Source organism: Hirundo rustica, chromosome 3 (genome assembly GCF_015227805.2).
Source record: "Hirundo rustica isolate bHirRus1 chromosome 3, bHirRus1.pri.v3, whole genome shotgun sequence".
NCBI classification, from domain to species: domain Eukaryota; kingdom Metazoa; phylum Chordata; class Aves; order Passeriformes; family Hirundinidae; genus Hirundo; species Hirundo rustica.
Genome location: NC_053452.1, coordinates 3,917,571 through 3,989,421, shown reverse-complemented (window position 1 = coordinate 3,989,421; position 71,851 = coordinate 3,917,571). Strand labels below are relative to the sequence as shown.

The 71,851-nt window shown below is 39.3% G+C and overlaps 3 protein-coding genes and 1 long non-coding RNA gene across 4 annotated transcripts in view; 2 read left to right on the top strand and 2 right to left on the bottom strand.

Annotated features, from left to right (window-relative positions):
* The window catches only part of CNRIP1 (cannabinoid receptor interacting protein 1), a 7,239-nt gene extending 1,672 nt beyond the window's left edge, over positions 1–5,567 (top strand). The window contains exon 3 of the mRNA XM_040058483.2: positions 4,098–5,567. Within this exon, the coding sequence (XP_039914417.1) occupies positions 4,098–4,262 (165 nt within the window). The 3' untranslated portion in view covers positions 4,263–5,567. The remainder of the gene's footprint in view (positions 1–4,097) is intronic.
* Positions 5,568–31,251: 25,684 nt separating this feature from the next.
* On the bottom strand, positions 31,252–31,532 carry LOC120750963 (uncharacterized). Its single transcript, XR_005700220.2, has 2 exons — positions 31,426–31,532; positions 31,252–31,342 (listed from the first exon to the last, which is right to left on the bottom strand). It is a non-coding gene; the product is annotated as an uncharacterized LOC120750963 (long non-coding RNA).
* An 862-nt stretch (positions 31,533–32,394) lies between these two features.
* PPP3R1 (protein phosphatase 3 regulatory subunit B, alpha) lies at positions 32,395–70,177 on the top strand. Its single transcript, XM_040058009.2, has 6 exons — positions 32,395–32,578; positions 55,761–55,800; positions 63,840–64,016; positions 65,460–65,519; positions 66,351–66,535; positions 67,963–70,177. The coding sequence occupies exons 1-6, from the start codon at positions 32,576–32,578 to the stop codon at positions 68,008–68,010; spliced, it is 513 nt and encodes a 170-aa protein (XP_039913943.1). The 5' UTR covers positions 32,395–32,575; the 3' UTR covers positions 68,011–70,177.
* A 1,240-nt stretch (positions 70,178–71,417) lies between these two features.
* Positions 71,418–71,851, bottom strand: part of PNO1 (partner of NOB1 homolog) — a 5,333-nt gene continuing 4,899 nt past the window's right edge. The window contains exon 7 of the mRNA XM_040058008.2: positions 71,418–71,693. Coding sequence (XP_039913942.1) covers positions 71,626–71,693 — 68 coding nt within the window. The 3' untranslated portion in view covers positions 71,418–71,625. The remainder of the gene's footprint in view (positions 71,694–71,851) is intronic.

The window sequence follows — 71,851 nt, the reverse complement described above, 5'->3', positions numbered from 1 at the left end:
TTCTCTCTTTTCCCATGTTTCCACTACCTGCATCCACAAACCCAAATTCATATTTAAGTGGCTCCCCGCTCCAGTCTTAGAGAGGCTCCGTGGCCCCAAAGTGAGATGACAAAAAGCTCCAGCCCACAAGGCAGCAGAGCTGACAGAAGACATGAAGAGCAGCAGGCAGATTTCCACAGCACTCTTTGGGTGGTATGCTCAGTGTGCAGGGGGAGATTTGATTTGTTTTGGTAGTTTGTTTTTTTTTTTTTTTTTTCTTCTCCCGGTTTTAGTTGTGAGAGATTCCTGCTGTTTATTCCATGTTTTCTGTACCACAGAAAGAAATCTGGGCAGTAAGCCATCTCCATCTGAAGCTCTCTCTTAAGAGTCTGTTCCAGCTTATACAAGCCCACCAGGTTTCAGCATTTTATGACATTTGCTTACTGCACACAAGAATTCATATTGCTCTTCAGTATTTTTTTTTTTTTTTCTGGAATCATAGTTTAGTATAGTAATCCCCTTCTGAATAAGAACTGTAACATCTCCATTTGGTGTTTCTAATAATTACAGTGTGCCTAACTTAATTTTAGAGACCCACATCATATTACTATTTCATTATCTTAGGTTAGTAAGACTAATATGGAGTATTACATTAATCACTTTTATAAACAGCCACCTCCTTTCAACACCCAGGAAAACCAAACACAGGTTTCTTTCACAACAAGCTGAACACAGCTGCTAGATGCCACTGTTGATCACTGCAGTTACATTTCACCGTATACCAGAAGGAGAAAGGACAGCATTCCCAAAAACACATCTGCTTTGACCAAGGCATCCCTATTTTGCTGGTCACTTTTACCCTTAACTGCAGCACTGATTTGTACTCTGAAAATCTAGAAGTTTAACTTTTCCTTTGGAGAGAACCGAGTCAAATCACAAATGAAATGTAAGGAGGGTCTGATTTTCAGTTACAAGCTCTGACATGGTTTGTTGCAGCATCAGAATGACTAGCCACAATACTTGCCCAAAGAGTTGCTTTTAAAGATCAGATCCTGGAATATTAACCATGAAGCTAATAGGGTTTTCAAGCATTAAGCAGGACCTCAATTCCTTTTAGGAACTGATCTTGATATATAGGTTCATCAGCACAGACTTAGATACCCATAATTGATACTTTTAAGTATTAAACATAGGCATCTCCACAGGGATTTATATGCTGAACTCATCATTTAGCTGCTTAGCTAAGCAGAGTTGCAACAGATTTAGGGAACAAACCTCACATACCCCACAGTCTGAAAACTGCTTTGAATACCTACTTCCTGAATCTTCAAAACTGAGCTTACTGCAAACAGCTTTAAATTTTCCTGCTTCCTTCAACTATGAGGAACTCCTGCCTCCACTTCCTTTTCTAGAACAGACAGAATCCCAATGGATCTTATGGTGGGGTAAGGACACTGTTTAAGGCATAAAAACTGAATTCACATTAGAAATAGATTGTGAGATCAGTCCTGCAGTCAACAACTAGTCTGATACTGCCCATCTAGTGTCTGAACGATTTAAGGTCCATAAAGGTGCATAAGAAATTCTTTCCTCTCTGCTTTGAAACTTTAAACAAATAATTCTTTGTGTTGCTGCTTTAATTGGTTAGTAGACATCTGACACAGGACAGCCAGAGTTTCCACATGTCAATCAGCAGTCCTGTCTCTGAATTCCAGAATCTGAATATTTGTTTCTGTTACCTGATTGCTCAGTCAAGCGCGCTGTCCAGAAACTGCTAAGCTGTCTGGCAAACGGTGCAAACTAACTTAGGAGCCTGTCTTTGGGCCTCATTTTATTCTTGATCAGACTAGTCTAAGATAGAACAAAGCAGCTAGAACTGTAGCCACAGCAATAGCTGTCAAATCATCTCAGCATGCAAATGTAGATGGAGTGATTAAGTAACTATTTACCCCTCTAGCACCAGAGGATAGAGAAGAGCAGACAGGGGAATACACTTAGCCTGAAGCCTGATCTGCAAAGAGCAGGGCTATTCTTCCTCCCTGGGGATGCCCATATACAAGCTCAGTGGAGGAGCCAGGATTCAGCTGCAGCAGCCAGGGGGATTCAGGGAAGCTCTGAGGATGCAGAACGTTCATTACGCCACAGAGTTTCTGCATGTGCCAAGCACTGGGCTGGGGGAGGCACAGAGTAGTAGAAAAGTTCTGCAATTAATTTTTCGCTTCTCCTAGAAAAACCCACAGCAGTAGAACTACTCAGGGTAGCTCAGCAAGCTGGGTCATTGAAGGAAAGTTAAATTTGCTTTCTTCATCTGTCTTTTTGAAAATCAGATCCTTCACACATTAATGAAATGAAATGCTGCTCTTGTGTCACATCACCTTCTACAAACGTTATTACAAATGCCTTTTCTTCCTTAGTTTCCAAACTGAGGGTGGCTGATGCTCCTCTCTGACAAGTTTTGTGCACAGTAATATCCAATGTGCTTAACCTTTACTATCTTGCATTATGAGTATATCAGGACTACTATCAAAGATGACTGATTAAAAAAAAATGCCTTAATTAAGATTTTAGTTGCTAGGAGAGATAAACTAGCCAGTACATCTGATTCTTTCTTAGTCAAAGGAAGTGACAGAAATATAAATAATATAAATAATATAATAGTAGAGGTAATATAAATAATTTCAGTTACTCCTTTTAGGTAACACTTGTAACTGGAGCCGAATAAAACCCCTCCACTTACAGCACACAGCAACTTCTGCTATTGTCAAGGCTAAATTTAACTTACCACGGTGGGTGAGGGGGAAGGTTTAAAGTAATGTCTGTTACACAGCAGCACCTTACAAACCACACCTTGAATTAAAAAAAAAAAAAAAAAACAACAAAACCAACAAAACAACAATGTCCTTCTGAAAAATCTGAATACAGAAGACTCTGCTGGTAAATCAGGAACAATTTCTCTGTGAAAGGGCTTTCATACTGACTTTGCAAGTGTGATTATAGCAAGCAGATGAACAAAGATCAGCTCCCAGGCACGTGATAGGAATGGAAAACAGTCAAGTGAAGAAGCTGTCATTAAAGTGAGTGATGGAAATACTTAAAGGGAAAAAATACTGAAGAATGGTGCCACTCAGTAACGCTAAACTCACTATTTAGCATCTTCTAACAACGTAACACAATCAACAAGCCATACTGGCTTGGGACCAGTGGCAATACATACAGGCTTCACACCCACACTTGAGATTCTCTGCAATGCCTCGAGGCATAGGAACTCCAATTTTCCATTACCATTAAAACTGAAATCATAATTTATGCTTGAAAGCCTCACTGAGGTTTTTCTGATGTTGTACAGGTGTCCAGCAGTGGCTTAGAGAGAAAACCCCCTTTCTTTTACAGAACTTACTATAACCATAGTCTCATTCACTACAAAGCTGTGTGCACAGACAATTTAAAGTCAATGTCTCACTACCTATTAGACACTGATCTACTGAACATGCTGATTATCTCTTTACTAGCTCCTATTGCTCAGCTGCGCTATCACAGTCCAACTAGCAGTTACAGATATGCACACAGAACTTCTCCTGCTTAAGCCTCATTTAAAATGTGGAATAGAATCCCAGGAAAGCAGTAAGCGGTGCAAGACCTGCACATCTCAGTCAAGACACTGCAAACACAAGACTCCAAAATACAGAAACATTAAAGGTTTCAGAGTGAGCAAAAGAAGAATCTCCCCAGTCCCCACTGCAGCCTCTAGTTATGGCATAAAGTGATGGCACATTATCTACAGTAGATGTAAGCTGTGTCATCTCAAGAAAGATTATGGCTTTGACTCCTGTTGTTAGTAACATTTATCCATATGGCAACTTGAATGTTTTTACTCCCAGATGTGAGTGCAAGAGGATAGTACATGCAGAAACCCATCATTCATGTTTTATCTATGGCTACACACAAAATACTTTCTGATTGCTAGAGCAGGTTTTACATGTCTTCGATTTATTGAACTGAGGAACAATAATCCTTATTCCAGGTGTTTCCTGCAGTTTCACACGTGTTATTTCTCAGGATGAGCGAGAAACCAACAGAATAATCAGCTCACTAACACTGGTATTCCCTCTTCCTCACAGTTTAATGACATTGGCGTTTTTGAGACAGTCTGGCAAGTCAAATTCTACAACTACCACAAGCGGGATCATTGCCAATGGGGAAACAGCTTTGGCAGTATTGAGTACGAGTGCAAACCAAACGAAACACGCAGCCTCATGTGGATCAATAAAGAGACCTTCCACTGAAGGGATGGGAAGCCAATACTGCTGGACAATCTCCCTAAAGAAAAATCTACCTTTTTAAACCAGCAAGAAGCCTTAACAAAGGCATACTGTAACACTGCTTCGTCCATAAGGTTCCAACTACTACATTGTGTATACAGGTGGTGCCACGAAAATGTTTGCCTATTACCGTATTTTATGTTTACCATGGCATCTGCAACGTTCATTATCTGTCACCCTGAGAATACTGAAAGCTTCATGGTAAAGGATATCTGATAGCTGGGTAGGAAGTCATATCATAATACTGTTGTAAGTATTTGGATTATTCTGACTAGATGTAACAACTTTTGTGAAGTGTTTTGCTTCATTGCTTAGAATTTGGATTAACATCACATTGGTGATTTCTGTATTTGCATTTGTGTTTGCTCCCAAATCGGTGTGTTCCTTCCAGCGTTTTGACGTACTGTCCTCCCAGTGGACACCAAAATTTAAAAATATGGTTATTTGTAGGTTTAGCTAAATGGCAGCTAATGCACTGTTGGTATCGTGCTTTCATACCAAGGAATTTGGGAACTCATTCTTCATTTTGTTAAGTGCTGTAAGATATTCTGTGAAGTTTGCTAATTTACCACATCTCTTTTTTGTTAAGTTTCCCAGTCTTTGAAATAGCATTCTCTTTTTTGTTAAGTTTCCCAGTCTTTGAAATAGCATTAGGAAATGGTATAAAACATGATGAAGGAAGAGCAATAAATCACTTGCGTTATATCCAAGACATCCAAAAACATGGCTAAGACCTATCTTAAGATCATATAGTATCCTTGAGAGATACAGCAGCCATACTTAATTTAGTTCTTAGAGTAAAAATTCCGATATTAAATTCCATTTTTATTTTAATGGCACATTACTGAAATCAGTTAAATCTTACAAAATCAACATTTTCAAGCCTGACCACCGTATTGATTGACAAGATTTCTGACCAACAAACACTCAGTAGTGTGAAAGGCACAGATCCCAGTGCACGTTTATACATGCACTGCACTCTTTCAAATAAAGATAAGCATGTAAGCATTTGCATAGTTATAACTAAAGGTGCTTCATAAACACTAGACCAGTGTTTAACAGAAACAGACAAAACAAAGCAGACATATCTTTTATTCCAGTAAAGACAGGGAAGCAAGGAAACAATGACACTTGTCCCCTCCTCAGCTTGGGTTGAAGTGAGCTGTCAGTTCCTGCATATCTGTTATTTCCTTTGTGAATAATTTGTAAATTGTGTATGTAAATGGTAAACATGACTTTTGATCTTCGTAATAAAGGACCTAAACAATTTCTTCTCTACTATGGCCATCTAAATGAGCTGAAAACACGGTATTAAAAAAAAAAAAAAAGGCAGTGGTTTTAGAGAATCATACAGAAGAGGCTATGTAGCCAGTGCTTTCTCAGAATGCAGTCCAAAGTACCTTATGTCCTTCACCCAAAGCCAGTGTTTCCAGGAAACACAGATCCAGTGTGCTCAAATGTAGGTGGTTAATGTGGTAACACTCAGTAGAGCTTATTAATGTGCAGTTACTTCCGGTAATTATAGTGTGAAAAGTAAAGATTCAGGACAGAATTGAATTGGCAAAGAAATATTTTCTGCCTCTGAATTATTAATCAAAAGGCTTTACCTGTTGCAGATTTCTACAGGCAAAAGAACTGACAGCGGCACCGATGTAGTGCACCACTGGAATGGTGAGCTAGCCAGCTGCATCTCCACTCTAAGACAACATTATGTGGGCAAATTTTACTGAATGAAAATCTAGAAATAATCTTCTTTCCTAGACTTTTCCTAGAAAGTATTCTTCAAATGAAGAAAATTGACCACATTCAAATCTGCACTTCAGACAGAAGTGCTATTGCCAGCATTTTAGCAGCAGTTTCCAGATAACATGCTTTAATGATTCTAGACTTCCATCTGTGAATCAGTTCTGGCTCTACATTGCTAGAAAAAAATATTTTATTCTGCAATTATTTGCATACTTTGGTTTATTTTGTTTGTACATATGAACACATATGTACACTGGCAAGAAATACCTGTGACACAAATTCACAAACTTCAGCCCTAGTAAAAAACAAGTAAGACCCACAGTGTCCTAGCTCTCCAGCATGTAGGAAATGCTGCAAGGAATAAATCCAGCTGATCCCAGCACAGGAGGGATGTTATTCTCAGCCAGCTGGAAGTACACCCTTCCTAAAGCAAATTCTCATGCCCACATTAATGCCAAATTAGGGCATCTCTTCTCTTACAACCTAGCAGGTGCTGTAGCAATTCAGTTCAGAGAATGCTCAAGAAAAAGGCTGCAGATGCAACAAGTTGCTTTGAAAAGGAAGGAGAGAACACCAAGAGCAACGGTGTTGTACATGCCCCATATCCTAAGACTGAACATTGCTGCCCAGGATTGCAGCACCCCTTTCATAGGCAGCAGCAGGGATAGAGAAGGATGAGAATTGGTTAATTACTTCTCTGGGGAGGGTGTAAATGGCGTTTATCAGCTCTTACATCCTTCTCCCCCGGGTGAGGTTTAAGCATATGGAAATGCAATTTGCATTATTCTTAAATAAAAGATAATTCACGCGATGTTGGTCGAGTATCCCTACCACCAGCTCTGATACTCCACACATGTAAAGCAAAATAGTCCCATCAACCTCCCCTTGCTCATCAAGTGCATTGCTAACAAAGTAAACATTTGCTCCTAGAGTAAAGGAGACCCAAGGCTTCAGCAGTTCCCTGGAAATCAATGTTTTGAATTCCTTTCATCCAGGAAAACTCTGTTGAATATTCATAGAATTTGAGTCACTACGAAACTGTTGCTGTGACAGTTTGATGCATTATTCAATCAGCAGCATTTAAATCTCCAGACAAGTTTGTTCTTTACACAGCTTTTTCTAAAGAGTATTTCCATTTTTATACAGAACTCCATAGTTCAGGACACAATACACTACAATTAAATATATATGTCAAAAAATGCTGACAGCGGTTCAATCCAAATCACAAAGCACTCATAGCTGGAGGTTTTATAAATGAGAGACTTCAAGATTTTTTGTCATGAAGTGTCCAGCTGTCATTTTCATAAGAAAAATGAAACATTCCAAATCTCTGTGTCACATCTGTATTTAGAGGTAGCAGATAGCTCTTTGATACTGCTGAGTAACAGGATTCAAAAGAAAGTTATTAGCCATGATTATTACAGTTGTGATCCTGCATAGGGCTTGTATTTGATCATTAGATTTTGCACAACGCTTTGTGTTTAGTGCAGCTACTACAGGCTTTGGTATCTCCTACCATCTGACTGTATGTGAAACAGAAATAATACACCTCAAGTCTCCATGCTCTGCTTTCATATGGTAAAGAGGTTTGACTGGCTTCAGCTGAAGCTCTCCATAGGTTTGCAAATGCAACGACCCTCACTGATTCCAGACTAGCAAAGACTCAAAAGACCTCATTTATAAAATCCTTTGTATAAAAGATGTGAACAGAACTTCTACACAATAACGGTGTAAGTTTTGTAATACAAGGCTTTTGCACACCAGCAGAGGTCCTTTTTCACTCGGTTAAGAGCACTGCCTTCACTTACTATGTAAAATTTTGATGTATGTGCGGTGTGCTCCATTCTTCTAAAGCCTCATGCAAAGCTTTGATTAAATATGTTGTAAGTGTTCTCCTCTTTCTGAGATCTGAAACAAATGCTATGACTTTCAAAATTCAAAGCAGTGAGCATCGCCTTAACAGCTACATCAATCCTGAAGCACAAAGCAGCAGCAGAATGAGTCTTACAACATCCATGTTTTCCCTTAACTCTGCAAAGCTCACAAGTGATGACTTGCAAAGTCCCCTTTAGCGTAGCTCATCCAGACCTTCGGCCAGGAGACACACACTCCTGCCCCCAGGCCTTCCCTGCTGCATGCTTGGCAGCTTTCACCAGCATTCCTTGGACTGCTTCCTTTTCCCCCCCTCCCTGATACCAGGATTTAAAGCTTCAAATGCCTACTAGCCTTGGCTTTCAGCCTTGGGAAGACAAGGTGGCATCAAGCTAGGAAGAGACAAACCAGTTCTCTCAGCATCACTTCCCTGTCTCTACCATAAAGTTTTGTGAGTTCTCCCACTGCAGTCATTGGAGTTTGTAATCTTTTGACCCACAGTGAATTGCACTATGAGCACGTAGACACAAATGGATCTGCATTGGAGACACAGCTTAAAGGCAATGACAGGCAGCCTCTCCATCAACTTTTATGCTAAAAAATATTAAATATAAGAAAATAATTCACAGCAGCACGTCTGCATTGACCAAGTGTAATGCTCTGATATTCTGTTTGCCCTCACTCAGACAAACTTGAGTCTTGATGCTGCTATCCATGCACAAGTGCTTTGCATGCTCTCTGTAACACCTTTGCTTCCCTCCCCCAGAGAACAGGCACTCCTAACTTGCTTTATCGCAATAGTGAGGAACAGCCTGGTATCCCATCTGGGATCTGCAGCCTTTGAACAGTCCTGGGAGAAGAAGTAATAAACCAAAAGTGGATCAATGATGAAGGCAAGAACTACATGACTGTGCTGGTGGTTAACTGGGCCTTCTGCTCCTTCTCAGCACAGCAAAGACAAGCTTGGGAGCCTGCTGTTGCTGACTGTGACAACACTGCCAGTAATAACCACGTGAAACTACAATGTATGCGCTACAGGGACCAAATGTTCTCAGAAGTCTGAGCTGAGTCTCCATGAGTTTAACAGGAACCCCAGAGGGTCTGCAAACAAGTGGCAGTAGAGCAATATCACAACCTACCCTCTTTTCTGACTGGGATGGGTGACACTCTTAAAATTAACTGGATAATTTTCACTTCTGTCTTCTGAGACATCTCTGGCTAAACACTATGCTACAGGTAAGCTGAGCAAATGCAGGAAACACCAGGGTATGAAAATACAACTGCAGTCACCCCTGTTCTGTATGGAAACTACATAACTACCCTTTAAAAAGCATTTAAAAAGCATTAAAACAAACAAAGTATCATACTTCTACTCTGTTCAAGTCTGGCAACATTTTGTGCATCAAGACAAGGTAATAGCCAGATATAAATGTGCTGGTCACCTCAATCTTAAAATCACAGTGTTTACACTGAACTTTGCTACCTTTAATATCAAAGGAGGTAGTTGGTTAAAAAAACGAAAGTCCCAAATGCACCCCTGGTACAAAGTTCCACCAAAACCTATGGAATAAACATGAGAGACAAACTTGCCCTGATATGCTGAAGTGTGAATGAACTGCCCTTGCCTTAAAACAGAACTGTAAGAATTTAGACCTAATCATTTTAATACAGACTAAGTATAACTTAAAGAAGTGGAGGAAACACTTCCAGGGAGGTTGTTATAAATACAGTGAAAAGATTTCCTCTACAGGAAAATATGTCTTAGATAATATATTTCTCTTTCTCCAGGGAGCAAGAACTAACATTATGCACCTGGAAACAGGTACAGAATCAGTTGCACAATGAACTCACAGAGCTGAAAATTTTCTTGCCTTTTTTTTTTTTTTAATAAAAGCAGCTATCAATTTTGACTTCTTTCTGCTTCAGCCCTGCAATGCCAACAGCAGCCCTCAAACACAAATAAGCAAGCAAAGAAGGAATGCTGCCATATACTTAGCTCCAGAATTGAGAGATGATCCAAACAGCACAAGAAAGGGAGATTTTTTGCCACCTTGCAGTCTGCCTATTGCCTTTATTCTCAGGGAACCATGACTAGGACAGCTATGTACACAATCCTGTCCTTACACTCCATTCTACAAATCCATGAGGAACCACACCTTAATCTGAGTCACCAGCTTCTGTCCAGATATCTAAAGGGAAAATATTGGAGGGGCATGGGTTTGGAGTCATGGTAGAAGGAGACAGAAGGATCTCAGAGTGTGCTTTTGACCCACAGGCACTGGGGGAAACAGCCACTAGGAGTGTCCATATGGAAGTATAACAATAGCAGAGAACTCCCAAAAAATCTCTTTTGGTGTCTCAGTCACCTTTAATACTTCTTCTCAGTTCTGCTAGAAAGACTCAAAAATCTCCTACTGAGCTCCCTGGGGTTTCAATTGGTAAAGAGCTTTAAGCTTCTTGCTCACTAAGCTCAGTGTCAATAACTTTGCACAGATTTCATATTAATCTCAAACTTCTCAGGTTTCACATCCTGTCACTGCTTATCTACACCCCCTCTCTCATCTTTCATCCATAATGGAGGGACAGAAAAGCTCTTTCTCTTCTCTCAGCATTTGCTGTTCAATCCATTACTCATTTTCCTTGAAGGCTCTGGAGTTAAGTGGCTGTTTACAAAATATAAGGCACAGAAGTAATTCAGCAACTTTTAATGTAAAAATCCAAGAGGGTGGGAGAAGCAGCAACATATTCCATAGTATGGAATGAGCAAGGAAGCCCTGATACATCCAAGACAGGGGGCACAGTTTGAGTACATCATTGAGTACATGATTGAGTACATTAACACCCTGTGGAGCAGCACTCCTCAAGACATTAGAGGAAATGCTCCAAGTAGAAGTTGGCACAGCTCAGCCAAGCCAAGCATGTTGCTGAACAACATTCAAGCTAGTTTTATACTACACAGCAAAGAATTTCAACTGAAGAGGAAAAAGGGTGGAATCAATTTTAGTCCATTTCCTTCTTACCTCCTGGGCTTTTATTAAAATCTCATAGAAAAGAAAAATTAAATGAGAAAGTGGTCTTTGGGATGCAGTGAAAAAAAAAAAAAGTAGGCTGTCAAATCTCAGACCAGCTCTGAGTTTAATGCAGAATTCCTGGAAAAACGACAAGAATTCAGGGCAATCTGCAATAGGTGATACAAACCAGTGCTTTAAATTACTTCAAAAACACCAGAACATATCTCTGAAATTGTTTCAACCATAGTCTACACGTTTTCAAACAAGACTTCATTTAAAGTGAGCAGGTGCAAATTATTAGTCATTTCAGTCAAGAGTAAATGTCCATCTCCAGTATGTTCTCTCCTCTGTATTTTTATCATTATTTCAATTCCCACTGCTCCAGTAAAAGAAAATTAACTGGTGAGGATTCAGAGATTTAAAGCCATTTCTTCCAGGTCACAGGCGCTTTACAGAAATCACTGCCAAGTGAATACTGAAAACAGTAAAACTTTTATTTTACTTTCCTTCTCTTAGTGCATCATGATGAACCAGGGGACTTACAGAGACTAATTTCCTGGATTCCCTGGTGTTACAACATTACAGTTCAACTCATGATGCAGCCAGACCCTCTATCATTACGGACACTAATTTTATCCGGTGAACTGTGTTCAGATTTGTAATTTCATAAAACTAAAGCAACTCAGTAGGGGCCTTCAGCCCATTACTTTTTCATAAAAAACTTTTAATATTGGGGGTGGAGGGGGGAAGAGGAAGGAGAAAAGCAAATCAAAGTGTGCTCGATGCAAGAAGAGCTTGTGCTCGACACAACCTTCAATTTCTTAAGAAACCAGACAGAAATTGCCGCAGGGAAAAAAAGCAGCAATCACAAATACTCCAGCCAATCAGCAGATGGAGCTACTAACAGGAAATACAGAATGGTAGAATTGGTTAAGGTTGTACAAGACCTTTCACAGTGCTCATTAATAGGGATAATACTACTTTAACAGAGCAACCACTCCCTGCTTCAAAGAAGACTCCAAACTCTATCAAAATAAGTAGGTGCACCGTAACATTTCTAAAGACAGGGCCAAGTCTCACTTCACCACTGCCAATGTCATGCTTTTGTAACCCAGCAATCTCTGAACAAGATGACAATTTACCATTTGGCCAATGGACAGGATCCCAATATCCAGTCTCAACACAGTTTTTTTTTTTTTTTTTTCCAGTGGGTCAGAGCGCTCGATGCTGTCTCAGTCCTCTTTAGCTGGTAAATGAATTGGAATTGGTAAAATTAAAACTCCACTGTAACACTAGAGATCCATCTCCCCCCTCCCCAAAAGTGCTTCATTCTCAGGGGAATAACATTGGCATTTATGGAAGTAAATGCCTGAGGGTTTTGTCAATGTGCTACTGAGCTAGAGCCTTCCACCTTCAGATCACAAGCATGAATCATATGCAGCTCAAAGGTAAAAATACTGTTTCTAGTAGGAATTTGACATCAAGTTCTAATTCCAGCCCCTCCATCACAATTTTGTCTTTATGCTTTCTATGCAGCTTTATTTTCCAAGTCACAAAGGGCTCTGAGCTCAGCAGAGCCTTCTATCAAGGGCCACTAATCACAGCAAGATTCATAATCATTTTAGTACAGATCTTCAAGATATACAGATTATCAAACTTAAAGAAAGAAAAATAAAAAGATTTTTTTAAACGTAAGCTCTACAAACTCAAATTCACAGAAATGTCCCAAATACTAAGGCTTTTCAGCAAAGAGCTACAGAAAGCAAAATCTGTAAAAACATCAGCTGCTTTAGGTGCCTCTAACACTATAGTGTCCACTGCGCCCACATTATGTTATTTAAACGATCCAGTTTTACTTACACACACCAAACAGTTCTAACTGAGAACTTTTAGAAATAAGTCATACAAAATACGAAAAATTTACTTTGAGAAACAAAAGGTAACAGGGAGCAAGGCTTTGCATTCCAGTATTAGCCAAGTCAAGCAGCCCTTGTAACCCTCTTTCTTGCTAAATTAAAATCACGGTGTGATGCCCTTATGGTTGCTCCTTGTCACAGCAGAGGTTCCTCTCTTCCACAGGAGGGAGCTTTTCTCTTGCTAAGATGAGACTTTCTCGCAGTTCTCAATTTAGAAATGTGTAGGCGCTCTAAACATGCTGGAGTGCCCAACGCCTGACAGCTTCCACACAGGATTACCAAAGAAGATTCAAAAATGGGGGGGAAAAACCCAAAAAACTCACAAAATGAAAGATGAAGCATTTATAAGCCAAACCATTCTTGCACCCTCGGTTATGTCCCATTATTACTATCCTCTAATGCAATTACTCATACACTGGAAAAAACTGAGCACATCAAGTCCAACACCATTTCTGTCCAGATATAGCTGATGGATATAAATTTCATTTATGTGGCTGAAGCTATCACCTATCCAGATAGCAGTAGAAGAGGAAGAATAAATCACAATAATATGGAGAGCTTAACATCTGGCCTAAAACCTAGAAAATAATATTTGAATACTTGAGAATATATCTTACATAACACAAAAAAGAAGGAATCCTCTTTTTGGTCAACTATTTATAAAGCCAGTAAGTGACAGTCAAGCTTTATCAGGATCAGCCTTAATGGCTGCTTTTTTCCAGAAGAACAGCTCACTTCCACCATTCAAGATTCTGTGCCACACTTGACCTACAACTCTGAGCTGCAATTTCCACTGTGCTATCATCACATTTCCCAGCTGCTACTTCCACAATGGTATCCTTAGAAGAAGAAAAAAAAAAAAAAAAATTAAAAAATCACAAAACACAGAGGTAAGAGTGATGCTTAAACTCTCCAGTTTTAGAGAAGAGAGAATTTCATATTCCCTGCTGTCTAAGTTTAGTCCAATGGGTTAGTCCTCCTCCTGCTGTGCAAAGCTAACTGCTATCATTGACAGTGGAAATAACATATGTGCACAAAGGGGCCAGGGAGTCCTTGAGGCCAGTTGTAGCAGGAACTTCCAAATAGCAGGGAAAACATTTTGTGCATGTGATAGGTAATAAGCCTGGGCATAATTTTCTGTGTTGAAGAGTGTATTATGGGTTTGCACACTCAGAGAACTAGAGACACCCTACTCACCCTATTTCCAGGTTTACAGGAACTTCAAGAAACTGTTCTGCCACAAATAAGAAATTGTTATATATATATATACAGATCTATGCACACAGATCTAATCCCAGATCAAAGCCCTGTGGAGTAAAACGAAGTAGAAAGGATTAGACAAAATACAACGTCCACCCTAAGGGTCTTCCATGCTGCTCAGAACCCCCTCTTCCTATTAAAGCTGTAAGTGAAAAAAAAAAAAAAAAAATTACAAATCTTCCTCATCTTCAAATCTTTGCTACTATTTCAGAACCAACTTTGGTATAATCATACAGGCTGTGCTTTGGCTTACACATAATCAATACCTAGTAAAAACAGATTCAGCTGCAAGCCATGGGCAGCTCCAAAGAAAGCTAAATGTCAAGTCAGAAAAGCCAGCTCTGATTGATAACTTTGTGGTTGGTGTTAAGTTTTTCATTAATCAAAGCCATATCTAAAATATCTGCAATCTACAGACCACATCAAATCACACTCTGTGCTCGGGGCAATTTTTCAGAACAAAACTGCTCCTATTCACAAGTAATTAACCCTGCAAAATTATCATCCTATATGGTAAATGTAAATCTAAAAAAAAAAACAAAACAAAACAAAAAAACCCCAAACAAACAAAAACCCCCACAAAAACAAAAAAACAATACAGGCCAGATAGTATTGTTTGAAAAAAGACTGCAAGGCAACCAGAATCTTGTTTGTTTAACATTAATAAGTCCCAGAGGGAAAAGGGACAGCTGTGTAAAGCCACCTTAGTTCTCCCTTATTTTTCATCATAATTACATCTGTTGCTGATGTTTCATACAATGAAATGTCTGAAGAGTCTTTTCAAAGTTCAGTGTGAATACAGATAAAACTCGGATATAGAAAGCAGATTAAAAAGCACCCTCAAGTGATACATTTTGAAAGGTGGCCAAAACCTCCTTAGGTCCAGTAAAAATCTTTCCTGAGGGACACTGAGTGCCAGAACTCATTTGACTTACTGGGAGTGCAAAGACTTAAAGTGAACTTGACATCAAGTTTCCCATTAGGACTGTCAATAATCACATTTATTCTGACTTCTGTTCCATTTCTTTAAGTAGGGGTTTTGATTTATTTTTCTCTCTCTCTCTTTTTTTTTTTTTTTCTGCATTTGGAAAGAAATTATGGAATTTTTAATGGTTCTGAAAAAAATCACTGTCTTACAACTTGAAACTGCAACTGAGAAACACAAAATGCTGGAGTCAACTTTAAGATAAAAAGGCAAAGGACAGAGTAGCTGTCCTTCGTAGCTAATTAGAACTCATCTGGGAAACAAGAATTACTTGGTTTCACTTCAGTTCCAATATTATAAACTGGTCCACAATGTTTTAACCAAAGCTAGATACACAGATATGTAGTTTGAATTTCAGAGTTGCTAAGCATCTCTCTGCTTTACTTGACTTGATAAAAAGAACATTAGAAGCTGTAAGAAACAGAAAAAGATTTGGAGCATTCTGAAAAAGAAGGAAAATCATCTCTTGTTATTAAAAGCATTGCCTAATACTAAACATCCTTCAAAAATTACTTTTCAAATAAAGACTGGAAAAACACATGCCAACTAAAACCTTAACCAAAAACCTCCTACATTTTCAAGCATATCTAGTGAAAATGAAATATATACACACAAAGAGTTAACTGGACTTTTGGGATGCTTTATTTGTTTGATCTAGAAGGCAGAAATTTTGTGACAGAAGTTCTTTTTTTCTGCAAAAACCTGTTATAATTTAAAGAGCTCTGTAAGAAGTATTTCCTAAGTAAGACTGTATATAACTAAGTAACATTATATAAACCTGCAAAATTACTACAGCTCATAGACATAAGTGATAAACATCAAGTGTGAAGTTTTTCATTCAAAGTATTACTTTCTAACAAGATGAAGGGTTAAACTAATCATTTGGCTCTCTATGTTTTATTGGCCTCAACCCTTTCTTATTCCAAATCAGTGAAAATAAACTGTATGGTACAATCCTTCCTAAACTACGTATCTGCTTAGACCTCAACATTAATGGGTCCCAGATCTTTTATCCCACTCAGCATTACCAAAGTCATTAAGTAATTTTAAAAGTTTTACCATCCAAAATAGCTTTATTTAAGGTATTTGGCCTGTCTGTTAAAAGAGACTTGAAACAGCCTATGTGTTGCGCTGCCATTTCTGAGCAATTTCTGCCTGTGAAATAGCAATGGAGACAAAAGTGGTCTCACTTTCAATAATTTGAGTACAACAAATAGGAGCAGGAGACTGCAAAAGTGCCTGCAGAAATGCCTGCATCTTGGGAATTTGTGAGTAAAGTTAAGCCTGGGAAAAGGGAATGTGTGTGGGAAGGTGTTTTAAGAATTTTTTTTTATTTCTCATCATCCTACTCTGACTTAATTGCTAATAAATCAAATTCATTTCCCCAAGCTGAATTTTTTCCTTGGGGCAGCAACTGGTGCGTGATCTCTTTCTGCCCTTATCTCAACCCACGAGCCTTTGGTTATATTTTTTTTCTCCCCTGTCCAGCTGAGGAGAGTTGTAATAGAGCTTTGGTGTGTTCAGCCAGGGTAAAGCCACCACGATGAGAATTACTGCAAATTAGTTTTAATCATGTCTATAACGGGAAATAATAGTAAAACAAAAACAGATCAGCAAAAACAGACAGTAGAAAAAAAGAACTGACTCCAGCTATGAGAAAAAAGTTACAGACCCCACCCAAGTTCACTGAGATTTGAGAGCACAGAACCCGTGCTGAGTCCAAAACCCAATTACATCTCCAATTCTAATACAGTTCTGTGAACCTTTGCACCTGTATTTGCAATACCTCACAAAGCTAGTATCATCATACCCCAAATACCAGTTACAAAATCAACTTTTCAGAAAAGGGAAAAAAAAAGTTTAGAGTACCAGAAATAAAGAAATTTGGTTTCCTGCATGCTAATATTCTATATTTGATTGACTGGTCTTTAAAAAGTTGAGAATTCCAGCTCAATTTTTTATACAAGTAGGACAATAAGGTGCTTGTCCTCTATGGATTTTTGGTGTTTAACAAAAGATATAAACCTATCTCTTTCCTCATGCAAGGAGAATACAAAAATCCTTCTCCTCTGGTCTGTTTTCACACAGAAAACTTAGTATTTTGGAGAATTTTGCTAGTCAAACACAGCTGATCATTACTGCATACACCTCATTACTTAAAGCTAGCTAAAAAAGGCTTGTCAAAATGTCAGTGGCAGTAATAGTCCTTCCCCAGCCATGGTTTTTGGATTTTTTAAGCTCAAAGAGTTACTGACATTCACACCAACAAAAATGCATCCGTCCAGGAGATTTTAAAACAAAAAAGGGGATATGAGTGTGGCTGTCTTATCCAGAACAGTTAAGTCATAATGAAAGCTCCACTGCAGCTCATGTGTAGTGTACTTTAACCCTCATCTGAGAGGGGGACCACATTTGGCTTTCGTAGCCATTCTCTGGAAAAGGGAGTCCTCAATTGTTCCAGCAGCATTCTTTTCATGAGCGGTGCCAGAAATTTAGTGTGCATGGGGTTTTTAGGAGGCTCCTCGCTCTGGCTAATAGAGGAAAACCTAGCACCATTCCAATACCACATATGGAGAGCTGCAGACTCCAGTTCTCTTACATCTATGTTCTTTTTAAAGAGTACTCAGAACATGCACAAGTTGTTTTTATTAGAGCTGCAGTCAAGAACACATCAGCTGTAATGAAACAGTAAAATCTAAATGCTGCCAAAACCATTCTGCTTTGGTCTACAGTCAAATACAGGCAATTTGAGCTTTTGCCCAACATCCACTTGCTCTCCAAACCCCACAGAGAGCCGCTCCTCAAATCGCCTTGGGTTTATTTTGCTTTTACTGCAGCTCTTCACTATGCAGCTGCGCAGCAGTAAACATGACCTTAACACCGAGTGGAAGTCTGGCAACAGCTTGATTGCAAATGTAATCTACAACAGCCGTGGAAGTTAGCCAAACCAAAAGCAGAGTCACAGCTCTTAAAAACTCAGGCTATAAATGGCTATACAATATCACACTTCACACTGCAGTTTGCAAGCGTGATTAACTGCTGCGCTGGGCTACACCTGCAAATCATTCCTCTGTTTGCAAATACTGCGGAATTCACGCCGATGCCCCAGTGCCTGACTGTCTTCACATCAGGTAACAGTAAATGAAGAGTAATAAATCAGCAGTATTGTTTGAAACGTGCATTGTTAAACGAGTGTGCAAGCCTCCATGGGATCAGGACCTTGGATGGTGAAGCGATGATCTAAAGAGCACTGGAAAATAAAATGGCTGAGTAATTTTAAAGGATCAAAATGATGGCCTGGTTGGTATAGCAGATAAAATTTAAAAGCCTTCATCAAGTTTTTAGGATAAATGTTTTAAAGTCTTTCTGAGTTTTCAAGCCTGAGTTTCTCAAGCTTTGTAGTTATAAAACACATACTATTGCCGTGTTTTATAAGATAGAGGGAGCATCTGAAACATGAATGCATCTGAGATTTACTTACAAACAGGCTACAGGAACAGCTAGTACTGCCCTTGCTGCTGAAGTAAAATGAAAGCTGAAGTGAAAAGATGAGGTTTCTCTGACAGCAATTGTCTAGGTACAGATAAAAAGAAGATGAAAATAAAGAGATGCAATTAAGTCAATTGTAACAGAATCTCTGAAGTGAACATTCTGATAAAATTCTGTGGCCAGTTGTCAGAGGCCAGCATATGGGAAGAGACATCAAAAGTCAATCCTGATAGCATCTTCCATTCTCAAAACAGCACCAAGTAGATACTTGGCTCAGGGATATACTTCCAAAGTTGCAAAAGGCACTTCAAAAGATAATTTCCTCACTTAAACTGGCTTAAATCCCAACTCAACAATTTTTCAACAATTTCAGCTACAGCACAGTCAGGCCCTAAACAAGTGGCTTCCAGGGCAGCTTTGTAATCCATTTAACTTGTAGCTGTCTCTCCAGGCTTCCCACAATCACACGTTCCTGCCTCTCCCCTGCGCCTCGCTCGTGGCCATTCAACCACATGCCTGAGCAGATCAGAAGGATGGCTTGGTGCACACTGATTTTCAGGGAGGTTAATTTTTCAGACACATGAACTCCCAGGTTTCTGCCCTGCTTGCAGCCCTGGGAATACAAATGATGGCACGAGGTCAAAAAGGTGCAGCAGGGATCAGCTGGGCCTCAGCCAAATGTTAAAACTGTGTTTTCATACAGAAGTTCAGGCCTTGGCTCACTCCAGCATTTGCAACCCTGCTCATCAAAGCACACTGACTTGAGGCCCCAGTTACTATGGTGATAAGCATGGAATAAATGTTTATATATAATTAGTCAAATTATCCGTTCAAGAAAGCAGTCGTCCTTCTCACAGGCAGCTACTCATATTTTTAAAATTAGATAGACGTAAAAACAAATTTAAATTTTAAAGCTTAAGAATCACCACTATTCATCCACATAACGATAATTTAAATCTATAACAAGAAATAAAAAGAAAGAAAAATTAGTCAATGAGAAACCCATTTCTCTTCTGAAAACTACACTGTAAATGCCCTACAAAATAAGCTAATTCCTGGTTTTAAACATTTTAGGGTTTTGCTTAATAAAAACAGGAATGATTAATAAACTATCTTCTTGCTTAACAAAACCTAAAAAATACTTCCAAATGAAAAACTAATATATGAGTCCTTTTCTTCCATGCAATCACTAAATTAAGTCAATCCTACTTGGAAAATAAAAGCAGTATTTTCTAGCTCTAAGCTTACTTCAAAAGCAATATGCTGATATAAACAAGTTAATTTAGCCAAAATGCTTAGTCCATAAACTCCTGAGCAGCTTACTTCCTTTTTCAAAAGGCTATGAATCAGCAATTACTGTAGGACCATCTGCCACGAAGATGAATATTCTGCTCAGGGTTTTGGGGAACCCTTTGCCACAATATTTACATGTAACTTTTTTTTTAATTAAGAAAATACAGCCCTAAAATATGAGCAGTAATGATATTAGAATATAAAACAGCCTTAAAGGAATACTAAGTTGAGAGTTGACAAGATGATTTCCTAGGATCAATAATTATGAAAACCAACGACAAAACTTAACCAAACGGTGAGCTCTTCCCCGAAGAAAAACAATTAATCGACAAAACGCAGCAGAAACAGTGCCAGCTGATGAGCTGTCCCTTTCTTCCCACTATGACACCATCTGTTGCCAGCTCTTGCCTACCCACTCCACGCTACACTCCTCTCTCAGCCCGACCCAGAGCCAGCGCTGCTCTCACGTGCGATAATGAAACCAACCTTGATCCACACAGTGGGCACCAACTGGTGGTTATGGTGTTTTGGCTGGTGGTGTTGGATGGTGCTTTGGTGACAGTGGGGCAACTGAAGAGGCTTCTAAGTCCCAGTCACCTGATACAGCTCTTTTCTTTCACCGAAATTTTCATGCATTTTTCAGTCTGCCGACGTAACTACATGCGTATTGTCTCCCCAGCCCAGCTGCTCGATAAATTGACTTCAGAAAAACTTCAGCTACGTGAAGTGTTTAAGCTAAGAGGGAGCATATTTTAAGAACTGAGTTAGGAAGCAGACACGTGCAGGTTCATACAAGCAGATGATATGTGGGAAACTTCCAGAAAGAAGGGCAAAACCAATGGTATCTTCTCTTTTCCTGCAGCATGGCAGGAGCCAAGGCACACACCTGCTATCTACCCACACACTACAACCTACAGGCAAGGAATTGTGAGTTCCCAACCCTAATAAACTCATAGAATAACATTCAGTTGTCCTTTACATATAGGCTGTGAGTTCCTCCAAGGGAAAGAGCTGCTGCAGTGCCTTGCACTTGTTGACACACAAAATATAAAGGGAAGATGTACAGCTGACGATGAAGAGGCAGAAGGTAATTTTGACTTGCTCTAAGAATAGGCCAAATGCCTTCCTCCAGTTTGCATGCAAATTTATTGCTGAAGACAATGCAGGTATTTGAGGGAAGAAACTCGGCTTAGAATCTGATTATCTCCTCAGAAACCACCCAAATTTTAAAATACCTTCTCAAACACCAAGGTTTACAGCTTTAGCATCTTCTATCAAGTGAGTTTTAAGCCATAAATAGTTACACATTTATATAAGCCATCTTTGTTTCAATTGAGTGTTTAGCTGCAGGAAACAGTGTTATTGCAAAAGGCAGTAGATAGATAATTAAGCCAAAATAAATGTCCTTTTACCAATAAAAGCATGAGTTACTATTAATTCACAAAATACTCATTTATAAGATAATCCATAGCAAGGAACCAGACATCCATAAACACAGACAGTAGAGCTATTGCTTGTGCTGAGAGCCAGATAAATTGACTATTATGCAGCAAAGTAATTTAAAAGTTTGTGTGGATTTGTTTGTTTGTTTTGGTTTTTTTTTATCAATACCTTTAATGTTTTGAGTTGTTTCCAACTTTTATGGTGGACAGTCTTAAGGGTCCTGTTTTGATTTAGACATGGAACAGTAAAGACAGTAAAGAGTTTAGCTGAATACCTCCACTAGAACCACTGTCAATTTGTCTTGCTTTTAATACCCAAAATTTCATTAGTGAGCTGGTCTGTTTATCTCTTCTATGCAGATGCAAAAGTTTATCTAACACTGATGATGACACTGCAGTTTGAAACTTTTATAAGTCATTAAGAATCCTTTTGTTCTTTCCATTTTTCCTCTACAAAAAAAAAAAGCATTTAGGCTGGACACGTCAAGAAAGGTTGAATTTACCATATTTTAATACCATGTACTTTTCAGTAAGTTAAATATGGATTGCAGTATGTAAATAACAATGCACATATGAATGCGCTATGCATTTGTATAAGAATTTCTGAATCCTCCACCTACTGCATTTCCAAGAAGGCCTAAAGTCCACATGAGATACCTACTGGGTAAGGTCACATAGAAAATGAGTGACAAATCTCTTGTTAAAAATCCTCTATTTCAGCCCACTGGTATAAACTGAGTATTAGTGGAGATGTTCCCAAAATGATATCCAGAAAAGCATGTGCACTAGAACACTTGTCTTAGACATCAGGATTGTCACTTATCGACTTCACTGGTGCTTAAGTAATGGATTTGTTCATGGTCGCAGCAAAAAAATCACTGTGGTCAGCAACAAGATTTGGCATCTCAAGCTCCACAAGAAACTTAATGCTCAAGTGCTCAGCGATCCCATAAACCAGAAGAGAAATTACAGGGTGCAAGGTGTCAATAGCAATGTTTGGACCTGTTCTCCGGTCTTCATCACAACAGCAGCAGGCCAGAGCACTTTATTGCAGCTGAAGACACATTTGACCAAGGTGTGATTCCTGAACAAGACCACACACCTTCTGGGGACAATTAAGGATGCTGCAGAGCCTATACCTTAGCTCTAAGGGAGTGGGCAAGAGGGGCTGCCCACAGCAACAGCTTTTCACTGGTCTCCTCAGGGATGCTGCAGGCTTCCAGCTCAGCCTCATTGCTCCAGTGGAATTCCTATGAAATTGGTTTTATATCTTAACTGGAAGTTATCTACAGAGTTACCCCAGTCCAAACTCTCTCAAGATATAAATATCCCAAAACTGTCATGAGATAGGCAGGAGAAGCCTCAAAGCTGGCTGCTCATGAATGTAGCTCTTGAGCAAACACTTAAACTGGCTACTGTGATGCCAAGAACTGAGCACTTGAAGGTTTCATCATATTCTACAACATACATCTATACATGCATTCAGTGAGAATGAAACCCACATGGTTCAGAATGAGACCAACAACCATCATCACTAACAAATTAACCATTTGAGCAGTACAGTGTGTACTGCCTGTTACTAAAATACCAATAAAATAAAGGACTTACACTGTGAGGCCAGCTCTTCTTTAAGGATTATACAAACCAGATACATATTTGAACTCTGAAAACAAGATATACTCTTAAAAGGGAAGTCCTGACTGCTTCAATGATGGATGTTTTTTATATTAATACCACAAGCTTTACTGGCTTTATTCACAGCTCTTTTTTAGCACCTTCAGGGACCTTGATCACATAGCAGCATTTCCTCTTTAAAAAGTCCATTTGCAGGGTCACTCAGATTTGCAAGAACTGGGAGGCTCTGAGTGCAACACAGCTCACATTTGAGGATGATTTTTTTTTTGTTTTGTTTTTAAAACACTGCTTACTCCACACAGCTATCTCAAAGGCTCTTACCTCCCAGGGTTTGCAACAGCTTTAGGGTATACCCAAAGGCTTTCGAGTGTTGAAAACCAGGTTATACTAAAAATTATTTCTCTGTAGAATTAATCTAAGATATGCTCTATTTATTGCACTCAGAACAGCAGTGCTTAAAAAAAAAAAAAAAGCTAACAGCCCACACAAGAAGGGCTGCAGGTTGTTCAACAGTAAAAATGTAGATCTTCAATTACATGTGTGAGAAAGAGTGGAATCCTTCATAGACACCACAGAAATTCTCTCACTGTCCCAGATGTGGGCATATCTGGTGTGCTGCCCATATAGACTGACCTGGTCAGGAGAGGCAGATTGGGTTTCACCACCAAGAGGATTACAGATTACTCCTTCACCCTAACAGCATCCCTCCTCTCTTCCCTGACCTTAAGCTAAATCCAGTGCTAACTGCTGCTGGATTTGATCAGCAAAGGGCTGGGTACGTATTCCCCGGTATTTAGGCATTAATGAGTCCCTTCCATCCCAGAGTACAATTACGGGATGCAGACAGAGAATGGAAAGCTTTCAGCTGCTTGCTCCTGAGGCCTTGGTTTAAGTACTGCTAGAGCTGGAGAGATCACATCCAGCAGCACAAGGGAGTATTGATAACCTGTGTTTATTCTTCGCTACGGATGTCAGAATCAGGAAGTAGCATGTTGCCTCACCGTGCCTTGATGGTGTTGCTCAGAATGGTTTCTATTTGCAAGAAGGACATAAACATCCTACCCTTTTAGCTCCGGGGAGGCAGCAAAATACTCCTGCGAGCACAAATCAGCTAGAGAACTGCAAATTACGTTGACCAAAAAGCCGCTGGAGCGCTGTTTCTTCTAGTCCAAAATAGGTGTGTGAGCTATAACAGGAAAAAGACACTGACTGCAATTCCGCTGAGAAGGTTTGTCAGAACGGCAGCAGGGCCTCATCCACAGGCTGCACCCACCCTGGGAACACTGGGTCCAGCACAATCGGATACACTTCAGCAAATCTTTTTCAGATTTAACCCATGAAGTCATAGCATTAATAACATGCTCCTTGCAACACTGAACAAATTTCCATTTTTTGTTTTTAATACTGAGATTTACACGCAGTACCAAGGTCTCACGGCGTTGTGAGGTTCAAGTGCATACCTTACTTTCCTGGGCATTAAGCCTCCACTGCAAATTCACCAGCTGTGCCTAAATCTGCAGAAGAGGTCATATGACATCTTCAAGTGAATGGGAAAAGACAAAGCTGAAGTTCTTTAAAAGATAATACAATTTTTTTTCAATGCAGTCTCATCTCAGTAGTACTACCCTGATAACTAATAATCTGCACTATTTTTTTTTTTCCTGACACTGTTCTCTTAAGCCTATTTTTGGTTATTTATGCATAAACACACAATCCAAAGTCACAAAATGTTCTGTTGCATTCCCCACCAGCTGAAAAGCATTAGAATCATTACTGGTCTTATTGTTCCTGCCACAGACAACGCTTACAGAAGTGGGTTTTTTTAAACTAGATTTCGTATTGAGGGCAGCCTGGAGTATCTCTTGTTGTATAATAGATGCTGCATAAACTAGGAACAGTACATTTGAGGATATTATCATCCAGTGGAAAGTAGTTTGAGCCTCAGCAAAATTCCAGCAGTGGTACTTTACAGTGAAATCCAAAATTGCTTTCAGCGTGCAAAGCAGGCTGCAAAATAAAATTTTCAGAGAGCAGTATTCTTCCCTATTGACAGAGGAAAGAAAAGTAGCACTGTGTGACTAAGACACCCAAAATTTCATGGTATTTACTTAGGAACCTCACTGTCATTATGTATACATTTCGTCTGCAGGAAGACAGAATCAAAGGGAATTTTGATAGGAAAATAAGAGAAAATATCTTTATTCTGACTTTTAAAATCTCCTCTGGAAACACTGCAGGTCCTTTCAGAAAAGGAAAATTTGTATTTTTTTTTCTCATGGGAGAGCTCAGAAACAGCCTGATGGATCAGGCTGATACATAACATTAGACGCTAATACTAAATCTACTGAAGTTATAAATCAATTCCACACCAGCAACTTGACAATACTTCGCCAAATAAGTAGGAGGCAGAAGCACCATGACTTAACACTGTAGCAGGGTAACACGCTGCACACCCTGGCAAATACCCCTTTTAATTAGACAGTCCTCTGCGAGATGAAGGCCCAAAGACTTAAATCACTCAAAATCTTCAGATTAACAGAGATTAACAGCAAGTCCAGCCAATTTTTAATTCCTGTAACTGATTCTTTAACTTCACTGCAAAGCAAGAGCTCCCAGTAGCTTCAGTGACACACACACACACTGCAAAAACATTGCAGTCTGCTACCTGCAGTCCATTACCTACCTCTAAGGAGTAAGAGGATGCCAAGAAGCCAAATCTATTTACCATTCCTCGTAAATTGTATCCTATGTTACAAGTGCAAAGAGCAAGCATAAAACCCGGGAAGCCTAAATGCTTGGGATTCAGGACCTGAACCTGCCTTATGTGAACAAAACACAGAATCCCCACCCAGCAGCTTAAGTGTAATTTCACTTTCTACTGAAACCTCCACACATCACTGAAGAGGTTATTTTCTAGTCCCGTGCTGCAGGTGCAAAATACCTGAATACTCCCATGATAAGAAAAAGGATGTATGCAGCATTGATCCAAACACCAACAGACAGGCATGGCTGATAGGTCAGGTGCTTTGCACCTCGAGAAAAGAATATCACTCTCTGAACTCCCTGGGAAAGAAAAAAAATCCCATCCTGTGGCCAACATATCTTATTGGCCTACGGGGTTATGCTCCCCCAGTGACAAACCACGCAGCCATCAAGCTGCACTCCCAAGAGTCTCTGCATGGAACAGCAGCCCTGAGCAGAGAATTCCACACACAAGAGACTCCCTTAGTGTGGTCTCATTGCCTCAGCTACAGGGCTATGAACATCTACATTAATATATGTGATCATGCTGCATCATGTTTTCCTTGGAAGCTCTAACACGCTACTTAATTTTTCATGCTGCTGACTGCACTGCAAATGAAAACGGATTACATGAGCACAGAGATCATGGCAGTAAAAGCTGTAGAATAAATACACAACTAAGCTAGATGCAATTTAACACGTCACACTACAGACAGCATTTGTTAATGCCATTGTTTTTGCCCTCTGTGACAACAAAAAGAGGTTAATAGACACAGAACCTTGCACTAATTAACTCCCCACAGCACATAACAATATGCTAAAAGGTACTCCACAGGAAAACACATAGGCTGATTAGTTTTGAAACAGTCAGATTATTAACTGGTATTCAAAATTTGTCCCCAGCTCAAACTGTTAGAGAATCAGCAACAAAGCAGGTCCTTACTCTTCTCTCTGCTACAAGACAACAAATAAAGACCTTTTGGCATAGTTTCAGTTCAGATTGTTGTTCTGCCATTAAATCATTGGTCTACTTTACTGCCTGAGCCATCACCTTCAGAATTTGCACTGGCCCAAACCTGAACCAGTCACCCAATACATGACCAGTGATAAAACAGCAATTCAAGGGATTTTTTTCTACAATATTGGAGTTACATACATTAATAGCTCATTAACATGTGCAGACCAGTCTCTACAGCCTTAATCAGTCACTGCAGGAAGATAGGAACTTCACAAGTCATACTGATACACATACATCTCCAGAGAATTAAGCAAAATAAACAAGGTTTACAATCTTTGCAAAGGTTGTAAAAAAACCACATAAGTGGAAAAAAAAAAAACCCTCCAGCACTTACTTCCATTTGTTGCAAAGTCTTTCAGCAGTCAGCCCATACCAGCTCCCCAGAATAAATGTCTTCAGAAAAAAAGCTGCTAATTATACCAACCCCAGCTCCAGCTGGATGCCATCAGTAGTTCTTAAAGAACTACTAGGCAAACAAGATCACAACATGAAAGTATTACGCTAACAGCAGTCTCTAGAAAAAATGCAACCTTCTACTCTCAATCTTTCTTGCAAATGGTTTCCATATTGTTTTGCAGAGACTTATCTGGTAACGTGATTATTATAGGCACAGGAACGAAGACAAAGAAAGCACTTTTATCCCCAGCTCATCCTAGCCAGAACTGGCAGTAAGTTTAGGAAATCAGAAAGCCCCTGTTCATAATGCAGTTAAGAAAAAACCAAAAAGTTTCTTGTAATGATTTTCAGTTTGTGGCTTCAAGTCCTTGGGGGCCGTTAATGACAAACAAGAGCTGAAAGGAAATAATCCTACAGTCACGTCATTGTTTCACAGCTCCTGGGGCAGCAAGATCCACAGATCAGAAGCATTAACAAACACTGTTTCAGTAAATGCACATGTGCAAGAGACAACTGTACATCTGCACCTCTTCTAGCAATTTGAAATCCAGCATCCCACAGTGACACAAAATAAACCAATGGGTAACTAAAACTCACCCTATTAACTACAGCTTCACAAGGCTTCTGTGCCCCACAGCATTCTTCTGGTCTTTCACTAGATCACATTTTTACCAGCTGTGCCTTACTGGATCTGAAAAGTGTCATCTCCCTTTCCTCCCAAGCCTCGGCACTTTAGACATGCTCTCACAAATATGCGAGAAAACAAGGACAGGTTCCCTTCGATTTCTTTCAACTGAAAAGACAGATGTAGGAGTAAGAGAGATACAATGAGAGGCACATTATCCTTCCAACCATTTGCCAGTTCTAGTCAGTATTGTATCTTTAGATTTGATTATTATTCTTGTATTACAATTGAAACGCTGAATCAATATGGTGCATTGGTTTTACAGATATTAAGAGTGCAGGACCTGCACTAACAGGGCAATTCAAACATGCTGAGAAAGGACAGTTTTCCTTTCTGTCTGAAAAGGCTTCCTCTTTTGAGGAAGTATAAAGTATTAAGTATAAATATATCAGTATACTGATAAAGTATAGTTTCCCTTGCCCACTGTAACGGAAAGCACTTTCTCTCAAAGCCAGTTCATAAAAGGTTGCTTTCCTTTCTTCCTTTTACAGAATTACAGACGACTAAGAGTTTACTGATTTTCATAAAACACTACTACACACGAACACACAAACATGCATAAAAATAGTGCATTTTCAAGCTTTATTGCACTGTCCCAAGAGTTTACCTGCCTTGCTGGGAAAAGCTGCTTACAGCCTGTTAAAGGTCAGGACAGAAGATTATTTAATTAGGTGGCAGCCCTAACCCTGGGTTAAGAGAGAGGGGAATGCTTCTTACAGATCACATCCAGCAAGGTTTGTAAGTCAGGAATGTTTATATAGCAAGACAAAGAAGGATATGCTCAGGATCAAAACTTTGAGACAATTAAGGCATCACAAATAGCACTTTCAAAGAAACGTGCTACAAAATGAGCTAGAGCCCAGACACATAAGCAGCAGCACGGAAACTCTTTTCCAGGCCAGAGGTCAAGTACTGTGCAGGCCACATCATAATGGTTAATAACACTGAAGATCCCAAACAGGTACAGAGCTGAAATATTTACTTATCTGTAGCTTAATCAGTTTCCATTTACATGGAGACAGATGTTTTTTACAGTGAGGGTGGTAAAACACTGGAGTAGGTGGCCCAGAGGGGTGGTGGAAGGGAATATTCCATCCCTGGGAATATTCAAGGTCAAATTGGACCAAGCCCTGAAAAATCTGGTCTGCTTGGAGATGCCCCTGCTTGTGGTGGACATAGGCGGCCCCATGGCTGGACTAAGTGGCCCTTAAAGGTCCCTTCCAATCCAAATGATTCCATGATGTTATGATCCTAATTGGATTGGTTGCAATTACGCTGCAGATGAGCTTTACTAACAGCAGAAAATGATAAAGCGATGTCTGAAAAAAAAAAGAAATCATATATCAATATTTGCAAAAAATATTAGTCAGAAATACAGGTAACATAATGCAAAGTGTTAAATGCAACAAAAACAAAGAAAGGCAACTTGGACACTTTCAAACAAAAGAAAAGGGAATTAAAAGTGCACTAGTTCTTTGTACTGCATTTAGAGGTTCAGAACTATTAGCAGTGACATAACTGCATTGCAAGATTAAAATTGTATTTTCCTAAGTTCATGGCTCTGTCTACTTGGTACTCAAAAAGGTTACAAATAAAGTATTATGTTCCTCATTTCTGTTTATTTTAATCTCATTACATTATTCAATAGAAATTCTAGACTCCTTCAATTTAATTTAGCTGATTTTACTCCAGATTTACATCTGCTAGACACAGCTGCAGTGACAGAGATGCAAGCAGCAAGACTGTTTTATATCAGAATTTCTTTTTCTCTTGGAGATCTCGAATTATTATTATTTGGCTAGAGGCCAGTCAGTTTTAATGCTAGCTTTCAGTGAAATCTAGGAATATTTTATTCCTAGACATCCTATCAATTAGGGGTTTTTTCCTCTCAAAAGGAGAGACATCCTAACCATCCATATCTGTTAATAAAAACAGGCAGAAAATTCCTTCCCTGGACCAGACCATTTTCTGTTGTATAACTTCCACTGTGGCCAGGCCCGGGTTCTTACCAGCCAGTTTTGCTGATTTGTTATTAACTCAAACCTCACACTTATGTTTCAGTGCTTGTTTTATTTTCTTCTGGTGCAAATTACCACCATTCAGTTTCACTCATCACCACCACCTTCACTTAGTTACTTCTGCCAGATTTTCTGTGCAATTTCCGTGACCCACTCTTGGTTTTCCTGCTGAAGCTTCCTCCTTGCTGCATATGAGTTTGGGAACAGAGCACTCATCAGTCATTAACAGCTTCTAAGAGCTGCACCTTTATTGTTCTGCTTTGCTTCAGTCTTCTAGAACAGAACAACTTTTGATGTGTTCTTGAACTCCACTCACCTTTCATTTATGTAGGCCCCTGAGATTTCCCCGTGGGAGATTCCCATTCCTCCTAGGATTTGTACATTTAATTTCAAGACTCCAGGTTTCTCCGGGCACTCTAAAGGTAACCTTTGCTAATCTTAGATCAGCTCAGACTCCCATTAATAGAGCAACAGTGATGAGGCAGTTCCTCTTCCAGAAGGAGCTGGAGGAAGAGGACATTACCCATTTTAGACTGGAAAGCTGATGCTCTCAGCTGTGGTCCTAAAAAAATTAACCTGGTTTTAAGGCATTAATCCAGTCTTCCCCCGTGAATTAGCTCACCATTCACCTTGAACTCGGGCAGAATTAATTTGCATTTCCCTGGCAAAGCGTCTAGCTATTGTGAGCCAAGTAACAAACGCCTGAAAAACAACATCAACATGGTACCAGTCTTCTCTTTTGGCAGCATTAACACAACAATACGTAATTATTATTTTCACATCACCACCTAATTTGTTACAGTGTTATGCGCTGTATCATGGTGCTCCAAAATAAACTCATGTAGCAGAGAGAGGACAGAAAGGCAAAATAAGGAATCACACCCTCTTTATTAACTATTTTATTTTACCCTTTACAGAGGTTTTTAAAGGTGTCATCTGGCCTCATTAAAGCTTTACAATATATAGAGATCACTCCCTGAGGGTCAGCCTTACTTATGCAAGCAGTTGCATTGCCCTAAATCTTGCCTCAAAGAGGTTACTGAGACTACATCTTTCATCTGAAGTTGCAGTCAGTAATTTTATTTTGTAGACTATGCAGGGTACAAAGCTGGCATGACACAACAAAGCTACATGCATACACTTTTAAGGATTATCTCATCACTGCACAAATCCTTTATTTTTGCATAATTAACTGTTAACAGTACTGAAACACCATACTCTAAAAATCTGTTAAATATGTGGGTTGGACTAGATGATCTCCAGAGGCACCTTCCAACACTGCATACTCTCTGATTCTTCACCGAGCAGCTTCAAGCCTGGATAGCTTTTTGCAATACAACATTAAAAACCTTAGGAAAACAACAGCCAGAACATAGGGAGAGCAGCCACCTCTCAAAGGAGCACTTCCAAATGCCTCCTTGCACAGAGCTTTCTGCCTGCATGGATTTTCTTTTTTTTTTTTTTTTCCTCCCCTTTTGCAGAACTCAGAAGTCACAGGAGGAAGCTCAAGCAGCAAGGGCTCCAGCAGCACAGCTTCTAAAAATACATACATACATAAATACACACACACACACACACACATATATACATAATAATTATGTATATAAGAATATATTTACAGGTTATGGCTGAGGAGGATCTGCCGAAGCAGAGGGTGTTTGGGAGAACAAGGACAACCAGCAGCTCTGGCAGTTTTCCTGAGGGAATCTTTCCCTGGGCAGAGGCCCGAAGGAGCAAAGATAACAAAATGTACCAGCAGCAGTAGTAGCAATAATCCTTTGGTTTATTAAGGCATTTTTGTACTTATGTCTGCTGCACAGGTCAGGAAATGCCCATCCTTGGAGTCCTTTTCAAGACTTTTCAAGCCATTTACTGCGGCCACACAGTCACAGCACTGAAAATTATCACATATTTATCTGTCAAATCATACAAGGGGGGGAAAAAAAGTGCATGTCATCACCCCGAATCAGTCCTGGCTTAGTAGCTAAATAAGAAAGAAAAAAAAAAAAAGTGTTTTGTGGTTAACATTTAGCACAAAAGGCCTACTAAAAGGGCCTTTTCCCCACACACTTGGCTGAGGGACATGGGGCAGTTCAGCCTGGAAGAGGCTCAGGGGGGATCTCATGGCTCTCTCCAACTAACCGGAGTCTAGCCTCTTCTACCCTGCCTGCAGTGAGAGGACTTGAGAAAACAGCCCCAAGCTGAGACAAGGAAGACTGGGATTAGATACTAGAAATAAAAGTTTCACTGGTCTGGTGGTTGGTCATACATGGGAACGGACTGCTGTTTAAGAGGCGCCTGGATTCGGCGCTGGGCGATGCGGTTTAGGAGTTTGTGGAGGTTTCGAGGTTAGGGTCACAGCGGCAATGCCGGCTCGACGTTCGGACTCAATGATCTCAATTAAAAAAAAAAAAAATCCCTTCCGCCCACGACCACCGCCCCGCCATTTTGCGCTCTCCCACCTCCCCACCCCGCCGATGACGTCACGGCCCGGCCCCGCCCCGCGGCGCGGCGGAGTGCCCGGATGTGAGAGCCCCGCCCCCTCCGCCCCGCGCCAGCGCCGCTCGCGCCCCCTCCCTCCCTCCCTCGCTCGCTCTCTCGCTCTCTCTCTCGGTGCGCGGGTCAGCGCAGCCTCTGCCGCAGTGACGGGAGCGGCACCGCCAGCCCACCGGGAGTGGCAACGGCGGCGGCGAGGCCGGACGACGCGCAGCCGAGGCCGGGGTCGGCGGATTCATCTGCGGGGGAGACGCCTGACGCCCACCCGCCGCCATGGTGAGGACCCTCCCTCGCTTCCCCTCCCTAGCTCTTCCCACCTCCGCCGCTCCCGCCCCGCCGGAATATTCCAGACCGGGCCGAGTCCCCCTACCCCCGCGGCCCCACCGCCGCTCCGCCTCGGCGCTGCCCTGCCCCTGACCCGGCTCCTCCCGCCCCCGGGCCGTCCACGTCCTCCCGCGGGCGAGCGCCTCTTTGGGCTTCCTTCCCGGCCGTCCCCGGCGGCGGGCGCATCCCCCGCTCTCCTCCGCCGTCCGCGGAACCCCGCTGGCTCTCCGCCTCCTCCCTCCACCGCCTTGGCAGCGCTCGTCGGGCTCGGCCCTTCCCTTCGCCGGCACCCTCTCACACCTCACCCCCACCCGGCCCTCCCCGCCGTCCGGGGATTCGCGTCGCCCGGGCTGCGCCTCGGCTCCGTGGAGGCACCACCGGGCCCTCCGGAGCCTTTTGGAAGCGAAGCTCCGGCCGTTCGGGCAGCGCTGCCGTGCGGGGGCCGCTTCGCGGCTCCGCGGGGTTCTCCCCCCGCCCCCGGTGCGGCAGCAGTAGCGCCGTGCTGGTTGTGTGCGGACCGGAAAGCTGTAATGCACGTAGCCCAATGGACTGGATAATGTGCGCCGGTAGCTGGGCTGGGGCGGAAAGCTGGCGCTTTCCCAGGCGATGGGTGCTCGGGGTTTGAGGCTGCGATGTGTTCAGGTGTGTGTGTGTGTGTGTGAGAGAGAGAGAGAGCCGCTCTGTTTTTTCAGTCGTGACGGGTTTAAATTTCCCCTTTTCTGCCGTAAAATTAACCTGGAGATACAGTATGGAGTCCTGTAGTATTTTACGTCGACACTAGGGGTGTCTCCTGCTTTTCGCCGCTGCCAAGAAATCAACGCCCTTTTTTTTTTTTCTTTAATTTTTTTTTATTTGTTTTTTTTAATAAACATTTATTTTAGCCTAAATCATCCAGTACCCTGGCTGCAGGAAGACCTGGCGATAGTTTGGTTTTACAGCTGGAGAAATACAAGTAGTTTAAATGGTTTTTGTTGTTGTTTTTAACCCTTTCAGACCGAGGCCAGCTGGTTATCACGTTGCACGTTAGACCTCACAGGGCCTGGAAGCCAAAAATTGGTTTCCTTTTGTTTTTAAGCAGGCATTGCAGTCTTTCCTTTAAAAAATAAAGTTGTGGCAGAAACTAATGTGCCGTGCTCAGGCTGTTTTTTTGTGTACACTTTAATAGATGTGCATTTGGAGAAGTGCTTTGAAATGTACAAAGGTTTGGTTTCGCTTGGGAGCACATCAAGACTGTGAGTGGAAAAAAAAAGTTCATATTTTGAGAACAAGATGTTAATGAATTTGCGGCTTAAAAAAGTTATTATCACTTAGGCCGTGGCTGTAATACTGGTAATTACTTTGAATGTATAGATTATCTTGCGCAGTGATCATTTTCCACGCAACAGTTGTGCTCATCCTGCCGGTAGCTGGGTCTTGTGTGAAAATTTTGTTCTCAAAGACCTGCCAGATGAGAGAGACTAACACACATAAAAGGAAAGAAATATTACGGAACCATGATGCCCATGTGCGTGTCAGTGGCCTTTAATGAACTTAACTTTCACGTATCATTACCTTTGATTATTTTGTTCCTCAATTCTGTTGTAACTAAAGCTTTCCTGTAATCGTTTGATGGTATAATCATGTTGATCATGACTTCATTGCTTCCTGAGTAGTATTTGTGCATGATGCATTGCAGTGTGGAAATGCATGTACTAGGGTAAAAAAGGTGTGCTGAATGTTATCTCTACTGGTAAAGGTGCTTGTGTTCTCAAATAAGCAGAACACCACTGTAGCTGTATCACTACACTGGTTCTATTAACGCCTGATCTTAGGTGCCTTTTAGTCTGAAAACCAATATAAAACTATGCATTAACAAAAAAACACCCCCAGCATTTCATTTAAGTTGCTGTTGTTTTTGTTGTCATTAATCAGGGGATGTTTTCATTGAAAGAGTGCAGTTTTAATGAAGGAGTACATCACGTTTCAACCCTTATGGTATTAGAGAAATTATTATTTCACAGTTTAGAACAACGTTTCTTTTACGTTCTTACAGGATGAGAGAGCTGGCAGTTCTGGTGGAAAAAGAGGTGAACGTATTGTGTTTGTAGTAGGTAGCTTAAGCTAAAACAAAACCATCTAGTGAGTCAAACAAGGTTCTTCTGGATGTTTAGGTATAGCCAGTTCTAAAATAATCTGTCAGAGCATACGATGATGAGTCCCTTACGTAATGCTCCAAGTAATGTTGATAAGCTATTTTTGTCAGAGTTGACTTAGCAAGTTTTTCCTATGAGTAGTGTTTTCTAGGAAAAGGTAAACAGCACAGATAAAGGTATTAAATGATCTTAGTTTTAGGTAGATAAATTCTGTCTTCTTGGGATGGTCTGTGTTCTGGTTCATATCCAGTTCTTGAACTTTATAGATGTAGTACAGAAGCCCCAGAATTCTACAGGAATCACCCAAAACATGTTACATCGTTCCTCCATCTTAACTAGTCTCTTACTCAGTTGTTTTGAGTCACTTCACTTGAATATTAGTGCCTCTAGTGCATATTCTCAGGCTGGAACTGCTTTAACACTGGTTCTTAATTACTGGAGTAAAGAACCTCCTAAACAGGTTTCTTTCCAATTAAACAAACAAAAAAAGAACTCCAGAAGAACATCTTGAATAATTCCTTACTATTTAGCAGGGAGGGTGTTAAATGCTTTGGTTATTAGCTGAACAAAAAGCTGGTTATTCCTAAACAGGAAGATAGAGCCTGTTGGTGGAGAAGGAAAAAGGCTTTTTAAAAACTAATTGTATTTTTTTATCATTCCTGCGGTAGAAGTAGAATTCTGTTTTGATACGGTTAAACTACTAATTTAACAATTGGGAGGAATGAAAGTTGAGTGGCTGAAGGGAATGGTTTGTGGTGGGCATACCTCAGGGGCTTCAGTATATTCATCTAAATAAAGCATCTGGCTTAATAGGTAAAAGAAACACTTTAAGGGAGTGAGATTAATAACACCGAAATTGTGGGGTTTGTTCATATCTTAAAGCAGATGGGACTGTCTTCTGTCAATCAGTGCCAGAAAAAGAGAATTCAGTAATTCTGGTATTTCGGAGGAAACAAGATGGGGCAGAAATGCACATTTTTAAGCCAAACCATCTCTGTGTTCCTGCTTCTGCCTCCTCACAGAACGGCTCAGGTTGGGAGGTACCACAATGAGTTACCTGGTTCAGCCTCCCTGCTCGGGCAGGGTCATCCTGCAGCACATTGCACAGGGTTGTGTCCAGATGGCTCTGGAATATCTCCAGTGAGGGAGACTCCACACCCTCTCTGAGTGATCTGTTCCATGTGCGGTCACTGCACAGTAAAGAAGTTCTTCCTCATGCTGAGGTGGAAATCCTGAGCGTTAGAACTTTCCTGCCCATTGCCTCTTGTCCTATTGCTCAGCATGACCACGACCATCCTTTTGGAAACTCCCTTCAGATACTGAGACGCATTGATGGCTCCCTCAGCCTTTCCTTGTTAACAAAGTCTCTTAATCTGGGTGCTGAATTGGTGCTTACCTGGCAGTGCTAGAGAAGAAATAGCTTTTTTTTTTTTTTTTACTTGTAGATATGCTTGATAGTGTTGTTCTGCTGTAATTTATAAATTATTCTCAAATAAGATTTTTTGATATTGCTTTGATTTTTTTTCTTCTAGTTTGAAAAATTGTTTTGCTTTCCCTTCCCTTTTTTACTGCCTGTATTTAGCTGTGTTTCACTAAAAAAAAAAAATTGTATCCTCTCCTAAAACATTTTAAATCTGAATAGTAGTTGAGTGTAAAATTCTGTTGGTTTGGCTCCATGATCTCGGAGGTCTTTTCCAACCTGATTCCGTGATTCTAAAGACTTTGATTTAACTGTCTGAAATGATGACCAAACCCACTTTTTTGTAATTTGAGCTAATAAATGACTCCTTGAAAGCAATTTGCTCTCAATTTCCTTGCCCCTCCCCTTCCCTGCCAAGCCTGTTCTCCCTTCTCTGTGTAATATCATTTGTCAAGTTGTAATTGGGAGAAGAATTACACAGCACTGTTCCTTGTTCATTGGCAGGCAGTTCATATAGTGGCACTTCCCTCAGTTTTCTATCCTTGTTTTCTTCTGGACTGTATGTTTTCCTGAGCTTGTTTGTTCCTTAATGTTCCTTACAGAAGCACCGTGGGGGTAAGGGGGACTGTTTCCATACTTCCTACATGCTATTTCTTTGCCAGAATCAGCAGAAACGCAGAGGGTGCTGCTGTGTGATGTCCTTGTCATGATCCAACTCTTCTGCTGCTGGAGGAGCCAGCACTGTGAGGATGGGGCGGTGAAAATTGTAGTGGTGGGGAGGGAATGATGACAGGCAAATGTCAGCATAAAAAGAGGAGTAAAAAGTGCTTGTGCTTGAAGATTCTGCATTTGGAATCCTCTGAGCAGGATCCCATTAGAAAATAAGCATCTTGTTTGACTTGCAGGCCTATGTTAATTAAAATACAGAAAGGTTGGAACTCCTGAGGCAGTTGAAATTTTATTGGCTGACATGATTATATAAATTACTTAAATATGTTCTTTCTTTCCCAAAGACTGTAAGAATTTAACTCTCTGTGCTCTTGTGAAGCTGTAAATATTGCCCTTGTTCTGCAAATGGAACAGGTCGAAGTCATGGCAGGGTAATAAATTTATGCAAGGTCCTTGTTGTTGTTTAGAAGTCAGCATTAGTATGTGATATTGGAAATGTGTGTGTGCAGCTTTGAAAATAAATACGTCTAAATCGAATTAACTGTTGCAAATTTAGGGGTCTTGGGATTTGGAGTTAAAATGCAGCCGCTAGAAAATGTGCTGGGCACTGTCCATTGGGTTTAGGGAATGTGACGGTGTTCCCTGGTCACGGGCTGCCTTCTTCCAACATCTTTGTAACAGTGTTTTTAACCACTTCAAGTGACTGCTTTTTGTGATCAGAGCTGGGGATAGGCCTTTAATATCCTGCAAAAGCTACTCTGTTTTGTAGTTGTCAGTGGCCTGAAGTAATCTTGACACCAGCAGTGTCAGCAAGATCAGCTACAGAGATTGCCTTAATGTGCTGGATGAAGTGGGAAAGTCTTGGACACGAACCAACATCTTTTAATCTGTAATAGATAAATCTTTTGGTATACCAGTTCAAGTATTCTGGGAAAGTCCAGGACTAGAAGCAATATATTCTGCTTGGTGTACGATGTAGCTAGATCTTTTTGGTCACTGTATGAAATACCGTATTTAGTAATACTGAGATGAGTTTAAGCAGCTTCAACTACATCTTGTCTTTTTATTCAGGTCTTACATACGTAATTTAAATGGCAAAAGTCTGTGGAGAGTTGGGTTTTTTTTAAGTTTCAGGTGTGTCTAAGAGTAAAACCCCCATTTTTCAAGTGAAGTAATTTCCGGAGTGTCATTTCTTCTTGATTTTGACATTTTGTGTAGCTTTAAGATTTTAATTTGGTAGCTATACTTTATTAGGCTTTTTCCATATAGACCTTGTTTTCTATGTTGCTACAAGCAGTTTAACTGCTTGGGCAAAACTGTGCTGATGGTACAAAACAGGCTGGAGACTATATCTGACTCACTTGTAACTTGACAGTCATTTGGCCCTGCTATTGATACTCCCTTCCACAATTAAGGAAGAAATCTGGTGATATAAATAATCCTTAACTGCATTAAAGAAGTCTTGGAAACCCGTTAAATGCGTTGGATTGAAGGCAGCAATTTCTTACGAACTGCCAATAAAAATCTTGGCTTCCGAGCTGTAAACAGGTTGTGTCAGTTAGTGAATATTTGCAAAGTCAGTGTTGATGAACGTTTTTAAGAAAACCTAAGGCAAAGAACTGAAGCTTGAGTCATCATAAGGTTACAATAGTTTCTCACATTGCCTGAGTTAGGTAAGGCAGGAGTGAAAAAAAAAATGTAGTAAGGCATTTATGGAAGCAGTTCAGTCAGAATTTGGGAGGGGCAGGAGAGGAAGGATTGGGACAACAGATAGGATGCCCAGAAATGAAGCCCAGGATTGATTCATTTCTGGGAAGAAACCAAGCTACTGGAAAAGTGGATTCAGCTGTGACTCTCGCAAGAATACAACCCTAGGATCATCTTTAAATGCTGTGCAATGTTTTCTTCCTCTGATACATTTGTGACAAATATGGAGATCTTTTTCAACTCTTATTTTCATCAGCTGGAAACGACAGGACTGTTTTTCTACATGTTCTCTCTTGCTGCCCTGTAAGTATCTCCTCTGTATACATTTATCGGATGTTTTGGGGTTTTTTTTGTAATAAGTGGTAAAAGATAAAACCAACTGTTGTTTCACTGCCGGCTGTGTAGGTTCTGAGTAGCATCACTGAAGTTGAAAAAAGTCACTTGAATTCCCTCTGCTGAAGGACACTATGGCTAGCAGAGAGGACTTTAAAAGGAGTTGTTTGGTTTGTTGGGTTTCTTTTTCAAGAAGCTCCAAGGCTGTGCTTCAGTCCTGGGCTTGTGAAGGAGAACTCACGTACTTTGTAGGCATGATGACTGAACAGCTTTTCGGTCTTGTGTATATAAGATGTTCCCTAGGGAAGTTTGATTTAGTACTGAGCCACTGCTAACAGGCTTAGCAGTGTGGTATCTGAGCAGTCTTGGGTCAGTTTTGTTGATAATGCTAAAGTGACACTTCACAGATTTTTTTTTTTTTTAGATTAAAGCTTGATTGCATGTAGATCTGCTAACAAGTCTAGAAAAAAAGCTGTGATAAATAGGAAAACTTCTCAGCAGCAATAATAAAAATGCCAGATAAATGAATACACTTGATTTTTTATATTGACTCAAATAGACTGTATAGGCACTCTAATGACCTTTCTTCTCAGAAGTATCAAGTAAAATACTTGTTTGCTACTTATTCTTAATTTTTTTCCAGTGATTCTTATAAAAGCAGTGTTATTTTTCCTGAAACATTTTATACAAAATGCTATTTATTTTATTAGTAACACTAAGGCGTTTGCAGTAGGTACCACTGGTGTTAGGGTTTGTTTTTTTGTTGTTTTCAGACAGTGCATTGAAAAGTCAGATAAATGGAACCTGTAAAATATGAAAGGTTAGTAAGTTTGAATCTTGTGTGCTCTTAAATGTCGTAGTGCAGCTCCAGTGTTGGTGCAGCTGAGTTTTGCTAAAGGTCAGTTCTGAAAAATTCTCTTTTGAGAGGCCTTGAAAAAAAATGGGCTGGTGAGTTAAAAGGTGGCCAAATGGCCTTTTGTCGTGGGGAAACTAGTCATGTGAGTAAAAGTGACTAAAATGGAGGAGAATGACAAGATGGTGGGTTTAGATTCAGGCATTTTGTTTTAATGATGGAGTAGTAGTGTACTGCTCTATAGCAGGGGGCAGAGCAACTAAAGATTCCAGAAAATTTGGTTTTAGAGAAAGGATGGGTTTTACTAGGAGTTTAATCTACTTTCTCGAAGGTATTCTGTAGCATCTGTGCAGTGCCATAAATGTTGTGTCAAGTCAATCCTTGTTAGTTAGTTAAACACTTCATTTAAAATTACAAGTGTTCTTTGGTTTGCAGTTCATATTACAGACTGGCATGCAAATCTGTATGCATTATACTGCCTTTAAAGCTTGCAAACTGTAAATTTTTGGAAGTATGGCACACGAAGACGTAAGAAGATGGCCTCTGGTTCTGTGGATAGGTTGTGATGACAATTGTGCACAATTGTGTCAGTCTTTGTACGGTGCCTTGGGCTGGATTCTTGATTGTGAGCAACTGGTAATTATTACTGGAACTCCCTGGGGCTGTGCAGGGGTGCAGCTACTGGGCTTAGTTTGGAACCTGGAGACCCTATAAATAGCAAAATTTTTTTTTCTAACGTACATTGTGTGTACTCTTAACGGTTGCTTTTACGTACATTTACAACTTTATGTACGTTTACTACTGAAGAAAATTTACGGCTCTTCAGGACAGCTGTTTCTGGTTGTATTGTCAATTACAGCAATTGATAAGCTTTGATTTCTGTCAAGATTAAGCCATCTTCAGTGAGTGCTGTAAATCTTTTATTTAGAGATCTTAGGGATCTCTAAATCTCAATTCTCTAATGAGATTTTTGGATAATTCTTCAAACATTTGACATGAATGTTTATAAGCTACTGAAATTGGTTTGGACTTCTGATTTAATCCTTTTGAGTACCCTATTATTAGCTTGTAACAAAAGTGACAAATGTCTCTATTTGATACTCAATATTTACATTCCTGTATGTAAGAAATAAGCCAGTTCCTTCCCTGAAGAACTTAATCTAAAATATTCTTCTAAATAGCATTTGAGTATTACTCAATATAACCAACTCCTGAATGGCCATCACCTCAGTGTTAGGACAGTCAGTACTTTCTCCATGACACATATCATAAAAAGAAAACTGTTTGAAGGTTTCAAATATTCCATAGCAGGGAGGGCCTTAATTGAAAGCATTTGTGTTGTTTGTTTCTTGGTGTTTGGGTTTTTTGTTTTGTTTAGGTTTTTTTGTTTTGTTTTGTGTGTGTGTGTGTGCGTGTTTTATTACATTTCATTTTGCTTTCATTTTACTGGGAAATCTGTGATGATTGGAAGACTTTAGAAATTTGTAATGCGTTTTCAGAAAACCAATTTCTAATTTGTGGGAAATTCTTCAGTGCTGGAAATTAAGTGTTCTCTTCAGAATGGAGGCTGGTAATGCCAAGAAGACCTTTTTAGTGTTTTGTAAATTTCTGGATAATTTCAATGGATTTGGTCCCTCTGTTTTGACTCATAGTGTTGGTAGGGCCTGTTTTCAAACCTTATGATTAATTTTTATTCCTTGTGAATCCTTGAACAGCATAAACTAAACCAGAACTTGTTAAAGTGTCTCCATTTATTAGCTGACAGCTGGAAGTTCTGATTAAGTTCTATTCCTTTTGTAAAAAAGAAAAAGACAAGACTATGATTAGTGTTAACCTGATTGAGAACACCAGGATATGAACAATCTCTATATTTCAGATTCTGTTTCTATGCAACAATTCCCTTTCAGCATAGCCTGCTTCTTCCCTTGATTTGCACATCTTGCCCAGTTCTGCATCTTTGCCTCCTTGACTGTTTTCTGTTCGTGCCAGTTGGTGAAATCAAATCCCATTTTTGAACTGTCTTTTCTGTTTTGAGGTGTGTGTCATTTTCACAGTTCTTCACAATGTTCTTCGGCCTCTTTTGTGATGGATCCTGAATGACATTCTGCCTCATTTGTGATTATTTTTTTTAATTGTGCTATTTCCTCTTTCTCTCTTCTTGTTGGGCAGCCATAAGATATTTATCTCCTTTCAAACTCAGATTTCCCTTTTTGATTTCCTAAGTGGTGTTGAGCTGTTTGTAAGTTGCTTACGTGGGAAGAAGGGCTGGTGACAGCATCTTTTACATTAAGTAGCATAATGCTGTTATATGATGCAGTGTAATCTGTTAACATGAGGAAGAAATATGTTAATTACATAACATTAATGAATATATATAACAAGTTATATAATTATATATTAACAAATACAGTCATTTGAATGTTCATCACTTGCTGTGAGAGGATTACATGCTACATTTCATTTCTAGGTAAATTCTTGTCTTTCTTATTTGTCTCAGCCTAATCAGGCACAAGGATCTGTAGCCATTTCTTGCAGAAATTAGGGGTGAGATTTGTTTTCTTTGCTAGGCCTTCTGTGACTGCTGTAGCTCCTTTTCTGCTTTTTGGAAGAACCCTCTGCAAAGAGAAGTATTCTTACTCCTTTCTAATGCTTACAGCATTGCTGAAGAGTAACAGTAGGAAACTGATATAATGGTTATTGGGTTTTGTCCTGCCTGTAGAGTTCAGGTGCTCAGACATAAATATTTTCCTGGTACAAGCCAATCTAGAGGTTCAGAAACTTCAGAAGACTGAGCCATCCTTATATTTATTAATTTCTTGTATTTGGAGTATCACAACTCATATTTTTAGGAGGTAATTTTTGATTCTACAGATACTGACAGCCTTTGGGTTTTTGAAGATTACTCAAAAAGAAGTTTAAAATTGCCAGCATGGTAACAAGTCCTAAACCTTAAGTGATTATGATTTCCACAATCTACTAAACATGGTTGAAAAACAATGCAAAGTAAAGAAAGCCTATATTTCATCAATCCAGTGGCAAGAGTGCTTGACTTGGAATTATTACAGAGAATATAATTCTTTGACTGTTAATTTTGAGGGGATACTGAAATACCAGTTAACTTGGCAGAGTTTTTACAGGGATTAGTCTATAGAGCTGTTTGCTGAAGCTCCCTGGTTTTTGTTGGTGTTTTTTTGTTTTGTTTTGTTTTGTTTTATAGTAGCTTGAAATGCTGACAATTAAATTGTCCTAATTAAAAGCAGCCTCATGAGAATATAGATAGCAAATTATATTTCAATATGGCTTTAGGTCAAGTTAAAATCTTCTTGTAAAGCAATTGTTCTGTTCCTATTTATATGTAGGTCAGCCAGTGATGAAGTTGTTATTGCTTTGTGTTGAAGTGAAAGTTTGGAGCATTATCTGTTTTCTGGGAAAAAATTGTTTTATCTTCAAATTGTTGTGGAGAGAAACTGGGAGGGCTTTAATTACCTATTAAGTTTTTTACCTGCAAAAAAAAAAGAGTGTTTTGACTCTTTTGGATAGCCTTGTCCTTCTTCATTTGGCAGAGTATGATATGCTAAATAACATCCTGAGTATAATTTTAATTTCTGGTGAAAATTGTGGGACTCTGTAGTTCCTTCAGGTTCTTGGTGATGCTTGCATATTTTGATCTAATGTTTTGAATGAAGTTTTGTTCCTTTGTTCTCTGTGTTACTTTCCTTTTCCAAATCTGAAGTTGGTCTTTCACATAAATGTGACATCATTTACGGTTTGCAGTTGCTTGGATTTTCTGTGTTCACATTCACCAACAAAGGGAAAAAATCTTACCAATTAATGAAGTGATTAAATTGGAGATCATAAGTGTCTGATATCCAGTTTTTATCCATCAGTGTCCCCCCCCAAAAAAAATCAGTGTGATATGCTTTGTTTTTTTGTTTCTCTTTAATATCTTGTTAAGTGTAAGTTAATGTAATTTCTTTGTTAAGAGGTTGACTCTTAACTCTGAAAATCCCAGAACACCTGGGTCACTTGATAAAGTCTTCAGTTGCATTTTATGCTTTCTCCTGCACTCTTTAGAGCAACCTTTGCACTATATACTTCCAAAGCTGCCTTCTTTGAAATGCTCTCTGAAGCTCTACTTTTGTTATGCGTAAAGATTTCTGGTTTGTTTCAGGTTTGTGGGTGTTTTTTTTTTGTAATTTGTTATTGATGTGTCTATTGTCTTGCAGTTCATTTTTATTTTCTACCTTGTTTTGTACTTGGATCATAAATGTCCTGGACAGCATGGGCTTGGTTTTCATTTTTACTAGAGTGGGCTAGTCTGTGTAACAGCGCTGTCATGGGGTGGATTGATTGAGAAATTATACTGCAATTGTCTTTAAAGCTGGAAAGGGCAGCTGCCACGATCTCCTCTTTAGCTAAAGGAGTTGAATAAACTTCAGTTCATGTTGTAAACCTAGAAGTTTTGAAGGTGAAACCCGTGTATTAACCTAAGTGGAGCTAATAAATTATTATCTTGTAAATCTTTTTGTGACTCCTCCAGAAGCAGTGGAGGAGCAACCTATTAATCCCCGAAGACTTCCCATTGTGAACTCTTAATTGCATCAGAACTTCAATTTAGTGGTGGCAGAATTTTATTGTACCCCTACTAAAGGTTGTGTTGCTTCAGAATCCTTCTGCGAAACTCCTTTCCCTGGCTTTTTGAGACTTCATTATTCATTTATGCACTTTAAATTACAGGGTTCTGAGAATTTTTGAGAGTGATGCAAGCTTTAGAAATGTGAGTTTTGAAGTGATTGGATAAGCAGATTGGATTGTTGCCACTAAAGAGTAGCAGCTGGGGACTGCCAAAAATGAAATTGTGAAATAAACCTTAGCTCATAAAGTTAACATTTTTGTTCTTGTCACTGCTTTTCTCTCAAGTTTTATGTACAGGTTGCAAAGATTTTGCAAGTTTTTACAATGAGAACTCTTCTCGTTTTCTATGGTTTCTTATACATGTGAAGTTTTGCTTTTCTCCTTCAAATAACAAGATGAATTTGTTCGTTTTCTAAATGTGGCGCAGTCTATTCTCTGCCTTACCTAGTTTTAAAGACTCACTGTGTTCCTAGCACTGTTTATTGTCTAGCTGACATACTGCAAGCTCTGTTAGGGAGATCATAAAATGGAACAGAAAATGTGAATAGTCTCACATACTACAGATGGAACAATTGAGTTAAGTTTATGGTAATCTAGTTATCCTTTAGGTTTTTATTATGTCTACATCAAACTTGTGTGAGATGATTTGGGGAAATACATACATACCAAGTAAATGTTATTATCAGTGTACGCTCTGACCTCATGGCTTCTTTTGTCCTCCAAATTCAGGAAAAGGACTTTGCAATAAAACTGCTTTTATCTTTGATCATTCTTTCTTTTTAAGCAATTTAACAAACTGCTCTTTTTTGTTTCTGCTGGGTCTGTATGTCTCATTCTGTCTTGGGTGACTTTTTTTTTTTTCCCCCTGGGAGATGCTGCAGGTGAGTAATTAGTGTTTGTCTGCATGATCTATGATTAAATCAGATCTATGATTAAACTAAGTACTTTATCATACCTTCAAGATCATGCAAGTCTAGATTTTTGTTGGAAGCTGAGCAAGTGTAACTGAGGTTAGCTAGGGAATGCTGTGGGATCGATGTGTATGAATATATATCACGTAATCCCTACAGTAAGTGGACAAACTTTACAGATTGCTTTTCAGTCCTGAACACTTGAAATTCAAAACATTAAAATTTAAAATAAGTGGTTTTATCCTATTTGAATAGATGCACTTTTTGTTGTTATGTTTCCCTTGATAAAGCCAAATGGTGTATTAAAGGCTGAATCCTCCCATAAATTACACTCTTCATTCCTTTAGTTTTTCTGTCTGGTAGAGGCTTTGGCAACAGGAGCCATCTCTAATTTCGGGTTTAGTTTGTGCTCCATTGCTTTAGGGCTTCCCTGTGATATCCTAGAATAGTTACTTGACTGTGGTGGCCCTAAGCCATTAATATCTCACAGTGGAGGAGACCCGTGGACAGTGAGGGGTTTAAATAAAGCGTAGCAGAAGTTACTGGCCAACTGCCAGCCAGGGGACAAGTGGCTTCCCTTAAAATGACTGATGAAGCTTGAGCAGAGACATGACTGGATTAGATGGTGACTAAGGAGTAAACTGTGGGCTTTTCCTAGGACTTGGACAGTCTTTCTTGCCTCCTATATCCAGAAAAGGGGATGCGGGAAAAAAGGGAAAAGATAGAACCTAACATACGTGCAAGAGGGGAGAGTCTTCTAAAGAATCATCACTTTGTTATGAGCAGATGGAGTAAATGTATCCAAAATAAGTTTGGTTGGTCGGTTTTTAATAAGACTTCATTTTTTTTAATGTGGCAGAGGGAACTATAACACTCGGCATACTTGAAAGAAGCAATGCCAGAATGCTGTAACAGCTTTAACCTGACTTGATCTCTACTGTAATCCCAAATCCACCAATCCCCTTTGCCTTGGTTCATTATCTCTGATGTATGCAATTTAAACATGTTGAAGAATTAGGTATTAATCTTTTTTTGAGTTCCTTCAGTACTGATGGTCACAGAGTATTTTCTTGAGAGGCAGGATTAAAAGTTTAGGCTGCTTTGGGGGTAACGCATTTAAAACTTGAAATCATCTTTCAAAGGTAAGTTAAAAGAAGCTGTATTTGGTTTTGTGGTTTTGTTGCAGCCTTCCTTGATGTTTGCTGTTGATTAGTATTCAGGTGAGGCAGTGAGTTAGAATATTAACAACAGCTGTAAGAGCTGCCTTTTGTACCTTCATGGTTTCACCTTTAAGATCATACCTAAAAATTGAGCACCAATACAAATTCAGTTGTTTTTATCAGATTTCTGGTAAACTTTACAAGGAATGTGACTCAGTGCCCACTAAAAGTTACTATGAATTTTCAAGGGATGATGATTGGCAGGTGTAGGGGAGAGCATAGTTTATGCTGTAGTGCCTAAATGGAAGTTATATCCAAACATGAAGAGTATGTTGGCTGGCTTACATCACTGGTTTTACACTGCTGCGTGGAATTGTAACAGACATGCTCTGGAGTTGTGGCTGTGTTATGCTAGATAGTTGTAGCCTCTTGGAAATTGTGCCTGCCAGAAAATGGAACATGCTTCTTCTACCTATTTAAAGGAAACCTTAAATTGATTGGACAGCAATGTGTGAGCTAAATATAATTGTAAGATTTCATTTTAATCCCAAATGAAACACGTAGGTCTTTCCAGCCCTTCCAGATTATTTTTTTCAAAGAGAAAAGATTATTAGACTTCTAAAGCATTTGCCACTTTGTTTGTTACATTATCTGGGCCATTGAATATGTGCTTCCTGTTTTTTCGACTTACGTAGAACCAACTTTGGAATAATACTTGTGTTTGTGAATATATCCCCTTTATCTCTGTGTTCTTATGGAGCTGTTCATAGCTCAAAGGAAGGTACAAAATAATCAAAGTATTATTAAGGTTGGAAAAGAACTCCAAGATCATCAAGTCCAGCTTTTGAATGGTTGCTATCATGCCCACTAAACTGGAAAAGTGGCACGTCCGCTTGTTTTTTTGAACACTTCCTGGTTTGCTGACTCCACCACAGCCCTGGGTAGCCTGTTCCAATATTTAACCACACTCCTGGTGAAGAAATTTTTCCAACATGAACCTTCTTGGTGCAACTTGAAGCAGTTCTCCTCGTCCTTGTCCTAGTTGCCTGGGAGCTGAACCTCACCTGGCTACAGGCTCCTTTCAGGGAGTTGTAATGAGGCAAAGTCACCTCTGAACCTCCTTTTACCCCACCTAAACATCCCCAGCTTCCTCAGCTGCTCTTCATGGAACATGGTTCCAAACTTTCTCTGGACTTGCTCCAGCACCTCAGTGTCTTTTTGAAAGGAGGGCTCCAGAACTGGATGTAGGTTCTGAGGTGTCACTAGTGCCAAGTACAGGGGAGGAATGTCGTTCCTGGTCCTGCTGGCCACACTGTTCCTGATCCAGCCAGGATGGGCACACACTGGCTTGTGTTCAACTGCTGTCAGTCAACACCACCGTGTAATTTTCCGCTGGGCCACTTTCCAGCTACTTTCCCCCCAGGCTGTGGTGCCGTCTGGGGTTGTGACCCAAGGGCAGGACCTGGCACTTCACCTTGTTGGACTCACACCATTGGCCTCGGCCCATTGATCCAGCCTGTCCAGATCCCTCTGCAGAGCCTTCCTAGTCTCCAGCAGAACAAACTCCCATAGTGTCATCTGCAGAATGACTGAGAGAACCCTGGATCCTCTTATGCAGATCTTCAACAAAGGTATTTTAAATATGACCTGCCCCAAACGGAGCCCTGGGGAGCTGGTGCGAGCTTCCAGCTGAATGCAGCTCCATTCATCACCACTCTTGGCTTGGCCATCCTGGGAGTTTTTTCACCCAGTGAACTCCTGGCCCATCTGAGCTGCGCGCAGACAGTTCCTCCAAGAGACTGCTGTGAAGGACAAGTGTCAAAGGCTTTCCTAAAGTGCAGTAGATGACATCTCAGCTTTTCCTTCAGCTGCTAAGTGGGACACCTTGCCAGAGAAGGAATGAGGTTGGTCCAGCAGAGCCTGCCTTGCATGAACCCAGGCTGACTGGGACTCGTAGACACTGATTGCTCGGGTTGTCCTGCATGCGCTGTGTGATTGCACCCAAGATAATCTAAATACTAACAATTTAAGGCCAGTTCAGAAATTTCATGGTTTGCTTTTGTAGCTGTATCTTCAGGGATCCAGGAGAAAATAACTATAATATGGTGCTGCAATATGCATCTTGTTGCTTGTTGATTAAAGAATTAAAGAAACAAGTGGTGGATACACTTCCATAAAAATACTGTTCATTCTTTTGCATATAGACTACTGAAAGATTTGTTTGGTAAAGAAATACCAAAATTATTTCTTTCATGACTTGTGCCATTCTGTGAATTCAATATATGTTACTAGTTCTAGCTGTTAGAGTTGTGTTCATAATAAGAGTTACTGATGTTAATGCCAAGTTTTACTCAGAGAAGTGCAACTCTTACATACCAGTTGAATGCCCAAGTCCTTTACTGTCGCACTTGTTGTCTGTGCTACTTACCTGGTACAATTATTGCTGGTTCCCTGTTTCCTTGTCTTTTTTTTCTTATTTATTTACTTTACTTTAATCCTTGACTTTTCTGTATAACCTATAAGAATTTGTTGCTTGTTAGTATCCTCTTAAATTCCTTCTGTTGCGCACGTGGACAACTGAAGGCTCACACTGAAGGGTAGCAAGATGCCCAGATTTGACAGTCCAGTGGCAGAAAATATATTGGATTTTTGGATAGCCAAGGTAATGGCTATGGAATGGAATTCGGTTATAACAATGAATGGAACGAACATAAGCAGAGCTGGGGTGTTGAAAATTGTACTGTAGTCATGAAGGCTCAATTGTCAAATAAATTTGAGCTGGATTCAGCTTGGCAGTCTTGGATCTTAAACCACTGTCATACTGTCCTAGCTTCAGGTAGACTGCATTTGTTGGTGACCTGAAAACATAATGCAAGATTGCTGGCAGTAAGCTAGACTACACTCACCAGATACTTAATTTTTGAACTTTTTGAATGTGAGGTGGGTGTCACCTCACACGAATTTTTATATATTTCTTTAATTCCTACTTTAGGACATGATCTTAGAAAACAGGCTGAGAATTTGGGGTCAGCAGTGAAACTGTCACTGCTCTTAAGTTGCTTGAACTTCCACAAGCCTTCTTATTCAGTGTCTTCTAATTTCTTGGCTTTGCTTCATTTTTGCATTGGAAAATCTAACTCAACATTAGTACGAATGTAAGAACACCAGAGGTAGATTTATTTTCTTTGAGTAGGAGAACTGCTAATTCAGGAAGGAAGTATTCAGGAGAGCTGCACTCTCTTTGCCTGGATTACTTCTGAGCGAAGCAGGTACTTAGTAATTCTTTGCGTTAAACAGTACAGAAGTCACCAGGTTGTTATAAATGTTACTTTCTAAATTTTGGCAGTTAGTCTGCACTATTACCAGTTCTTCAGTTAAGTCTTATTTTCAGGTAACTGTTTGGATTTTCAAATTTTAGGTGGATTTATTTACTGCCTACAATAAAAAATGTAAAAGGTGACTTAATTACTCCAAGTCAGAGCACAAAAGCCAAATTCCCTCGTGATCTTATCTATAACATTTCCTTTACAAGTTTCCTTTTGCAGTGTATAAATTGGATATTCCTGTTAAATAGAAGATAATCAGTGACGTATTTTTCTTCATTCCTCTTGGACTGATACAACGTTTTTATGTTGAGTTTATTCAAGGGGTTTTGAGTTTATTTCTTCTTCTCATTGAATTTAACAAAAAAGGCTGAGTGCAAGTATATTCATACTCTTTCTGAACATGGTAGATTAAAGTAGATTATTTTTCTTTTCTTGTTTTAAGCTGTAGTTTTTGTGGTGTCTACAAAAACTTTGTGTGTCTTTCATCTGCTCTCTGGTAAACTCCTTTTAGTGTTTAATTCTCTTGTAAGTTCCGTATAAAATGTATAAATTACAAAAGGTGAGATCTTGCATATTTTTGTAACCAACATTTAATTCAGAAATTCAAATAATAAAGTGGCTTCAAGCTTCTTGGGGTCTGTGTGAAATTTATTTTAAACCACTGTAGATGTGTCTATGTGGCATGTTCTATTCATGCAGAAGTTTTTAGAGCCTTCAAAACACTTACCATAATTTTTAGTTTGCCTTCTTGCCTGCTGTTTGTTGATGAGGAATACCAGCCTCTGACAGCCAAAGCTCTAGTGGTTTGTTAAACAATGATCGTTAAAAAAAAACAAAAAAAAAAACAACCAAATCAAACTTCTTTTCACCAAGCAGTTCCTCACTGTTAAAGCTTTATGAAAGTGACAGTACGTGGAAAATGGGCTCGAAGGAGGAGGAAGAATTCTCTGCAACAGGTAATTGTCATCAATCATTCATTCTGGTGGTATGGAGAAGAATGAGAAAAGAACAGAGAGGCATTTTGTGTGTTTGTGGAACAGGGAGAAGGGTTTTACGTGTGGGCTCTTAAATGCCAGCTGCTTCCATCTTTCTTTTCAATGCTCCCACTCTTTTGAGTTGTAGTAGGGGATGATGGAAAACAGCTTTTTTGTGTAACTTAAGAATTGAAATTGGCTATCTTGGTAGTGCATAGTTCTGGTCCCCAGCTGACACGGCTTGGAGTGTTTCACGCTGAGGTTTCTTGCTTTTGCTAGCAGGGGTAATTAATAGTATAGAAGATATAGGAGCAGATGCAAGAAGCACAGCATGCAGTGTGTTGCCAACACCCCAAGAGGTGCCTTTGCATCAAAAACACAAATGCAGGAACATCTAGTGCAGAGGTGGAACAGCCAGTGCTGTGGCAAGGCGGTTTGCATATTTAAGGCAATTTACAAGGATGAACACGTTGCTTTGTATGCTGCTGCAGAAGGTAGTAAATCTTGGACAACTACACCTGTATGTGTACTAAACAGGTCAGGAGAGCATTCTTGCCCCTTGTTGAATTAACTGCCTGGCTGCAGAAACAAATCAGAATCTTTGAAAGACCCAAATGTTTTAAACTGTCCGGGAATTAATTTCCTTTTGTAGTGACTCACATACCCCCTACCCTCTTTGGAGGACTAAATTTGAGATTAGTCCTAAGTTGAAATTGTGGCTTGCTGACATTTAAACACATCTCTGCTTTTATAAAAGCAGAAAACTAATTGAGGGCTGATGCTGTAATTTAGCTCTCTGAACTATTTACAAAAAGGTGCACACCATGCAGGAAAGTAATGCATAATCAGATCTAGAAACATTGTTCTACTAATTTATGCTGAAGAACTGCTTTGCAGTGTTATATCTGTGTACAGGCTGTTTTGTATAAACAACTGCAGCTAAGAATTGAAATTCTGTTGCTAATTTTGCTAATTGCTAATTTCCTTTTTTTTTATTTTCTATCCACAGCTCTTCATGTCTTTTGCTAAGAGGAAACTTGTCAAGATAATTGCCTTTACTGTTGTACCTTGGAGCAGCATGTACAAAACTGATCTTAAGAAGAAACAGCGATTAGTATTTGAAATAATTACCAGGAAAAAAACACCAGGAAGGATATATATATATATATATATATTTAATAATTTACAGAATGACTGAAGTCCATTAAGAGGTTGTTCTTACCCAGTAAAAAGGCTCAGCTGCTGAAAGGAGAAAAGAACACTCAGTAGAAAACTGCAAAACCCACTTTTGTTCTTGAAGGAACACATTGCGTGTCATGTCAGCTCCTTTAGTGATGTGTTTTGACTTCTCTCTAGGAAACTGGTATTTCTGCAGCATTCAGAATTGGGTCAGCCTTCAGTTAGCAGATTTTGGACTTTTCCCTTATCTGTAATTATTTCTGTCAACAAGTCATGATTTTGTGGCTGTTTAACTGGGAATTAACTCGTGGGCTTCTAATAGCATTTAAGAAAATTTTCAGGACTATTCGAAAAGGATAAGGATATTCAAAGTATCTGTAGTATTTTCAGCTGCTTTTTCTGCTGGTGCAGCTTGAGAGAGAGTTCCAGCAGTCTGGTAGCAATACCCAGCTGAGGAAGGCATGGTTTTACACGGGGTGTAGGTGCCAAGTAAATCTCTTGTGGGGTGTCTGTAAAAGCTGCATTTCTTCAACAGACCATGTGTCACTGGTTTCTAAATGTGCTGATGTAGTATATATAAGAAGGTATTCTCATTTTTTGTGAGGTATACTAAATATATATCTGGCAGGAAGCACTAATATTATAATGAGGTTTTAAAATTGACAATCTTATGCTGTGTCAGAACCTTATTAGTCTACAGATGCATTTGTATAAATTAACTTTTCTGTCAGAGACGAAATTACATATTTGGAGTTCTACACTGGCTTTGGTCTTTATAGATTAGTATAATTTAAAACTGTAAAATAAAGTGTAAATGCAGTGTTATTTTAATGAATAAGGTGTATAATTCTAGTGATCTTTTGCAGTAGCTCCAATTTTCTGTTAATGCATTCAATCACAGAATATATTTCACCTCATCTGGTGTTAAAATTAGGTAATTCTTTGCATTAAAACTGTACAGATGAAAACGTGTATCCAGTTTCTTTCCCTTTCCTTAGAGGGTTTATTTGATACTTAGTGATGTCTCGTAGCTGTGCTTCCCTCCCTGCTTTTTTTCTGAACACATGAACGTAGATAGAGCTTTAGACCTTCCATTTTACTTACTGCCTGCCTATTCTTAAACAATCCTCGCTTCTTAAGCAAGAAGAGTATTCAGCCTACTTAGTGCTTGTGTTTTGGGGTTTATCTCCTGTCTCAGAGCATACACACGAAATACTCGTTTTATTTGGGGACAAGTAAGCAATCTTCTTGTACTGCTGCTCTTGGAATATGATAAAAAATGCCTGCTCCTGCGACCAAATCATTCCTCTTAATCTCTGAAGATCAAGGCTTTGGTAGAGAGCACCGTCCTTGCGTTTGTTCAGGTCACAGCAGTGCAAACGGGAATTTTGGCTCGAGTAATTCAGATGTTTATTTGCATCAAACTCCCCCTCCCAAGATCCTTTTAAGTCTTACCAGAATTATGGATTCTTCTGTGAAGATAAATATCCAACACATCAATAACAGGTAACTACTTCTTGAAATACTTTACTTAAATACTATGTGGAAAATGTTGAATAATCACGTAATTTTTACATTGTCATTTACTGGATTTTTCTCTCGTTTTAGATAGCCAAGATCCAGTCCTGGATAGGTAAGTATTCTGAACAATTTTTTTAGCAGTAACTGTTTCAAAGAAAGGCTAAGCTGAAGTTTATTCACTTTTTTCTCTCGTCTCCAAATATTTTTTAGGCTACTCCATGTAGATAACTTGCTTATGACTTAGCATGTGCATTTAAATGCATAGTAAGGGTCCTTATAAACATTATACTTACTCAGTTTATGAACTAAAAACAGTTACTCTCACTTTTTCATTCTCTCCTGCTCAGTTTTCAGAAGAAGCATTTTATGTTTATTTAGGCATATTGATTTTTGGTAGCCTGTACCAGAAATTAATTTTCTCCCAAGACCTGAACAAGGATGTAAATGCTCAGAATAGTAGTAGTTAAGATTGTATATTTGTGTGCACGTGCGTAAATGCACTGGTTTTAATTCAACTTTCTCCTTTAATTTGCAGCCTTCCAGTCTGGTGTTTTTCTTGCCTCTTCATGACCTCGTGTCTTGAGCAGCCTAGCTGGATCCCCTGGTTCCTGTTTCTTCTTGTTTCAAAATTCTGCTTTTCTGCCGTTTTAGATTCCCTTCCCTTTTACATTCACATGCATACACTAGCCTTTTGCTGCCTGGTTTGGTCTTTGCTGTTTATCCTAAGACTTTGGTTGGGTTCCAGTGCAATATTTTCCACGTGGCACTGCTCTTCTGGATTCCCTGCCATAGTGCAATTTAGTTTGTCGGAAGAACATCCCTGATGTGGTTTTTAGTGGCCTGATGGTCCTCACCTACATTTCTGTTCTGCTGCCTTGTCTTGCTCTTAGTAGACACTGGAGAAGACATGAAGGCTGTACCTTTTGCTGCCCTACTTAGAAAGCAAATGCATGAACATTTTTTAAAGAAGCGAGAGAGCTTGTGGATTGTGGGGGATAAGCAAAGTGAAAAGCGTTCAAAGCGTTCCTGAGATTAAAAAAATGCAAACAACTCTCCTCAACAACAACAACAAATCTCCTCTTGGACATGCTTAGATTCATGAGATGTTTGTTCTGTCCTTTCTGCTCTAATTAGGAAATGCAGTTGCATTTTAGCTCTGAGGCTAAATGTAGTTCTTCTTTTTCCCCCACTTCTGCCAAGTAATCTCTATTTCTGTTCAATTTTGTATCATTTTGATGAGCCTTTCTTCGCAAGTGCTCAGCTCTGGAATCCCTTACGCTCCACACCATAAGAGAAATGCTGCTGAATTGATTATCTTAGACTCACCCGAAATACGTTTTGTTTTCTTGTGTAACGCTCTCCCTTAAGAACATGTGTTTTGAAAGTGCTCATGAATCTCTTCAGTTACCTGGCTGTTCCTTTGCTAAGGGGTTCAGAAAAGTCACTAAGCATGTGCATATTGTGATCTCTGGCTCAAAGTGAGGCATTGTCAGGCAAAATACCAGGTTTTAGCGGTTTTTTGGCGTCCATATTGCAGTAGTTCATGTTGATTTCCATGTGTGTAAATTTCAAGTGCTGGTACCCTCAAAGTTTTAAGTTTTTTGTGTGATTTCCGTGTTGTGTAGCAAGGATTTGAATTTAGTTTGACTTTCCATTCAGTTACGAAGCAGGAACATATTAGCATAGTACATTACAAAAATATTTAAATGTCAAGCTGTTACATCTGAGTTTCTGGTTATGTCAAACTTTTTTTGCATAAAAGAAGTTGCTTTGTGGATTGCTGTGTGAATTGCTTTGTGAATCCTTTTTGGGGGGAGTGGGCAGGTGGTTGAGGGAAGAAAACTCGATACAGCTTTCTTATGCAAACTGAGTAAGATTTGTCATCGGAATTCATAAGGACGTGTCTGTTTCTGCACATGAAATAAAATGGTAAAGCGGGTTCTGCGAAGTTTTGAAATTAAATATTTTTAACTTGAAAAGTAGCATTTGTTCAATATATAAGTAGTGAGTTTGTTTTTCTGGGTTTAGAATATGGAACTGAAGTTCTGGTCGTAATTATGTGAACTGACATTTTCATGGGAATTCTCATTTAAGGAGACCTCTTAAATGGTTTTATATTTCTTTGTATGTTTTGTTAACGCAGATCTATCCAAATAAAACACTCTTTATGATTGTTGGGTGTGAAATACATATTTTTAAATAACAATGTAACTTGTATTGCCTGAGATTTTTACAGTGCTGAATTTTAAATAGTTCCTCACAGCTAATTTGGGAGTAATTGCAACTTTGTTCTTTTTTTCTTGTTGTGTTTCAGGGAAATGAGGCAAGCTACCCTTTGGAAATGTGCTCGCACTGTAAGTTTTTTTTTAATTGCTACACTGTATTGTTACAGAAGTGAATTTTGTTTGGGGGTTGGTTGATAGCTACAGTTTCCATGTATGTTACGCAGTTTATATACTAACCAGAAGAGTAAAATTAAAAGGTTAAAAATTACCTTTGAAAATAATACAGCTTTTGCTGTTAAGTTGTAAAATCAAAAATCAGTCCCCCTTTAAAACAAGTCTCTTTAAGTTTTGAGGGTTTTCTTTGAGTCTTCCATTAGAATAATAAAAAACCCCAAAACTTACAGTCTTGATGCCTGTAGGGTGAAGTGTTCAGCCCAGGGGGCTTTTCTGTCAATCCTGGTGCCAGTTCCTCAGGGATGTGGAGCAGCTCCTGGTGCAGTAGTGTGTTAGAAGTGAGGTATCTTGCTGAAACTGGCTTTGTGCCTTCAGAGGAAGGAGAGGTTGAGACTAAATGAGCTCTTTTTTCCCCTGTGTATCCTTGCAGCCAAGCAGTTAGGTGAGAACCCACTTAGCGTTATTTGCTTTTGGCCATGTGAGAATGTGTTGCTCCATCTCATGGGGTTAGTCTACCCTGTAAAAATGACAAAGCATTTTTTTCGCTTTAAGCTGACCGAATAAAGGGTTGTCTTGTGAAATGTCCTTGTGATGTTATGCTAAGTGTACCTGTTCTTAGTTGCTTTTGCTTTTGAATCATTTTCTTCAGCCCTAAAGTGTGTGTAGACGTGCGTATGTGTCTTCTGAACCACTCAGTAAAATTCCTTATTTTGAGTGAATCTGGTCTTGTTTTTAAACAGGGTGATTCTTCAAGAGAGGCACTTTTCTTTCACAGTGCTTGTGCTGGCCTCTGGCTCTTGTAACTCAAACTGTCACAGAAAATAATTGGTCACGGAGAAATCTTTATCTAAATACGTTTTTTCAGGGCAATGAGACTTTAGCTGGTAATTTGCCTAATAGGAACATCTTCATGGATTCTAGTTTGAGTCATAAGTTTGCAAACACTTGAGAATATCATGCATAGGTGTGTAATGCTCTCAGTATATTTTGTTAAATGCAGATGTGTGGTTGGAGTTTTGTATTTGATGAAGACTTCAGTAGTTTTCCTGAATCATATGTCTATCTCAACCTTACATTCCTGCTCCCTTGGCCAGTGTTTTGTTATGGACAGACTGGTTTCTGAAGAATTATATTTTTAGCTAGTAGTGTCAATGTCAGAGTTGTAGGCAGTGTGTTGCCATCCTTCATTTCTGATTCCAGGACAAGCTATATTCATTGCTAGCAGGTTTATTATTGAACTCATTGGCACATTTTTATTGCAGGGAAAAGTGAGGATTTTCGCGTTATATTCTGTGGTTAAACTGTTGAGGCTTTTGTTGTTTAAATGTGAAGTTTTGCATGGTTAAAGCTTTTTCTGCTCTGTTGGCCTCTCTCACAGCAGAAGGTGAGCTCTGTCCCTGGGCAACATAACTACCCACACCAGGAAAGTGGAGTTATCATTGTGCCTTTGCTTGGATGGGTCCAGCCACTGCAATGACAGTGCTGTGCTTAAAGATCCTGAGTGCCTCAATATTCTAAAAGCCAGGGGGGTTTGGGCACAGATGGGCACAGCTGCATGTCTGGAAGCAAGTCCACCAAGGAGACGTTCACACTGTTCTTCAAATGTTAAATGTTCCTCCTGCTTCCCAGAAGTGGTCACTGACAGGTCTCAAGCTTTCAAGGCAAGGCCAGACTGTCTTTGAAGATCATCTGATCTGGATTTTGAATTTTCACCTTTTGGAGACGAATGAATTAATGCTGTTTGCATGGGGGCATTGGGTCATAACATCTGCCTGGTGCTACAGTTGCTGCTTTGGTGTCTCGTAAGAACAATTTTGAGTTAAAGTTGGCAGTTACATGAAGCGAATTCAGGATACCGTGGAGAGGATGCACACCATTGAAAAGTCAAGCGTATTCTTTTAACTTTTCATTTTAGAGCATTAGCTCTTCTCCATGGGTGAATTAGTGTTGTTGGATTCCTTAAAGTGGTTTTTTTTCTTACCTGTGCTGTGCCAGAAATTACTGAAAACCCACCACTGCTTTGCATGGTGAAAATTCGATGTCAGCCAGAATCTGTCAAATTATCCGTAAGAAAATTTTATCACAGCAGAAAGATGGAAAGAAAACCATTTCGTAATAGAGTAAAGAATAGTTTATAGTGTAGTATTTTTAATATAAACACTCTTTTGTAGAGTGATTGGATTTTAGGATAAGAAGACTAGTACCTCTTTTCCAACTTAGGAAATTGTCATTGGCACATCTGAAGTCATGAAAAGGATTAGGCCAGCTGTGTGTAAGCATATACAAGACAAGTGGTTGAATGTGTTCTCAAGGGCGTCATCTTTTTGAAATCTGATCTCCAAAACTGAAATGGCTGACCTGGTTGCTGCTCTGAAACGTTATATTTGTGAATCAGATGAGACTCTAGGTAGAGATGCGCGTTTTGCTGAAGGTCTGTTTTATTTTGAGATCTCTGCAATACATTCTTCCGGGGGGGAAAATTAGTCTGGGAGCATTTAAAATTCATTTCAGAACATGTTTGATTTACAAAATTTCTCCTAATACCTTAGCAATATTCTTGTCCATAATGATTTCAAGTTTGAAAAATTAGTGGAAATGGGGCTCCCTGTGACCGTGCCCTGATCTGTTAGTTAAACCTTTGGGCCAATATTCTAAAGAGTATCTGAAAAGCCAACCTTTTAAATACAGGGGTAAACATTTAGATTTCAGAAGTGCTCAGCACCTGATCGCTGGGAGATGCTCAGCTTTCCTAAGGTCTGTACCCTTTGTGTATACCCTGCGTGTATATTGTGTGCTCTGCAGCAATGGATGTACCGTGCCTCTTAATACATGAGCAATTGTCCTGTTAAAGCATCACTGAATGTGGTGGATTTTAGAAATCTGTAGTTTCAGGGCATTCTTTACTTTTGTCTCTCACATCAATAGAAAGTTAGCTGTGTTACCTTTATGTTAACTGGAAAGAAACAGAATTAATTTTTTTTCTGAAGTGACTGTTTTCAACATAGAGCACACTGAAATTGGCTTCTGATAAAGCTCTTTGAGTTGCCCCTTGAACAGTTTTTACAGTCTTATCTGAACGAACATAAGTTAGATGCGTAAGAATTTGAAACAGAATTGTTTTAAAATCTAATAGATGATCCTCTACTCCTGTTAGGGGGAAGAAGTGAGGAACTCTGTAGTGTGGATCAGCATATTAGAAAGTGAGCAACTGGGAAATAAGACTCCTGCACTAAAATGGAAGTGAGGCAAAGCATTTGCATGTAGTTTCTTGGAAGCATTTTAACCTGATTCATCATATTTTTAGATGTATGCAGATGGATTCAGGAGATGAAGCAGGTGTTGGCCCTAAGAATTTTAATACTTGGATGGAAGAGGAATCTTTTGAAAGTACTGGTAGTTCTTTAACAAAAAAAATTCTTAGTACCAGAACTACTTAACACCCTGCCTTATGTTAATTACAAGGGGAGCAAAATTCAAGATGGATTATGAAATAAGCATAAATAATTCTATGTGTTACAGAACAGTGCAGAATTTGATGTTGGTACAGGAGTGCCAATGAAGTGTTTTAAAGAAAAGCCCTTAGCAGTTATTATTTCCAGCCAGTTTGTGAGCTCAGGCATCAGTGCCAAGCTGCTGGGGCACTGTCACATTCTGCTGAAAAGCACAGAGGCCCTGTCAGCTGGGGAGCACAGCACAAAAAAGGCTAATTTGGATCTGAGGTAGAGGAATGCTCAGGCTTGCTCAGAGTCACAGGGTGGAAACAAAGCTCAGTCCTCCTGATTTCCCCGAGTGGTGCTATCACCCTTTTTACACTGCTGTGGACTTGGACTTGCTAGGATTTCCTAGTGTTTTTATCTGTCCTGAGCTGGTCTTCTTAAGTTCTGTCTGCTACTGCCACCATCAGTCCTTTCAGCTCAGCTTTCCCTTGATCTGAACTACCTCGTGCCTTGCATTTCCAGCAGAACTTAAGAGTTTGTATGGGCAGAAAGTCATATTATCTTGTTCAGACACTAAAAATTTAATTCAGTAGTCTGTTCTTCAGTGAGAGTGAATTTCAGAATTTAAAGAAAGTCTGTTGATAAGGACAAGGAAAAAAAAGGGTAGCATCCACCTCGGATGGGAACTGTTGTATATGTACATTCTGGAAGATACTGTCAACAAAAAATGAATAAGGTATTGTTGAAATCTGCTGTTATACATAAATATACATAACTACATATACATAAGCTGTTTTCCTTTAAAAAACCCAAAGGAGATGAAGAAACAAACATTAACCCCCAGAAGACCTGCATAGCTTTTAGGTAAATTCAGCACAGGCAGGGAGAGTCACCAGAAATGGAGACTGTGAACTGAAGAAAGAACAGACAGAAGGTATGCAAATCTAAGGCATATGTTCATCCCTTATTTTATATTTGTATTTTTATTTCTTAAAGCTGTTCTGTGAAGACAAAGATGCTACTGAAATACAATTTTTTTTTCCCAGCTTTTTAAAATTCAGCTAGTGGAAAGGATTTAATGGTAGGGGAGGTGCCTGTAACGTATTTAAGGAAAAATAATGAAATTCTTATATGAAATTCTCATACAGTCAGTTATGAACACAGTGATCTCATGTTCATTAGGAACAGAGGTTTATATCCTCATGAGCTATTAAAGAAAATTTTTTAGTCCTGCATTTACTTTGCTTTTTTATTATTTCCTCCTCCAAGTACTGTCATTCACGATGTATCGATTGCCAGAAACAAAACAATGGAGGAGTTTGCTATTCGGTCAGCTTTTGGCAGAGATGCTAATTTTTTTCAGAACTCCCCTTAAGAAAAGAACTTCTCTCAGATCTCCAGTGCAGGCAAACCCTTTGCTTGAATGCTTCAAGGTTTGGAATGAGAAATTCGTAATCCCATTTCTAGTCAAAACTGCTGCCAGGTATTTGTACCTGGACTGAGCATTGAAGTTCAGCTGTTACGAGCTATGAAATGGGATGTGTGTATATGTGGAGAAAGAGTAATTAACGTTTTTCAAGTATCCTTAATTCCATAATTGCAGCAGCTGTTGCTTTGTTACGGTTCAGCAAAACATGAGCATTCTTGAGAAACATTCTTACATGCCTCTGCAACCTCCTCCCCTTCCTGTGATCTGAATCTTATCTTTATCATCCATAATCTTGACCTCCTTGCCTACAATCTTTAAAACAAAACAATTTCTTCTCTTACACTCGCTAGTTTTTGGATTTTAAGGATCTTGTTACCTGCAAATGGAAGGCTGGGTGTCACTTTCAGTCTTTGCTCTTGATGTTTGTGAGGCAAAATGCAATGGACTTGAGTTCCCAAACCGGGAAATGGAACAGAAGTAATGAAATAAAACTTTCTTAAATGGGACCTCTGGGTTGTGAGGAAATGGAGTTACCTAATGAGCAGAGGTCTGCAGTCCTGCTTCGGGCAGCTCTGTGTTTCCATCCTGATTGGTGAAAATCTCTTTTAATGTGTTACTTAAAAATGTTACAGAACTTGCAGTTCATTAACTCATTAGTTTTTTTGGCAAGGGAGAAGAGATCTGGCTGTGTTCATGCTCCTGTTGTTTTTCTTCATTGTGATTTTGTGAAATTGCAGGACTATGAAGTATTTCAGGTTGCTTAGGAGGCTTTAGAACTGACCAAAATGGAAAGATTACTCTTTCTCTATTAATACTTTAAGTGAGATTCCACTTACCTGGTAAGAAGCTGACAGTGCATTATTTATCCAATAGACAACACTTTCAGTTTGCTGTTTAGTTATTTTGAAGTGAAGTAATACAGGTATAAATTATATCTATTCATACACTTATTTTACAAGGGGAAATGGGCTTACACAGATAGTGTGGTAACCCACCCTTAATTTTTTTTATGCTTTTTCAAATGCTTGGGCTGTGAGGATTTTTAGAGGATATCAACTCTTTCTGTGTGAGCTGCAAGTAGAGCTTGCACTAAAAATGAAGTTCCCACATTTGCTGTCTTTGCATTAAAATGAGGTGGGCCCAATAATTGTCCAGTGGCAGGACTGGGAGTGAGGATGAGTGGAAGCAAAAGAGTTTCTGTGCACAGAAGCAGAAGTTGGCAAACACCTTCAGAGTATTGGTGAGAAGCAGCATTTTGTGCTGCTGGAACTCATAAAATTGCCTGTGGAGCTGTGCTTTGCCAGTCCTTTTTCATACTGTATTTTTTTAGTCACATGGTGATGTTCTTCATCCAGGTTACTGTATGGTGCTCCATCTCCTGTGTCCTCTGGAGGGGCTCCTGGGTAGCTGTGCCACGTGCTGTTGCCACTGCTGTGGTGTTGGACTGTTCAGGGCACACCATCAGACTTCTGAGCTAAAAGGAATGTTTCAGTGCAGTCAGGAGGTGAATTATGTGAAATACCACACTGCTTACTAGAAACTGGGGAAAGCAAATTATGTTCAGTGTTCCTTTTATAGCCCAAGAGGCAGAATCAGGTCTGTCACTTTCTGGCGCAGCAAAGGGAAGATTTTTCTGGGACTTTAGACTGGTTTTTGCCCTTTGCCTCTGCAGTCACTGAGACTGACTGCAGAATGTCAGAAAATCATCTTGTGCATTTGGACTTCTGCCAGGCTGTCTTTCACTGTGAAATCCTGCAGTCCTGGGGACTCTGTATTTGTGTCTCAAAGGTTTTTAGACAAGGATAGCAAGGAATTGAAGTGGAAGTCGGTTAGTGTTGGTAGGGGATCAGGTCTTTGAGTTGGCCACGGTTTCAAAACATGGAGCTCTGTAGGTTGGCTGACCTTATGTATTAAAAAGACTCAGAGCTATTTAGTTTTATGCTGCACTTTTACCAAAGCCTAAGAAGGTACTAATGTGATGTGAAATGGATCAGGTGGATGTATGTGCCTTATAGAAGGTAAGATGCAATTTCTGTTACTAGTGGAGCAAACACTACTAAATAGAGCTAAAAAATACGGAGGGAACTGCTCGTGTTAGGGAGAAGGTTGACAGGGGGAGTTTGCAGCCTTGGGTTCTGCAAGGTATGTGTGCTGTGGTTTGCTCTATGCTGGGCTCCTTTTAGGCTTCCTAAGAACTTCAGTTCCTCCTTTGTAGCCAAAAATGGCGAGCAGCATGTGAACAGACTTGGATCTCATAAATGAAGCTGCTGACAGGATGTTTTCAGGTTGTTCTGGGAAAATTTTTCAAGCTTTTCAGCAGTAGCGAAGTACAAGATTGCTTTTAATTGTTTTTATGGATTCATGGGTTTAGTCTGTTCTTGGCATAATCAGATGTGTAAAATAAGGTACTAGGTATATGCTTAAATTGAGATTCTCTATAAATTTGAAGAGATCAGATGAAGAGGTACTGCTGCTGAACGTGAATCTACTTTAATTTCTGGGACAAAAATAAAAGCCATATGCAGGTTGTGGCTACAGGTGTGTCTGAGATGGAGAGGAAAAATTATCTTAGGTCAGTCAGAGGGGTGTTTTGAGTAGGTGAGAGATAACTGATTAGTTACTGTTAGGACTGTTAACCTGCTTAACTTGACACATCTCAGGAGATCCCAGGTTCAGTGTGCTGAAGAAGCACTAATTTTGCTAATAACTTGAATATAATTGTCTTTCTAACACATTCTGTTAGTCTAGTGTAAACATAATGCCAGCTCCTTCAGAGAACACTTGGTCTCTTCCTTAATTTCTTCCTAGCTGGTATTTGTGAGAGCTGTCTGACTAAGAACTAAGTAGCTAAGCATCCTCAATCCTTCAAAATGTTGTGTCAGCAGCATGTGGTATTCAGTGAGTCACAAGGCTAATAACCGTATTATGGCAGGTGCAGGGAGGAGAAAAGGTAAGTCTTATTTAAAATAAAATTGTGTCTGTCTTCAGAATTTCATGTTACCTTTATAGGTATATAATAAAGTAGGAGAAAATCTTGTAGGAAAGCAATGAAATGTGCCTCGTGTTTAACTGCACAGGGTTTTCTGAAGCCTTTCTGAGATCAGATATGGGGTTGTTTTTCATTTCAGTTGATGCTGATGAGATAAAACGACTAGGGAAGAGATTTAAGAAGCTTGATTTGGACAACTCTGGTTCTCTGAGCGTGGAAGAGTTCATGTCTTTACCTGAATTGCAACAGAACCCGTTAGTACAGCGAGTAATAGATATATTTGACACAGATGGCAATGGAGAAGTGGATTTCAAAGGTAAGGCACAGTGTTCTGTGACAGGTGGTGCTACTTCAGCATTCCTAGAGCTTTAGAATTCATATTTTTCATCATCTGAGAGAGGAGAGCTGAAGAAAATTTGTTAAAGCAAGGTGCTGAATCCTAGTGAAACTAAATACCAGTAAAACTAGTTTCTCTGCATTAGGGCACTTCTCAGTGAAATGTTTAGAGCAGATTGTTTATTAATAGCTTTTAAGGTCGTGCTGACTGAGGACTACTCAGTAAATATCTCTTAAAGTACACCAGTTTACACCCCTAATTTTGATACTGAGGAAAGTGTGGTAGGCTAAGTGGTGTCTTTGTGCATAAGTTGTGTTTATCCAAATATCCAAATGAAATCTGTCCTTTGAAGTATTTAGAAAACAGAAGGGAGCCCAGGTTTTTCTGTTGATACTTCTTTTATGGGATTCTTTTTAGGTAGATCTTAGACTGACACTTGAAGAAAAAAAAAATCCAAACAACCCAGGAGACTTGATTTAGTACATTTCTCAAAATTTTAGACTTATTTTAAATATTCATGATTAAAAGGCCAACAGGCTATAGTCTTCATCACTAGTTCATCTTAAAGCAGTCTCTGACCCTTAGAAGTGATAATGTTTGTAACTTCTGTTCAAGGTAATATTTAGTATTTCTTGTTGCTTATGACTAGAGAAGGTTAATCAGTCTTGCATTTTTTTTTTAAATTTGAGAAAATCTTATTAAATCTAAATCTTATTTTTACTGACAGACTGACATTTTAAATTAGATATTAATATACAAGAGCTGCTAACCTTTGCAAAACCCTTTAAATGTCTGTAGGGATAGCTACAGTATAACCAGAATATTGGGTTTTGATTGGAAGCAGTAATTGTTGCATGGAAATATTTAAAATTCCCTTTGCAGAAATAGATAGTCATGAACAATGATCATGTTGTCTGTGACACTGAGCTGTGATTAGTACAGTTACCAAGAATTGTTCCTGTTGGGAGGGAACAGGAAATTGGCAAAATCAAATTTCTTTTAGAGAAAAATACTATTTTAGTATTTCTTCAAAAACAGTTTTCGGTTTCAGTGTAGTTCTTTACACTGAGAAATCAATATTGGAAGGAATTGTACAATTAGAGTCTCAAGTGGAGTAGCTTTAGTAAAGATCTTAGAGTTCTCTCTCAGGTTCTTGTGAAGGTCCAGCACCACAATTGCTTAAATCCTGGTGTGACCAAGAATGTTTAGTGAGTGCTGCATCGGGTTTGGGGCTCCTCCCACTGAAGAACATTAAATTTCAAAGTATGCAGACTTTTCAGTGTCACAAGGTAGGCAGTATTTTAAAGATTTGAATTGTGAAGATTAGATTGCTTTTACAATTTCTAAAACTTTCTCGATGTTGACTTCTTTGTTTATTAAATAATATGCTTTTTTAATACATGTTTTCCTTGCATTATTTAGAATTTATAGAAGGAGTCTCCCAGTTCAGTGTCAAAGGAGATAAAGAGCAGAAGTTGAGGTGTAAGTATTTTGATTTTCCTTCACAAAAATTTTCTGATCCTCAAAAATACACTTTTGTAAGTTGAGATTAAGATCCAAAGGCAAATCCAAATTGTTGTAAAGAGTGGAAAATCATGAAAGGAGATCCTAAGCTTTGTGCTCATTTTTTCTTTTATTTGTATGAAGATTTGTTAGCATTGTTTTCTGCAGGGAAGGTTGGAAGAGGTTGGTTGCTTTCTGTTCCTTGGTTGAATTTCAGTTGCTTTCTGGTTTTTTTTTGGTTTGTTTTTTTTTTTAACTAAATTCATTTAAGGACAGCTTGCTATTCTTAAATAGCATAGTTAAGAATATTCTTAAATATGCTTTTAATTTAATATTTCTTTAAATATTCTCTAATAGTTCTGTGAACTAACAGGGCCTAAGAATTATACTCAATTCTTTGCTATTACAGTAGGAAAACATTAAATTCCTGTTTCAGAACTGCATCTCCAGACCCAGGCTTTAGGAGTAGAGAAGAGACAGGTTCAGTTACGGATGTAGCTTCCAATAACCAAGACTGCAATGTTTAAAAATAAATTCAGTCTCGATGCCAAGTTGTTTGCAACAAAGTAACCAGATGGGATTTTGAGTCATCTGTTTCCTGAAAGGTTGTAAATCTTTTGCTGTCTGGATGCTTCACTTGTGGTGGGGAAGATTTTCTTTTTTGGTGTTCATAGGATGCTTTTACTGCTGGTGCTGAAACAATTTCAGGTGTTTTCTAAAGTGGGTGTGTATTATTTTCCAACCACAGTTGCTATCAAATGGTTGGCTTATTTATTTTTGATTTTTTTTTTTTTTTTTTAACCTCTGCAGTTGCTTTTCGCATTTATGATATGGACAAAGATGGATACATCTCAAATGGAGAGCTCTTCCAGGTGCTGAAGATGATGGTTGGGAACAATCTCAAAGACACTCAGTTACAGCAAATTGTAGATAAAACCATAATTAATGCAGATAAGGATGGTGATGGAAGAATATCGTTTGAAGAATTCTGTGCTGTAAGTAGCTTCTAAAGAAAACTTGTGTCATTTACAGAGAGAGGGAAAAAAAAACCTCTCAAATGCTGCTCTGGAAAAAGAGTAAACACTTAAAAGGCACCTTTTAAGAACTTTTTTACTGAGCAGAATGCTTAAGTGTAGCATTTAATGCTTGAAGGGGTTGATTCCAACTCACATGGTATATCTGTTTAATTAGTCTTAAATCCTTTTCTCCAAAAAAATAAATGACACGTTGAATCTTGATCCTTTGAAAATTGCAATAGTGAGTGTTTACACATTGATTTTAAACAGTATATTAAGGAAAATGCACTTGGTCATGGTCTGTGCATTGCTTTTTTTCCTTATCTTTGAATTTAGAGCTTCAGTTCAAACATAACCTGTTCATACTCAAAAAATATGTGAGTTTTAAACAAAAAGAGGAGGAGGGAGGGTGGTGGAAATCTGCCATCCTGCCAACTACTAAAGTGAAAAGGTTCTATTGTTTGCATTTGGGGCATTTTTATTTTTTTTTAAGTTGAATTATTTTTGTGACATGTCAAAAACATTTTGTCTGCAGAGCAGAGTTAGAGGTGCAGCTTGCAAATGCCTGGATTAGTGCATTATTTGTTTTATTTCTTGCACTGCTCTGTCACCTTCAGCCATCCATCAAATGTGATGTTGCCTCTTCTTTTTGTCTTTGGGCTTCTGCCCAGGCTTCTTGCCTTGTGCCACTGATGGATTTTCCTCTTGCTTCCTTTGAATTTCTTCAGTTTTTGTTGACCTCCTGAGAACTGACAAGACACTTCTCAGTTCTACAGTGTCTTATCCTTTGTCCTGCATTTTATCCTCTCTGAATCTGGTGCTGCGTATCTACAAAAACTCTTCGCCGTTCATTGTCCTCGGCACATAGCAGTTTGGCCTTGGAATTTTGGAATTTTTTCCCTTTGGAATTTTGTTCCTGCTTTATAAAATGTTCCTCTGTCATGGCACCTTCCTCTTTCCTTCTGCTCTGCATGGATCACACGCCTGTGAACACTGGCAGTGCTTTCCTGGGTGTGTGCAGTTCTGTCAGAAATCCTGCTGCTGTTCCTAAGGCCCTTGCCTTTTCCTGGGAAGGTTCACACTTCTACAGGGTGTTTTAGAAGTCACCATTATTTTTTTTTTTTTAACATGTACAAACATTCTACAAGGTCATGATATGAGATGGAGAGGAATGCCAAAATGCACTGGTTTTCAGGCCCTTTAGCACGTAAATGTTACTAATATAGAGCTACCTTGGTTTGTACGTAATTAATTTCATTTCTCACAATACTCATAAGATGTAAATCAGTTTGGAGATGCCAGGGAAATAGTGCCTTTGTGATTGACCTCAATGCATCTATTGAATGTGTTCTTTGCACCTTGCTGACTTTCAGTTCTCATCTTTCTGAACCTTATTTTTCCCCCAGGTTGTAGGAGGCCTAGATATCCACAAAAAGATGGTCGTAGATGTGTGACTCCGCAGGGCACCACCCAACACTTTTGCTTTCTTCTCCATCTCTGAAGATCTGCTCCAGACGTCCAGCAATGCTCTCTGTGTATTTAAATGGAAGTATTTTTCTCTGTGAAGCCACATTTTCCAACATGAGCCTCATGAAGCCAACTAAGTGTTATTGAACTTTTATTCTCTCAATAACTCAGTGTAGCACTTTAAAGTCTGAAGGACAGCAAAGATGGAAAGAGCATATCAGTGTGGCGGAGAAAGGGAAGGGGTTGGCTTTTTAATTTATTTTTCTTCATCTTTTATAACAAGGAAATATCTATCTATATATATATATGTGTGTATTTATATATAGATATATATGTAGCTTTCTATATGTAGTAGCTAGGTGGGCTTTAATTTAATATACTTGATTCAGAAACAAAACTAGAGTACAAAGTGCCAAGCAGAATATTAACAGTTCAATATATGGATATACATCCTTACTTTTATTTCACACAGTTTTATATATATAGTAGAAGAATGTAAAATTTTAACTGGGTCTTAGGTCAACTCTTTTCCTTTTCCTGTGACTGTTCAGATGTTTCTATATATTGAATGGCTGACAAAGCATCGCTTCTTATTAAATCACCTTAATTACTTTATTTTTTTTTTTTTTTTGTAACACGGGAGACTACGTTTATTTATACCTGTTAATATATTACCAGGGACTGTGTCTCTTTGCTAAATAACTTAGTACAGTTCTAGTTAATATGAGAATATAGTTTAATGCTACTGCCAAGAACTAGTCCTCGTGTGCATATAGTGACTGCGGAATGCTTTGGTGGCTGGTAGATTCCAACACCCAGGAACTGGGAGCAGTTACAGCTGTCACGAAGCCAAGACAACTCTGCTGTTCTGGGTTCAGTTTAGATACAGCTGCTTAAGGTGGTAGATGCATTCATGATTTTCTCTTGTGCTGAGCTTAATGAAATTAGGATCAACGTAACTGTGCAGGATTCCCATCTACTTATTTTATACAGTACTTAGATTATGAAATGTTCTTGCCACTTAAATTCTGTTGTTTCACCCATGATAGTTTTCCCCCTTGCATTTAAAAGATACTACAGGTAGCTAAATAACTGGTAATATTTTATATATATATATGTATATATGATTCATACAGGGGGGAAATCTTGTTAACCTATGCCATAGAGGAGGAAAACTTCACACTATCTAAATTTATACCTCTTGGGGTTCTCCAGTCCTTTTCCTGGAGAATTTTTTTTTTTTTTTCTTTTCTAGATTTGTCCATATCATAATTTGTAATGGAAGGTAACTTGATCTATTTGTGTGATATAAAAGTAGCGAGCCATGTTTTACAACTTTATATCATCCCTTCCCTTTTCTGCAGTGGTACTATTGGCTGGAAGAAAAAAAAACATTTGCTAGATTTTTTTAGGACAGTACATCTTTCCTGTATAGTAGTTTTTCTATTTAAAAAAATAAATAAAGAACTTGTTTTATAATGAGCAGTGGAAAGTGCAGGTTGTCTGAACCTCTTCAATCGAGCACCTGTCTGCCATAGCTGTTCCTTCAACTGAGTGCTGCACATCATGGGCTCTGTCTGTGAGAGAGAAATCCAGGTGCTTAGTGTCCTTGCATGACATGAAGTTTTGCATGTAGATCGATTTGAAATGTTCCTCTTGTTTACATAATTTGCATAATTAAAAAAAAAAAGATAATGTTGCCAAACTTTGGTAAATGTTAATGTTCAAAACAAAAAAACCTCTCCACTACATGTAACCTTTTTCTTCCTCTGGATCAGTACGTGGTTTATAATCCCAGCCAGTGGTTGTATCTGTTCCAGTGTCAACTGCCATGTGCTCTGCTTCAAGGGGGAATTAGTTTTTGTGAATTTTTTTTTGTACATAAGTATTTGTTACAAACATTTTAGCAAATGCTTTCAGTTTTTCTTGCTTGTGCATATCTTGGCTGGCATTATAGAAATTTGTGCTAATGTTATTTCCTTAGGGGGACTGGAAGGGGAGGGATGAGGTTTGGTTTTTTTTTTTTTCAGTTTGTGTGGGGAAAAATGGTTTATGTTGAATGTTTAGTTTTTCCTCTGCATGCTACATCATATATCGTGGGAACTATAAGAACCTTCATACTGTATGAATACAAAATAAAATATTTGAACCTTGGCTGGGGTGCTCAGTACCTTTCCTGTTCACCTTGAAGCAGCTCTGCACCTTGCTCTGAAGAAAACTTGTTCATAATTTTTTTGTCCACTCCTTGATTATTAAGATTTACTGGAAAACTCCACAGGGTGCAGTCTGCTGAACACTTCCGGGGTTCATTTCAGTGTTTCAAGACATGCTGAGGTGGTTTAAAGGCACATTGATTCTCTTTGCTAAATGTTCAAAGTGGATGACGTACTTTGTTTGAAATCCCTGCTGAAAGTGGGGCATTGCATTAATGTAGGTGGAGAATAAAAGGCAGTTCCTGTCCCAGAAAAAGTCTGAACTGATGACTCCAGCCCTCCTTGCTCAGGTTTGCCCCTCACAGCAGCTCTGTGCTGTGCTCTTTGGGCTGCAGGAGTTGGAACCTTTGGGGTGCTGCCCTCTCCTTTCTGCTGCTTTGGGTCAGTGTCCCCTGTCCAGCTCAGACTGCTCAACTGTGTGTGCTGAGGTAACTCTTAATCTATTATCCTGAAGGCTTTAATCAATTGGGCTGTAGTGGTATAACCCCATACTGTGAAGGGCTATTCTGGAAAAATTGGACATTGACCTAAATGCTTACTCAGTTTGCTTGTGTGTTTGATAATCTCATTTCAGTTTGTTTTCATTCCCAAGCCTGAACTTCATTAATTTGCAAGACACTTTGCAGAAGGCTGCCTGGCAGGTCGAGGAGAAGAGGGTCCATTTTTAAATCACCCTGGGACTGGTCACTAATTTCTCCCCCTGCTTTTGTTGCATTATGTTACTTATGTAACATTTTAAAGAAGAGACACACAGGACCTTACAGTTGTTGGTGCTCTGGTAGACCGGAAAGTACTTAACCTGGTGGCTCTTGGCTTCTTTAGGCTGTTCCATTTTTAGGAATTAAGAAGTCTATATATGTGCAGATTTAGGATTCAGTTTTAATATGTTATTCATGTCTTTATCTTCCTCTTTTCATGTGATGCACTGTTCCAGCAGCAGGGACTCGGTGGACAGCCTGCCATTGAACTCTGCATTCCAGCTGACTCCTCCTTTTTTCAGGAAAATACTTAACCATGATGTGTGGTTATAAATGCTTAACTCTGCCAATTCCTTTAGGCTCAAAACATTAAACACCAAGGCTTTCTGAAGAAAGAGCTTCTTTAGTCTGATGTTCAGAAAATCCGCAATGAAGCAGGTTTTTGTTTGAGGCCGTTCAAGTAAAATCGTGGACTTTTGATACAGACACAATTTTAAATACTTTTAATGACTAGACAGAAACATTGGGTATGTTCAAATCAGACCACATGTCCAGAGGCAATCAGACTGCACAGAGTCCTGCTTTTCTTCTGGGCTTCCAAATCCAGCAGAAAACTGCTGGCTTCTGTAACTCTAGGCTTCTCGTGTGTCCAGGAACCTGGAATTGCAGTCCCAGTCCTTGGTGGTACAGCTCAGAACCTCTCAGCTGCTCTGCTGGCCACTGCCCTGATATTGCCATAGACTTTGGATGGAGGACTTCCTGCAGAAGAAGACACAAATCTAATCAGGAAACGAGGTAATCTGTCACAAAAATGCTCTACTGAAAGTGGAGCACTCAGCCAAAGGATGAGAAGGATAGTCCAGGTCAGTCACCCTGTCTCACTGCAAGTGCAGAGCTCAACTTCTGCTCTCAGAGTG

What these genes read in the sequence shown, in the direction of transcription:
- PPP3R1 (XM_040058009.2), top strand. An exon ending in TGGAGAAGTGGATTTCAAAG is followed by an intron (nt 64,017 to 65,459) that starts GTAAGGCACAGT and finishes TGCATTATTTAG; the next exon opens with AATTTATAGAAGGAGTCTCC. An exon ending in CGTTTGAAGAATTCTGTGCT is followed by an intron (nt 66,536 to 67,962) that starts GTAAGTAGCTTC and finishes TTTTTCCCCCAG; the next exon opens with GTTGTAGGAGGCCTAGATAT.